The sequence below is a fragment of the Aedes albopictus genome, chromosome 1, assembly GCF_035046485.1.
Source record: "Aedes albopictus strain Foshan chromosome 1, AalbF5, whole genome shotgun sequence".
Lineage (NCBI taxonomy): Eukaryota > Metazoa > Arthropoda > Insecta > Diptera > Culicidae > Aedes > Aedes albopictus.
The window spans coordinates 211,065,725-211,137,813 of NC_085136.1; the positions used below are offsets into that span (position 1 = coordinate 211,065,725).

General features: G+C 40.1%; 1 protein-coding gene and 1 long non-coding RNA gene across 3 annotated transcripts; one reads left to right on the top strand and one right to left on the bottom strand.

The window, feature by feature from the left end:
- Positions 1–4,912: 4,912 nt before the first annotated feature.
- On the top strand, positions 4,913–50,684 carry LOC109430346 (acyl-CoA Delta-9 desaturase). Of its 2 annotated transcripts, none has more exons than XM_062846191.1 (5): positions 4,913–5,384; positions 32,525–32,801; positions 32,864–32,994; positions 49,835–50,330; positions 50,393–50,684. In XM_062846191.1, exons 2-5 carry the CDS (start codon positions 32,549–32,551, stop codon positions 50,602–50,604), a joined length of 1,092 nt encoding a protein of 363 aa, XP_062702175.1. In that variant the 5' UTR covers positions 4,913–5,384; positions 32,525–32,548; the 3' UTR covers positions 50,605–50,684. The 2 variants fall into 2 exon arrangements, with proteins under 2 accessions (XP_062702175.1, XP_019561950.1); XM_019706405.3 differs by lacking the exon at positions 4,913–5,384 and adding an exon at positions 32,306–32,442.
- Positions 50,685–57,672: 6,988 nt separating this feature from the next.
- On the bottom strand, positions 57,673–58,552 carry LOC115257688 (uncharacterized). The gene is made up of 2 exons (XR_009996903.1): positions 58,060–58,552; positions 57,673–57,992 (listed from the first exon to the last, which is right to left on the bottom strand). It is a non-coding gene; the product is annotated as an uncharacterized LOC115257688 (long non-coding RNA).
- Positions 58,553–72,089: the final 13,537 nt, after the last annotated feature.

Here is a 72,089-nt window from a genome sequence, read left to right on the forward strand (position 1 = left end):
ATGCTTACTGTTCATCAGGTTACCCGGAACTAGTAACACTACCAATAGTAACTTATGTGGAATCTGTCTATTTTCTTAGTATCCGTGCATCAGGTTACTGACAAAAAAGCGGTTTAATGTACCGCAAGCATGTGTTTAGTTCACTGTTATATTTGTCCACTTCCGGTGGGACATCCTAAACCGTTCATCAGGTTATCGAAAAAGCCACGGTTTGATGTGTGACATGCATGGGGTCCGTTTCCCTTCTACATTAAATTTTGACCACTTTCGGAAGGACACCCGGAACGGATTCCAGGATACTACCAGTTTTCCCAGGTATGAACTGAGATTTTTTTTCTTGTTAACTGCTCATCAGGATACCTAAAAAGCCATTTGATGTGTCGCGAATATTGGTTTAGTTCTCTTTTACATTCGGCCACTTCCGGCGAGACACCCATAACCGGTTCCACTACACTACTAGTTGTCCTAAATATGGTCTGCAACTATTTATTTTCAACCGTTATTGGGTTATCGAAACAGCCGCGAATTCACGTATCGCAAGCATGGTTTTGGTTCACTATTATATTTGGACACTTCCGGCGGGACATCCGGAACTTTTCCGGTTCAGATATGGTATGCGACTATTTTCTTGCCAATTTCATTGGCCTATCAAAACAGCAGCTCTTTGATACAAGACTTTGGTTCAATTTTATATTTCGCCTCTTTCAGAGGGACAGCCGAAGCAGGCTCCGGCACTACCAGCAGTCCCTAATGTGGTCTAAGCCTACTTCCTTGATAACCGGTCATTAGGTTATTCGAAAAGCCGTGAATTGATGTGTCGCATGCATGAGTTTGGTTCACTATTATATTTGGCCACATCCATCGGAACATCTGGAACCGGTTCCGGAACGCTACCGGTTCAGATATGGTCTGAGATTATTTCCTTGCCAACCATTCATTAGGTTTCCAAAAACGCCGCGCCTTGATGTATCGCATGCATGGGTTTGGTTCACTATTATATTTGGTCACATTCGGCGGGACATCCGGTTCCGGAACACTACCGGTTCAGATATAGTCTGAGACTATTTTCTTGCTAATCTTTCATCAGGTTATCAAAAAAGCCGCGCTTTGATGTTTCGCATGCATGGGTTTGGCATATTTGGCCACATCCGATGGGATACCCGGAACCGGTTCCGGAACACTACCGGATCAGATATGGTCTGAGACTATTTTCTTGCTAACCATTCATCAAGTTATCGAAAATGCCGCTCTTTGATGTGTCGCATGCATGGGTTTGGTTCACTTTTTTAAATGACCACTTCCGGCGGGACACCTGGAACCGGTTCAGATACGGTATGAAACTATTTTCCTGCCTACCGTTCATCTGGTTATCGAAAAAGCCGCTCATTGATGCGTCGCATGCATGGGTTTGGTTCAATTTTTTCATTGGCCACTTCCGGCAGGACACCCGGAACCGGTTCCGGAACACTACCGGTTCAAATATGGTCTGAAACTACTTTCCTGCTTACCATTTAACTGGTTATCGAAAAAGCCGCTCTTTGATGTGTCGCATGCATGGGTTATATTCACTTTTATATTTGGCCACTTCCGGCAGGACACCCGGAACCGGTTCCGGAACGCTACCGGTTCAGATATAGTCTGATACTATTTTCCTACTTCCCGTTCATCAGATAATCGAAAATGCCGTGGTTTGATGCGTCGCATGCATGGGTTTGTTGCATTTTCATATCTGGCCCCTTCCGGGGGTACCGATCCGGAACACCTAAATGGCCATAACTCCGGAACGGCTGGACGGATCCGAACCATTTTCAATAGGAAACAATGGGACCAAATTCCGCGTCGAATGAACCCTCGGTCGTTAAAATCGGTTGATGTTTACTATCTAAAAGTTAGGTGACCTTTTTTGTACACACACACACATACGCACACACATACATACACACACACACACACACACATACACACACACAGACATCATCTCAACTCGTCGAGCTGAGTCGATTGGTATATAACACTTGACCCTTCCGGAGGCTCTATCAAATTTTCGTTTTTGGAGTGAACATATAGCCTTTCGGTACACCTTGGTGTACGAGAAAGGCAAAAATATACATACATTTTAGTATTTTATTCCGCGCTCTCTAAAGATGCAACCTCCTTTCAACAACTTGCTATACATTGTGCCGCTATCGTCTATTCGACCCGTGTTGCCAGTTTCACAGAGCATTTTCATCTCAACAACTCCCACCCGTGAAACTGGTAATTAGGTCAAAATATTTTGTTGTTGGATTCACATGGAATGGATTACGCGATCAAGGGTACGAATGTACGACCATTCAAATTACAAACAATCGTCACAGTGCGATCGACCTGAACGTGCGAGCTATCGCCACTGTTTCGCCTTCCACCAGGATCGAAAATCACATACACAGTATCTACAACACAAAGCTTTGTTTCGCCGAATCCACATTTGTTCGCACTCTCGCATAATAGAAATTGAACGGTCGTTTGTCTTTCCAAAACGTGTCTCTTAACCGTGTGTATTGTAAACCTCTTCATCCTGCACTTATATTGATTTACGGTTTGGCATGATACATACGGTCGAATATAAATTAATTGCGCTTGTAGTGATACAGAAAAAATAGGTTTTTCTTCAGGAGCTTTGACAAGACTTATCTGATATGATGATGCTGGATGATGAGTGATTGGTTCACTGCTTTGAAGGTCAGTTGTACAGACGGGATTGGGCAAAGATTCCAATATTTTGCATGGTTCAACGCCACTAAATTGCCTTTCGATTTCCTCTTTCTTTTTGAGGAAATCCAACTGCATTTTTCTCACAGCTCTCTCAAATTCTGCATCGATTTCAGCAATATCTCGTTCGTATTCTTCATCGATTCGGCGTGCTTCTTCTTCATAAAACTTTCGCCATTGTTTGCTTTCCATTTCTTTATGGATAAGGCTTCGCACTGGATCCATGGTGCACTTACTTCGTCACCATAAAATCATTGAAGTTTGTTGCGGAGGCCAGTCATCCTTTGCGCGATACACCAAAGATTGAAAGCAGCTTTCTTGTTGTGCAGCTTCAATGCTGTAATTCGATTTATTTGATTTACCTTATCTTATTACATAAAAAATATACATACATTTTAGTATTTTATTCCGCGCTCTCTAAAGATGCAACCTCCTATCGACAACTTGCTATACATTGTGCCGCTATCGTCTATTCGACCCGTGTTGCCAGTTTCACAGAGCATTTTCATCTCAACACTAGTGAATATGTACTATCATATCTATGATTTCATTATCCACTTTGATCTCTACTCCCTTACACTCTGAGTAGAAAAAGACCGATATAGCCATAAAACGATTAAGTTATAAATAGAATACGGTCGACTTCATATAATTCAAACAGTTTTAAAGATAGTCAAACTGTCTTCGGAAAAATGTAGGTTTTTACCATACCTGCAAGTTTCCCATACACGAGATATTTGTAAATCGTGAAACTAAAGCTTGAAATTGATATTTTTTTTCTGAAGAATATAATCATTCTGATTTCCTAGAAAAAACATAGCATGTATCCCTAAGAATCTCCAAGATGTCCCCCCTAAGCGGTTTTCAGGTGGAGGACAACGAGTTGCTCGTCATAATCCCAGTCCTTGGCCGCTTTCGTAGGAGTGTAGGACCACTGACTGGGGACTGGGGATGGCAATGAAGAGAGGTTCACCAATGAAGAACTTGCGGGGATAGAAATATCCCTTAGCGAAGGCAAACCTCAAGGTCCGGACGGAGTACCCCTGGGTTTGGAAGCGGCAGAGCCTGGTACTATTTCCCAAAGGCGGGGTAAATAACCAGAGATCCGTCGCGTCAGCATATGGACCAAATGCGTTATCGGCACGGTAAGGAAAGTGCTAGAGAAGACTGTTGGCTGTTAAAGCACACCAAGGGTGTAAATAATTTCTCGAGGTCGACCGCAAACGCTATCTTGGCGGTTACAAAGACCCCCGAGATAGTGCTCCACCCAAGTTACACATTTGCCACAGAAATGTCACGGCGGCGCAGCTTTTTGTTGCGCAGAAGACACTATGACTTACTTGTAGCAAATAAATGCTTAGTTGCTAGAAGTAAGTCACAGTAGAAAGTTCAATGTGGAAATACATTAAAATGCAGTCTACCGTAGTATTGCAGCAGCATTAACAATACATACTGACCGATCATGCAAAAGCATGCCGTTATCACTAGTTACCACCAAACACGTGCTTCACATAAAATCTGTCTTGTCCTTTTTCATCCACCGCACCACGTCAAGGTTGGTCACTCGCATCTCGAATGAAAGATGCGAAAATGAAACAGAACAGCGTACTGTTGATGAACTTTACGTTTTGTGAGAAGCAATATGTTCAGCAGATTGATGCCTGTATCCAACGTGCTTCTTCTACGCTACATCCCGTTTTATGAATTCATTAATCGAAAACCATCGGATAAAACCCCTCGCAAAATCGAGCTTCTGCTGTCGATCCCATATGATTCATGCAAATTCATATCACCTATGGATAGAGCAAACTTGTCTCCATAAATAGGTGCCATAAATTCGAATGAATGAATTGGACATCCGCCAAGACATCCGCTCTTAAGACGATTCTAAAAATGTTGTTTCATCTTTCTCCAACATTGATCGAAAATTCTCCAAAATTCAAATTAGTTGTTTGTTAATCATAGTCAATCACTTCATGCCGTAAACGCACAACAAACCAACATTCTAGATTTACTAAAGTTCTAGATCGGTAGTCGGCAGAACTGGATAGAACAACTGTAACTGTAATCAACAGCAACAACAACAGCGGCGCAGCGACGCGACGACGCCGCGCCACCACAACAATGCGGGAAGACGCTACGCCGCGTCGTCACTTCGCGTCACATAATCGACGTCGGTCACCACCCTCGTGGTAGGTCCCGCTTATCGGTCGATTATTCGCACTTGAACACTCGCGTCGTACGGACGGACGACATTCTCTCGCTCATCGCGGTCAGAATATTACAGCAGCAGCAGCAGTAGTAGTGTTGAAGGCAGCGTGCTGCTAGCCTGGAAAATTTTCCGTGCGTGGTGAGGAAAAATCGAATCACAGCTGGAACCAACTGGCTAGCTAGCGCGAATGGACATCGTGGAGTATCATTTTGTGATTGTGATTTGCCTTTGAGGACAGTGTGTGCGTGTGTTTGTTGGGATTTCTGGAAAGTGGCGGGATTTGTTTTCGGGGGTTTATTTCGAAGATCCGGATTGAGGCAAGTGAAGAATACTGTGCTGGAAGAACGAATAATATCGGGAGAGGCTTTGGAGTCGAGGAACGATCAGTGGGATCTAGAGCAGATTCAACCAATTCAGAAAGGTAAGAATGAAAAATTTAATTAAGGTGTATGGAATGTGAAGGTTTTTTGAAGTATTTAGTTGTTAAAATATTGTCAAAAATCCGTTTTCACTAGTCGAAAATTCCGGGATTCAACTGAAATATGAATGGCTGCCTGCCAATGTGGCTATGCGAATACACACAAGGTCGATCAAGAAATGAGGCTTCCACTTCGTGAATTTATCATTATCATCTCCCAGGAGAAGTTACGCAAATTTGTGTGAAATATCTCATGTCTAATGTGTACTCAATAAGGTTGGAGTATATTTGGGAAATTAGGCCAAGCTGGCATTATAAACAATAGTAGCAAAAACATATAATCGATGTTTTGTTTAACTACTTGATTTAATTGATTATTTATGAAATTACAAGTTTATATTATTATAATGCTAAAGGTATTACGATCATGTTTTTGGAATACCTATCACAAATGCGCAGAAGAAGTAGCAGAATGTAAGATAGAATGCACTAGGCTAAAGTTTCATTCTTTGGAAAACGAAAGGATAGAAAAGTAAAATTCGTTCTAATAAAACAATCTATGTACAAATTTGCAATATCATCGCAAGGCAACAAACTCATTATCATTATGCAAAAACCTAAAACCCGAACCGCGGAGAGCATTAGCTATCCGGAAGCGATTTCTGGGAAGATTTCAAACATCTCTTACTATTTGGTCTGGAGAAGTATTAGTATCATTTAACCTTCCTAAGATAATACACTAGGCAAACCACGGGAGCGAAGAGCACGTCTACACGCTTAAATCACTCAGCACTAAAAATTGTGCATAATTTCTAGGGGGCTGTCCATAAACCACGTGGTCATTTTTTTGGGACTTCTCAGCCCCCCCCCCCCGCGTGGTCATTAGTTCATACAAATTTTTTTATTCGTCCATACAAAACGGTCATTGGCCGAAACCCCCCCCCTCATGACCACGTGGTTTATGGACAGCCCCTAGATCACACGAAAACTATTCACCAATAATGTACTCACCACTCAGACTTCTTAGCACCGGATCCGTCCACCTTGTACGCTGCCCTCCAGGTCTTCTAGTACCGTCCGGATCTCTTGCGAACACTAGTTTTGCAGATTTATTATCTGTATGTATTCTCACAACATGCCCTTCCCATTTTATCCTTTTTGCAGGAAGATAGAAAGGTGCAAGTTTCGCCGTAGAGTGCAGCAAGTTCGTGGGTCATACTTCGTCAGCACCATGGCCGGATCTAAAGGATGGCCAGGGCCCCGGCCCCCACATTTTGGGGGCCCCCACAAAAACCTTTTTTGCTTGCTTAACTTCAACTTTATTTTTCACTAGCTGTCCCGGCAAACGTCGTACTGCCTGCCTACTGTGTTTTTTGACATGCAGATCCATAGGGACGTCCCACGCGAAGTCATATGTATGGGAGCCCCCCGTTCCAAAGACCGGAGAGGTCTCAGACCAAGCTTAGAACCTTCCCCGGTCCCAAAAGCACCCACATACAAAATTTCACACCGATCGGTCCAGTAGTTTCTAAATGCCTAAGGGTCAGACAGACAGGCAGACAGAAATTCATTTATATATATTGTCGGGCCGCCACCAAACCGGACTTCACGCAATCAAGTCGCGACGCGACCTAACTCGCGACGTTTTTTAATCATGTCAAAAGTAGTGCGCATCCTTCCCGTTGTTGTCAGCAACACAGCGCACTAGGTGCGAAACAGTTGCGACACTTGTGGACCAAGAAAATGGCAATTTTTGATTGAATGTTGGTCTTGATTCCAACCGGATAGACAATATATATAGAAGAATATATAGAAGACTAGCTGGCCCGGCAATCTTTGTCTTGCCAAGTTGTTGTGATTTGACAACTGTTGAGGTCATTGACGCACTCTAGATTGGTTTCATTTCGGTTGTGTTGATTTCCTTCCCAGCTCATGAATAATTAGCACTTCATATTTTTTTTTACTTTTCTAGTTTATTTTCGTAACTTTTTCTACATATAAACACAGCCACCACGAATATGAACCGGACCGTTCAAGAGTCATGCTGATCGGTTCACCCGTTCTTGAGTTTTGTTGCCTCAAAGGAACTCCAAACTCATTTTTATATATATAGATAGATAGATAGATAGATATAGATATAGATAGATATAGATAGATAGATAGATTATGCTCTAATACTGTTAAAAACGAACATTTTTTTTGCTCATCGCATTTGTACCTCCGAAGAGCTCCGAAGGGCTTCCGCATCCGCTCTAGCCCCGGGCCCCCACAATCCTTAATCCGGGCCTAGTCAGCACACATCATTCTCCTACACACCGCCAAAAATGGTCCTAAGCATCCAACGCTCGAAAATTGCGAGTGCTTGCATATCCTCCTCGAGCATAATCCAGGTCTCGTGCCCGAAGAGAACTACCGGTCTTATCATCTCGACCGCAGGTTCTTGTGGAGCCTGCAGTACGCCCGACTTCCACTGATGATGCGCTTTCATACTTTACGGTTTACGTTGTTGTTTGCCGTTGATAAAGATCCGTGGAAGACGAAGTCCTCCATCACCTGGAAATTGCCCCCGGCTATCGCAACACTGCTGCCTAGACTTGCCCTGTCGTTCGCGGTTCCTCCGGCCAGCATGTACTTCGGTTTTGACGCGTTTATCATCAACCCGATCTTTGCTGCCTTACGTGCCGGGCGGGTGTAATGTTCTGCCATCGTGCCTCGGCTGCTGAACCTTAATGGTCGCATAACATCTTCTAGGGCGATATTGAACAGCAGACATGGCGTAAATACTCTTCTACTAGATTCTAACGAACTAGACATCGCCGCTTTAATTAGTCTGGTGAGCTTCTCAGATAAGTCGTTCTCGTCCATGATTTTCTATAGCTCAGTGCGATCGATACGGCTGAACGCCGCATTGATGTCGATGAATAGCTGGTGCGTTGAGTATTTGCGGCACTTTGGAGGATTTGCCGTACGGCAAAGATCTGGTTCATTGTCAAGCGGCCGTCGACGAAGCCGGCTTGATAATCTACGATGATAATCCCACGAATTAAATTCTTTTTTAAGTGAAAGTGGTAAAGCATTGTGTAGACGGCATTCAGTATTATGATCGCTTGGAAGTTCTCACACTCCAACTTGTCACCTTTCTTGCGATAAAACAAACTACCTCTTCTTTCCACTCCTCCGGTAGCTGTTCGGTCTCTCAGTTAGGAACTATTAGCCGATGCAGACAGGTGGCCAACTTTTCCCAACCCATCTTGATGAGTTCAGCTCCGATGCCATCCTTTCCAGCTGACTTATTGTTTTTCAGCTGCTGGATAGTATTCTTCACTTTCCTCAACGAGGGAGTTAGCTCGTTGGTGCTTCCTGCTGTACTGACGTAGTCATTTCTACCGCTGTCTTGATCCTCCATTTCTGCGCTTCGCACACCATTGTGATGCACAGCGAAATGCTGCTTCCAGTATTTTTCGACTCGCTGCACGAAGCCGTTGCGGGATGTGTTGAAATTGTGATAGAACTTTCGTTTTTCTTGATAACGGCACAGAAGTCCCTTTTCCACGCACTTCGCTTCTTCCAGGTGGCGCTTTTTCTCCCCAGAGAGATGCATCTGCTGTTTCCGCTTTGTATCGTTCAACGTTTAGCCGGGTTCCATGCTGCAGCATTATCGCACGCGCTGCATTCTTCTCCTCCCAATTTACTCTACACTCCTCATCAAACCATGCGTTCCGTCGACACCTTTCCACGTGCCCGATGGTGCTCTCGGCTGCATCGTTGCTGGCTGCTTTTACTGTACTCCAGTAGTCCTCTAAAGGTGCCACATCGAGCACGCCCTCATCTGACCACTCTGACCACCACGAGATTCTGCGTGTAAGCTGAGGCGACATACGGTTTCTTCAGTCGCTCTAGGCTTTACCGTGGCGGTCGCCGGTACCGTACATTGTTGATGCCTGAATGTTGTTGACGTCGCAAATGTCGGAGACGTTCCATGCGTCAATCAGAACGCGGACGATTTGCGATTCCATCTGCTGTGGCCAAGGCGAATGGCCTAGATTTTGGAGGTGACACCCGAGCAGAGGAGAATAGCAAATTTATAACAACAGAATCACATAGCCTGTTTTTATATCATAATTTGTTATTGTTAATTTATCAAAATATACCATTTTAATAACATGTTTTGTTGGGCAATCTAATTTTGTTATGTTCAAGTTATTGACATATATCCACAAGATAACATTCCAATAATATATTTTGTTGTAGAACAAGTTTACTATAGAGAATGTACAAATATATGATGAACAATAATACAACAATAACAAGTTCACAAATTTTCTGTTATGAAGTTGTAATTGCTCTAACAAAACATGATATTGAATAAGTCTTCTAGGGACATTGTTTTGTTATGATATTTGTTATTTTGCCGCTTATGACAGACAAGTTTAAAACATAATATGTTATGCTAATAACAAAAAAATTAGTGATTCCATTATTCAGTTATTAAGCAAAAATAACTAACATATTTTATTATGCTCATGATATTGTCTTCTGCTCAGGCAAAGTCGATGAATCGTAGGCCTTTTTTAGTTGGAGTGTTGGCAGTGCACGTTGATTAACCCCCTCCTTCCTTATCCGCCTTCGGCCAAAGTTCCCATCGGGGTTGGCTTCCCGATATTCCCTAAGGTTGCTTGCAGCCTGGCTGGTGCCACGCGGAGGTAGGAATAGGAGTTGATGGATGTCAGGGAGATCTGAATTACGCGAAATACCCAGCCTTTACCGTGTCACTTCAGTTGATTTTGAAATTTTCCTATTTCCTTTAGCCCTCTTAAGATGCTAGGTTTTTCGCACCACGACGGCGTAGTGCATGTTCAGCGTGCCTGTCTGGATGATATAGACCCCAACATCTTACTAGGGTTCTCTCTCGTTTGTCAGGTGAAGATCACTGCGTCCAGGTTTACGAACTATTGTGATTTACCCTTTTGCTGTGAGGTACGCAAGTTATCTCAGTAACATGTTTGTCACTGAGATACCTTGGTATCGACTGAACTCGAGACCATTTATTATTGATGAATAGAGATCCTGAGTTACATTATGTGACTACTCCATTCAGGCGAGACTAGCTTTATAAAGCCAACCCCGTCCTTTGGAGATAAGATCCATATGTCAGCAGGCCACTGCAATAGCAGAGGATGTGTTCTGATGTTTCTCTCTCCTTGTCACAGAAGCGGCAGTTTGAGATTTGGATTGCTCCGATCTTTTGTAGATGTTATCTGCAGGGGCAGTGTCCAGTTATTAGACCGGTGTAGGTGTTGAGATCCCTTTTGTTGAGACCTAATAGTTGTTGGATTTTCTTGGGGTTAATCGTTACGAGCCTTTTGGATTGGCTCGTATGGGGAAGTGCATTCTAGTTTGATGTGATTTGACTGATCATATATTTGTACAGTTCCATTTTTACAGAGCTCGGGTTAACAGGAATGACATCTTTCTTAGGAGCAGTAAATGTTTACAACTGTTCCTAGCAGACCTGGTGTGATACATAGTTAGAACATTTGACTATCACGCCGAGGACCTGGGATATAATCCCACTCCCGATAAACTCGCAAAATGTGAGTTTTTCCTTCGGAAGGGAAGTACAGCGTGGGTCCCGAGATGAACTAGCCTAGGGCTGAAAATCTAGTTAATACAGATAAAAAACTGTTCCTAACATAAAATGTGCCGGTATTATGTTTGACCGAAAATTACAAGCAAAATCCGGTATCACCACAACTGAATTAGTCAAATCTCATTTAAATCGACATCGTTATCTACGCAGCTTGATGATTCCATTGAACCCTCTCTGGTGCGGCCGTCTAGACGATCCATGTGGATTATGAAAGCAGCAAATTTTGCTTCTTATGCTAATTTGATTGGAGCTCGTGAAGAGATGTATGGCATCTGTCATCAAGTTGATTCGCTATAGGTCCGAGATAATGAATTCAAACAGAATGGAAGTTGAAATATTGGATATCTTTTTCTGATGTAATATTTTATTCTTGTGAACGTTGAGTCCTAAGTGGACTGGGGTCAAATCTGAGATGAAAATCATTCCTTTGATAAAGCTTTGTTCACTTAGAATCCGGAATCATGTCACATTTTCTAGTGGCGCTCTCAATGAACATATTCATCATTCTTTTGCAGCACTCTGATCATACACTAATCCTCTTTAAATGGTGAAAATTTCATCGATTTTCTTGCAACGAGTGAAAAGTTATTTCAGATTGAAGACAAGAGGAGGAAAAAAATCTTGCACAAACACGTTGGAAATTTAGCGTGGTCAGGTAGGTACGACAGTCGCGAAAAATGTGTTATGTGCACAGATGTTGTTAACCATGGCATAAGGAAGTGTCCTCGGAAGAAAAAAGCTTGGGTTCATTGATAAATCTGCTTTGAATTTAAAGATTTGGCAAGAAGTTTGAACTCTGGGCATGGTTTTTTCGCAACAAGATGATGAGAACCAATTCATACAAGGATGACAGCCTCAAGAATCGCGTGCTGCTTTTCAAAAACGCACACAAGGGATATGTAGAGGTTTTACCTATTTTGATGAGCTGCCATGACAGCCGGAGACGTTCAGTGGTATCGTCACAGATGGGTAGTGTTTATCAACGAAAAAAACACTCAAATTTCGCGTTTTCTCAATTCACTGAATTGCCCCTCATTTCGCAATAAAAAAAAGTTTGGCAATTTTTCTTCGGAATTCTTGTCAGACTAGTCAAGGCACTCAGGACACTGCATAGATGACCTGATTGTTGAACAAACATGCGGAAGGGGTTGTTGCTAAAATTTACCACCGTTGTGCAGATTTTTAGAGAGGTCAACACTGAAAAAGTGAGAAAATGTGTGAAAAATAAAAATAAATAATTTCAATGATATTTTTCCATGAAAGTACAATAAATAACTTTTGTTTTGAGGGCTTCACCTTTTATGTTTGTTATTCCATGCCTAAGAAATACGTGATTTTGTCATTCCGGATTCTAAATGAACATAGCTTTATGAAACTGAGAGCATGAGAATGCCTAATGAGCCTTGTTGTGAGCATAGATGACCGTATAATTCGTAGTTGCCACTCTATGATTGACTCAAACAATCAAAATTGCACGAATAATCAACAGACTAAAAGGAGAAATGGGCCAAAGACTCTCCTCTCCCCTGAACGTCTTCGTAATTTCTGGACGAGCCCCAAAAATTTATAGTAGCACCGGCCACGTCCTTACGATGAAGAGAAGAAATGTTAATGCGACATCCATTGCTACCGTAGATCGAGAATTCCTCTGCATTTCCACAGTTGTCGCGAGAAGTATATTGCTAATGGTATGCATGGCATGGAATCACTTCAACAGCGATACGAGCTTTGTACGTTGCTGATATAAAGCGACACTTTGATGAGAATGCTTATCCAGAATACATCGACATCTTTAGTGACGAACTCTCTAGTATTCTCGTTATGCATCCTAGAGGGTCGGAGTCTTCGGCAAAGTGCTTTTTATTGGTTGGTACTATTCATACGTCTTTGATTAATCTATATCTGCTTCAACTGATCTAGATCAATTTTATCGGCCGATATGATTGGCTATTGCTCCGGATATGCATCCTGGAATATTGGAGCTTCAAAGAACTATCATGGATTAAATTATATCACATTTATAATCCTTCGATTGAGATCTAGATTGGCTGCAACTGCTCTACATTTAGATTTTTGAATGTCTTCCCAGAACAGTAGAATTTGCATCCTAGAGGGTTTTCGAGGAGAGGTAAGCAGAATTCTAGATGAATGCATCTTATAAAGAGGCATTCTTTACTAAAGTGCTACGGATTAGTTGATACTGCATTCTTACGTCTTCGGTTTTGATCATGATCTGACTTCAATGATCTGGACGAGTTTTTTTTCCTACTCTAGAGCTTTGGATATGCATTTTGAAGGGTTGTAGTCCTCAGAATAGTGCTACTAACGGTACTAGTGAGAGCGCAATTTTTATAACCTATATATCAGGATTCTGATTATAAGAAAGACTGTTTCTTCGGGGCACTTTGCCCCCTCTTTTATCTCGCTCTTTCTCGCGTTCTACAAAATGAACGAGCGAAAAAAAAAGAAAAGGCTGCGCACGCAAGTGCAAAAGACCATCACCTTGCCGTAACCCTCTGCGAGATTCAAAGGGACTCGGGAGCCTCTGATACTCGAGCTACGCACATCATTCGATTCATCGTCGCCTTGATCAATCGTATCAGTTTGTCCGGGAATCCGTATTCGTGCACATTCTAGCGTAGCTGGTCTCGATCGACTGTATCACAAGCCCCGGTTGAAAACCGATGAACAAGTGATGTGTGGGCACGTTGCATTCGCGGCATTTCTGCAACACCTGGTGGATGGCGAACATCTGGTCCGTTCACCAATGTATCCAGCCAGCCTGATATTGCCCCACGAACTCTCTTGCAATCGGTGATAGACGTTGGTATAAAATTTGAATATCTTGTAGGCAGCGCACAGTAGTGCGATAGTTCCCGCAATCCAACTTGTCACCCTTTTTGTAGATGGAACACACGATACCTTCCGTCCATTCCTCCGGTAATAGGCCCTCCTCCCAAATCTCGGTAATGACCCAGTGTAATGTTCTCCCCAATGCTTCTCCACCGTGTTTTAGAAGCTCGCTTGGTAGTTGATCTGCTCCAGCAGCTTTTTTGTTTTTCAACCGGGCAACCTCCTCCCCAATCTCTTGCAGGTTAGGGGATGGACATCTTTCGTCCTGCGCATGTACTCCTAGATCTGTTACCACGCCACCTACGGTGCTTGTAACGTTGCCATTGAGGTGTTCGTCGTAATGCTGCCGTCACCTCTCGACCACCGCACGTTCGCCCATGAAAAGATTCCCGTGATTGATTCGGCACATGTAGCACATAGCCTCTGCGCGAGCGGTTCAGCTTCTCGTAGAACTTCCGTGTGTCCTTAGCGCGGTACAGCTATTCCATCGCTTCGCGATCTCATTCGTCCTGCTTGAATGCACACATGGTCATTTGCCATAGAAGCTCTCATTAAATATCTGTTGAAGTTTTCGTACAACACCAAGTTGAAAAAGCAGCCTCAGTTCCAGTTACATCAAAACCTTCATTTAAATAATGGGTCGGGGATAGCATAGCATAGCATAGCATAGCCATTTAAATAATGGGTCGGGGATACACAAAAATTAATGGAATTGATACCTGAATGGAATCGATGTATTACCTAAATTAACTTCAGGTCCAGGTTGCAGGGAAGTTTCATTCGTTGCAAGGGATTCAACCCTTTGTAACCGGAGTCTTACATCATCATATATGACCCCAGCGATGAAACCGAGTATTACAAACGTATTCGAGGACAGCGAAGTTGTGACAGCGAAACGATCCGACTCCAAAAGGTTATGGGGCTTAAGGAGATTTTTTCAGAGCGTTTCAGTAGGTTTCAGGGATTTCAGGAGGCATCAGGAATTTCTGGGGGTTTAAGAAAAGTTTAGGAGTCTCAAAGAGAGAGTTAAAGGAGTTTTAAGTTGTTTCAGAAGCATTGATGGACTTAACTCGAATGGCACACTTGTCTAACATGAGTTTATGTGGCTCTCATATTTCTAAATATGAGAGTTATATTACTAAATTACAATATGTTATTGGGGTAGGGAAGTTCCTGGGTGTTTCTAGAGGGGTCCCGGTGTGTCAGAAAAGTTCCTAATGATCTTAGGGAGGTTTTATACATGGGTTTCACGACGTTGATAGGGGTTTTAGTGGGCTTCAGGAAAGCTATAATATGAGGTTTTCAATGCAATGCACGGCTTTTCAGTGAGCTTCATTCAGGGATTTTAGGGGCTTTCAAGATATTTCTGGAGAGTTCATCACAAGTTTTTTAAGGGTCTTGGGGGGTTCAGAGGGGTTTAATGCGCTTCAGTAGGCTCAAGAGGGGACTTCAGTGGGCTTAAGGGGCTTCGATGGTTTGAGTTCCTGATGGTCTGCGGGGATTTTAGAGGGGGTTAAAAGCATTTCAATGCATTTAATTGGATTCCAGAGCGTTTGGGGGAGTATCAGAAGGCTTTCATGGGGAACACACTTCAGCTTCCCTTCATTCGCTATCCAAAAATACCTAGAAATACCACGTCCTAAGTCTTTAAAAGCTCTGAATAAAATAAAATTTCATTTAGGTAATGTTTCCTTACAGAAGATATCTAAATAGAAGTGGGATCGAATCCCACTCCCGACAAACTCACAAAATATGGGTTCTTCCTTCGGAAGGGAAGTAAATCGTGGGTCCCGAGATAAACTACCCTAGGGCTAAAAATCTCGTTAATGCAGATATATCTATTTAACACTAAAATGAAGAAGGAAGAAGAAGAAGTAGAAGAAGTAGAAGAAGAAGAAGAAGTAGAAGAATTGATGAAGAAAATAAATGCATAGATTGCCAGCGTATGGTGGATTGCCCTACTCTATGTACACTAAAACCTCTTTTTATGCATTTTTTTTATGTACTTTTAATTTATGCACCTTTTTTATGCCCTGCATAAAAAGAGGGAAAGCTACTCAGAACCAATATTGTGCATAAGAATATTTAATAATGACAGGAACTATTGCAACGGCGACCGGGGGGTGTTTACAGATGAGAGCAAAGGAAGGTTACAGGTTCATTTTTGGGTGTTTCCGAAGGTGTCATGTGCGTTACATGGGCGAGTGGGTCGAGGATTTCGAAGTCATTTCAGGAGTCTCAGAGCATTTTAGGCTGGTTTCAAAGTCCTAACGGAGGCGTTTTTAGGGGTTTCGGTTTAGGAGGATGTTTTTTAGACATTTCAGGTGCGTTACATGGGGTCCGAGGGGGTTTAAGGGGGATTTTGGAGGCATTTCAAGATTTTTCAGAGCATTTTCTGCGGAATTAAGAGGCGTTAGGAAAGCCTTACGGAGGAGTTTTCGGGGGGTTTGGAGCCTAACAGGTGCGTTACATGGGGTCCGAGGGGGTTTAAGGGGGATTTTGGAGGCATTTCAAAACGTTTCAGAGCATTTTCGGCGGGATGCAGAGGCATTACTTAAGCGTTACGAAGAGTTTTCGTGGGGTTAGGAGCCTCTTAGGTGCGTTACATGGGGTCCGAGGGGATTTAAAAGGGATTTTGGAGGCATTTCAAGACGTTTTAGAGCATTTTCGGGGGATTCAGAGGCGTCACGGTAGCGTTGCGGAGAAGTTCTCAGGGGTTTCGAAGCCTCTCAGGTGCGTTACATAGAATCCCCGGGCGGTTCAAGGGGGATTTTTGAGGCATTTCAGGAAGTTTCAGGAAATACCTTAAATCGCCCCTCAAACCTCATGCAACGCCCTTTAAAGTCTCCTGAGATCCCTTGAATTGACCCTAAAGCCCCTGAAACCCATTTAATACTATTGAAATACCCCAGAATCCTCCGTAATCCCATGAAAACACCAAAAAATCTTGACAGAACACCCATGTAAGGCCCCTCAAATCCCCCGAAACAACCCCCTAAAACGCCCCTGAAGCCCCTTGGAACCCCCTTTTTGGGCTCTTTGGGAACATTCTGGAAACTACCTTAGCCCCACCTCATCTGCCCAGGAGCAAGATCTGTTCTCGCAAACAAGATTTTCTAATTAAAGCCCAAACTTAATTTATGCATAAATTTCCCTCTTTTTATGCCTTTCTTAATTTATGCACATTTTTAATTTATGCAGTCCCAGCCATGTGCATAAAAAGAGGTTCCAGTGTATTCTATTGCATTTTAGAATTCAATGTTCTACTCAGAAAATGACCATCCCTTTCCAATGTCTAAAAATACTGTAAGCCCCTCAAGCAAACTTATTGAACCGTTCTAATAGAGTAGTTCATCATCCATTACAGGACAGCGAACAAAGATTCCCTCAGCTAGGAAACGGGCCTTCCCAATGAAGGACACCCAGTTATTGTCCATTACGTAGGTCAAAGTCCCTCCCGTGCAAGAACTACCATCACTACCGCAAAAGTGAAAGGGACCCACCATTCGCCTTTATGAAGTGCATCGTTCTCATCCGTCCGTCCATCCGTCCGACCGGCTAGTCGAGTTACCAGTCACAGCGTAAATTCCTGGACCTGCTTCAACATTTCATTCTCGAACTTGACCTTGTGTACCTACCTAGTTGATGTGGCAGTTCTGTGCACTCTTGGCTCGTGCCCAAATCGAACAAGCACTGAATTTTCCTCTGAATGCAGCTGGAATCCGGTTCACGGAAGCTGATTCACTCCAAAGAAAAACATGCCGCCGCTGGCGGCAATAGTAGCGTCACGTCGCCTGTGGCGACTAGCCGTGTTTCAGCGAGAAATCGGGGGTTTCTCGCTTGCGCGGGTGTATAAATCACTAAATCGCTGCTACTCAGCGTTGTGGGTGCAATTCAATCAGCAATCGTGCCAATGCTGCATCTATTTTAGCGAGATCGATTATGAAGTGTAATTAAACAATTGAAGTGCTCAGTCGAGACATTGTTTATTGCATGAACCTTCGAACGGTTGCAAAAAAAAAACACATCTTTTGATAGATATTGCTGAAAAGTTTATGGTACATGAACTTCAATTGAACTTGTCGGTTGATGTAGTTTGTTCAGGAGAAACTAGGTTCGTGCAAAATCGCCAACGGAGCATAAAGTCAATTTCGTACGACGTAATCGACCATGTTTTGCTAATTTATATTGCTTCCTGCAGGTCACTACTAGTGAAGTCACCGACAATCAAAATGTCCAACCTCACCATAAGCCTAAAGGTCTTGATCAATGCTTCCTATTCGTACTTTTCGCTCAAAACAAATCAATCTCATTAATTGGCATTACTACCCCAGTACGCATCACCCAAAAACGATAAAACTCCCAAAATCGGTAATAAAATAAGATTTTTCGTGGCTTCAGTTGAACGACGCAATTATTTGTTGACAAACGGATCGGCATCATCATCGGCGACAAACTGTGGAAGCGGCATTGTGGCAGGTACTTAAATCACCCTGACCTTCGATTGTGGTGGCAGTTGCGGAGGTCTCCGAAGGCGGATTCAATTTGGAAACAGGTGCTAATGTTTAACATATGTCCGTCCAAGCTTGGCTTGGCATATGGCATATGGCCGACAAGATTGCTCGCATGGGAGTGTATTGAATCGAAGACATCACAATTATTCGAAAATAAACATTAAAAGCTGCGGGTAAATATTGGATCGTGGTTGGGAATTTAGAGGAGTGGGCTCCAAGTTGGATGGTATATGCTGCGGATGGGTACCGAAAAATCACGTGGGTTTGAAGGTCTTTTGGCTGTTATTTGTGATATGATATTTCATTCTAGGAAGAGGTTGCTTGACAGCAAACTGCATTAGCGATGACTGGTAGCTGTATCTCAGATACTGTTGGATGACCTTAGAGGTCGTTTTGGAGCCATAATGTGGTCTATCTATATACAGTTTTCCAGTCAAAAGCGAAGTAATTCAATAAGTAATAAGGTGTCTTATAGAACATTACTAAACATTTCGGTTAGCTACCCACATGTGCCCACATGATATACAGAGCTGAAAACATCACTTAGAAAATGAGCAAAATACACTCATTGCACAATTATGGGTCACTCAAGGAACAATCATTTCATAATATGAATCGTTTTTCATACAAAAATAATACTTTCATAATTTTTATTTTATATTATATTATCTTCCTTGAGACTCCTTTTTATCGTTTTACATGAAAATCTGCTTGTAAAATTCACTTTAGGCGGTGAAAATTACTAAAATGTTGGTGAATATTGAAAACCACAAGGAGCGGATCTGGTTGGATGGTTAGAAGACTTGACTATCACGCCGAGGACCTGGGATCGAATCCCACTTCCGACAAACTCACAAAATGTGGGTTCTTCCTTCGGAAGGGAAGTAAAGCGTGGGTCCCGAGATGAACTAGCCTAGGGCTAAAAATCTCGTTAATACAGATAAAAGAAAAAAAAACACAATAATGGGTCAAAATTGGCTGTGTAACAATTATGAGTCAATTTGTTGCCTATTATGGGTCACTCAAGAGGAATCGGCTCAACAATAATGTTTTGTCTATTTTTTCAATGAATGATCACTTATTCTCGATAGATCAACTACAGTAGAATCTAAAACAGCTCTCAAACCTCTTAACGAAGCATGTTTACACGATTTGGAATCAATTTTTCAAAATTGGGACAAAATTTCCAACACAATCACCGATAAACGCCTAAAAGTATGCAATGCACATGTATGGAGAACTCTCAATATTATGCTGCACAAAAAGTGACCCATAATTGTGTGTTTTCCGGTGTTCCTTGTCACTTAAATTTTGCCTGAAATAAGCTTTAATTAGCTGCAGTCACATGAATTTCTACATTTAGAACGTAAATTATACCTTTGTTCTGGTGACGATGCCATTTCCAACTTGAAAATTACTAAAACTTGCTTTTACAGAGCTTACGAAAGCAGCGCACGCACTTTCCGATATTGACAATCAAAGCGTTACTTTGACAGATGGGTTTGCGCCGAACAAAAAATTATTGTAAATATGTATGTTTTGACGTATAAGCCCGTGTGTGATACGTAAAGTGACACAAAACAAATCAACTTATGAACGAAAAATGATAGTTGGTAACAAAAGCTTGCAATTAATTAGTATTTATCTATTAAAGTGGAAAGTGACTAATAATTGTGTGTGACCCATAATTGTGCAATGAGTGTATGGAGGGCATATTTAAGTGAGGAAACCGTGCAAGCAACAATCAGGATGCACGGTGAGGAAAACACGTTTGATCATAAGCAAAAATTGGGTAAAAAACAATGGCGTTTGGGTAAGCGTATAGGGAAGGCACAAGCAAAAATCTTCTTATTTACACAGTGTGGGATATGACCAAAAAAGTTACCATTTCGAATCCTTATGTTGATCGTGGCAAAGAACGTTCGAATTCCAGGGTGGCCACAGACTCGGGAAATTCGGGAAATGCGGGAAAAAGTCGGGAATTGAAATTCATCAGGAAAAATGCGGGAATAAGTCGGGAGTTTTGTTTTTGATCGGATATTTTAAATTGATGTGTAGCGCCTTCAACCCAAGCCTCGATTTAGCTTTTTACTCTCTTCAAATCCAGACTCTTATACAATTTCACAATTATACCATACTTAAATACTTTTATTCAAAGCCTTACGCATAAATTCCAAAATCCAACCATTTGATGATACGCATTGGTTTCTGAATTAAGAGTAATATCTTGTTAGATAGAGATTATTCAGATGACAAGTTTACATTGTCCAGATGCTCAATTTAACGCTTACCGTAATTCCTAAACTTGCTACTTGCTAGTGAAAAACTTTCTAAAATTATTGCTTTGTTAGAATTTTTAACGGTATTTCTAGCAAAATTTCTGAACGAGTTCATAGAAAACCTGGCTACCATCACCGAAGTGATAACATATAAACTAAAATAAGTGATAATATATAATTATTACTATGGTAATAGAAATAACTTTCGATAGCGCAATTTTCATTTTTTTTTAGATAAATTACCTTATGCAGTAAGAATTTAGTTGTTCGGAAGAGTTTCTGGTGGAATGATGAAATATTAGAAAGAACTCTTTTGAAGTGTTTTCTATGTAACTTTTGGAAAAAAATACTTATAAATAACTACCTATAGGTTATCCTTACTTTCAGAAAAAAAAAACAAAAGCGAAATTGCAAGCTCAAAACCAGAAGACAGGATTTTTTATAGAATCTTTCAGAGTATTGCCTGCAAAATTTCAAGAAATTTCTGTAGGAATTTCTGGAGTAACCAATGGAAAACATGAAAAGCTTCTTGTATGATTTTTTAGAACAGAAATGCGAACATTGTAGAGAAATTGTTGACTTATTTATCTTTATCTTTATTACTCATCACTTATTTCCTAATGCGGATTTGAAGAATTGCTTTATGTCCTTGGATCAAGCAATTCATAGCAATTTCTGACAAGAATTGTATAGGTTTTTTATTGCTTCACTCTTAGATGAAGAGTTAATCCAATGCTCTGAATACTACTCTATTCAGGCTAGGCTATACAAGATTTTTCTGCTCATAACTGCATAACAGTCACATTCGACAAAAGTAGGCATTGTACAAAATAGAGTTTAAAGTTTGCAACATGCGCTAGTATGGAGACGATACGAAATTAAAAAAAATTGTCAATAATTTAAAATTCATCCTTTTGCAATGAAATTTTCTACAGCTCTTTTATGCTGGACGAATAGTTAAAAAATTAATCAGACCAAAATATGATTGATATTACGCTTTGACACCAGTGTGTATTTCCAGTGTGACTGTTATGCGGTTACATTCATAAATTATAACCAATGAGACAAAACGACTTGGTATTTGTTTCACATTTTGCAGAATAAACTTAAAAAGTTCATTTGGGTGGATGAAAGTACTGATGATTGGGAGATGATCCCCGGTACTAACTCAATATTGGCAACAAATGCAAATGTTACAATTATGCAGTTATGGGCAGTTTAACTCCTAGGAAAATTTGACAAAACAATGGGTAAATTCCTATTTTTTCGTCATAGATTTTTTAAAAAAGTAGTATCCACCGCTCATCAGTTTCCACAAAACATTATCCACGAGCTTCCATGAAAGCTTTTTGAAACTGAGATTAGAAATTAAAACCTAAATATCTTTTGAATCTTCCTGAAATATCCAAAAACAGCCTCACAAATTACGTTAGAAAAGTTTTCTTTGCCATGGTTTCTACAAGTTCAGATCGAAATGGAAAACTGTAGAGCTATAAATGGAAAATCCTTTATCCCCCAGATAATAAAAAAAAATGTAATGGTCGCGTGCTCCCATAGTTAACCGCAGCCTTTCAGCAATTCCATCAAAAAAGGAATTTTTCACAGGAGTTTTGTAGAAGTACCAGAATTACTCAAGAAGATCCAGCAGAAATTACACCGAGTTCTGCTTTTTTTTCTAGAAGCAGCTTTAGAACCCAGTTTTAAAACATAAGGAAGATCTCAAAAAAAAAAAAAAAAATCTTTCCATTTACGAAATATTGTTGTTGTATATTGTATATTGTTTGTATCTGGAGGTTTGTATATGGACCTGTATGCAAATATTATGGAATTGCATTTTCGAAAAATTACTTAGATGCAGCAAATAGCACAGGCTGAGGAATTTTACAATAAACTTTAAACATTAAAATAATTCTGTTCAAGCTCCAGAGGCACGTTTTCATTTGAAAAATTTGTACCATAAATACCTATAGGAACTATACAAGAATTCCATCAATAACATCTCCAGAATTTCCGGAAAAAAATCCGATGTAAGGTATACACCGGAGTGTGCTTCAGTTATTTGGCTAGATTTGTTATTGGAATTTCATCAAGCATCTAAATACCTATTCCAATAAGTTTTACAAATCACTTAAGAGTTTTAATTCTTGGATGTTCTTTAAGCTTCACAGGTATGTAGAGCAAAGTCGGGAAAGTTCAAGATCAATGCGGGAAAAAGTCGGGAAAATGCGGGAATTTCAATTTTGATTTTGTGTGGCCACCCTGGAATTGTCGATCCTATAGTAAGCAGAAAAAACCAACATGAAGCCCGAAACGAGAACCATCAATCAACCCGAGACAAATTAAGTCGAGGTGCGCCCATACTTTCTGGGGCAGTATAGGTGAATTGTGTCAATATATGTTTGCATAAAACATTCTTCTGGAAGCTAAGCCGCCAAACCCTCGGAAAATCTTTTGATTTCCCAATGAAAATTGCAATTTTCCGTTTTTTTTTTGTACTTGCAATTAAGGTTTTCTGGTGATTTTATTATTAGCACAGTGTTTCCAAGGAGATTGAGACACACATGGAGGCGCATGGTTTTTTATATCTACGCTATCCATGTTAGGGGTCATTCAAATATGACGACCTTCGTCCTGCGGGCTGGTGGGTGTCACTCCATGTATTGAGCATACGATAAAAGTGGACAGTGGGGGAAAAGGAAAAATGATGGACGTAATTTTTGAATATTTTAATGAAGTGGCATCCTACTCCATGGCCGACGGCCTTTTGCGCTACTTCCGTTTCACGAACCTGTTTTCATGAAAATGCACTAGTTTAGTGAATAATTTTGCTATAATATCAATCAATTATTGTCTAGCTGCTGTACCACTTTGAAAAACTAAGAAATGAAGCTATTTGTCATTGAAAACGATGAAAGTTTGAAAAATTACATCCCACTTTCCCTTACGGTAGTAAAATCCTCAGTTCCTTTAAAGTGTGCGTGCAGATAACAGAATCGATCAACATTACCGTGGCATTGTGAAGCTCAAGAGAAAGATCTGGCTGGTACGCTGCCTCTGATCCCCTCAAATTTTATTTTATACAATTATCTAGGAAAATTGCTAATTTATGGGTAGTACGCAGATAACAAGAAATTTCTTGGGTTATCTCGATGCGTGTAAAATTCAGTCAAGGAATCGCTCAAGAAATGAGCAAGCGTCACTTTATTCCGGATCCTGCGGTAGAACTTAGCGGATACCGCAGAGTGGACAATTTTCTAAAAATCTTCAAAAATCTTCAAATAAGTCGAAATGAATTTGGTCCTACTGCAATTTTTGTATCCAAGCCAAGAATATAATTTCAGGATGTAGGCGTGAGCACGATCTTGCAGTTTCTACCAAATCATTGTTGTGGTAGGTTGCCCTTTTCGCTTCTTCACAGTTGAACTGGTAATCCCTTGAATTGCAATTCTCAGCCAACTTGATGAACACTAAACTACCACATCTACTTCAATCTACGACAGAAGGTCGAATGACAGAAAGTAGAGGGACGAAAGGTTGAGGGGTCCAAAGGTCGAATGGGCCAAAGGCCGAATGGGCAAAAGGTCGAATGGCACAAAAGGTCGAATGTACAAAAGATCGAATGGACAAAAGGTCGAATGGACAAAAGGTTAAATAGACAAAAGACAAATCAGAAGACATGAAAAATTGATTAGAATTCAAACTACCACAATTATCAAAATATATAAATGCTTATGGCTGATGCTTCTACAGTCCTGTGATAAGCGTTTTCCAGATTATTGAAGGTCTCTCTGCTGTAAAATTATTTGGGTTTTTTTTTTGTTTTTGTTTTTGTAATCTTTATTAGGGGATTAGGGGCATAATGGACACCCGGGGCGAAATGGACACCCCTGTTTTTGCCGAAACCATTGACTTTTATGTAAAACTTTCAATGCATAAGTGAAAAGGAACAAGTCATTGTTCTATTTTTCAAAAGAACCATTAATATTCCTTCAAAATAATCAAAATATCATTGAAAATGAAGAATGTTTTTCATATGGTGGATTTCTTATAATTTCGAAGCAGCAGCAAATAAGGTATTACGAGTGTTTGAGTGTGACCGCTATAAAAACAAGTGAATTCTCTGCTTATCTACGTGTATACGCAGATATAGCAATGGATGAAATATTTTATTTTTGATCAGAACTTACTCAAAATAGCAATTTCAATGTTGTAGTCGATTCGGGGCGAAATGAACACTGGCAATTACGAATGGATGTACGCGCATTGCATACTGTTAGGCGTTTTAGAGAGTTTGGAAAAAATCAATCCGGTTATTTTAGCCTAAAGTTCATTTAATTAACTAGGATGTTATGTAAACTCGTCTAAGATGAAGTATTATATCTGTGATATTGATCTCCGTAGGCAAATTACTTAACTTGTCGATGTAACCAAAGAATTAGCATAAAATATGCAGGGGTGTCCATTATGCCCCGATGGGTGTCCATTTCGCCCCGTACCTTTCCTGACAGCCCCAAAAAACACACGGTTTACAATTCATTATTTCTTCACAATAATGACATTCTATCTGATATAAATGATTAAAATACGTAGGAAACAAGTTAAAGTTGTAAGCCAACCAATAATATGTAAAGTTTTTGTCTGTTATACAGGCCTAACGTACTCATTTGCTTAGGGTGTCCATTATGCCCCTAACCCCCCTACATTTCATTTGCTGTAGCAGTTAAGATTTTTTGCAGGCTTTATTTTTCACCTGCGTGTCAGAAATACATTTTTTCAACTTATCCTAACTCCAACCTGACTTAAACTAATTATACAAAGAACTAATCGTAGCAATAGAAGACTGCAACGATTTTTGACGAAAGTTGGCAATGATTTTAGTTGACATCTGTTCCAATGTTTCAATATTAGAAATTCGATGCAACTCATTAGTGCTATACCAGGGAGGCAACTTCAGAATCATTTTCAAAATTTTATTTTGAATCCTCTGAAGTTGCTTTTTTCTGGTATTGCAACAGCTCGACCATATTGGGACAGCGTACAACATGGCCGGTCTGAAAATTTGTTTATAAATCAAAAATTTGTTTTTGCGACAAAGTTTTGATTTTCTATTAATAAGTGGGTATAAACACTTAATGTATTTATTGCACTTTGTTTGAATACTTTCTATGTGGTTTTTAAAAGTTAAGTTTTTAGCTAGTAGGAGCCCTAGATACTTAACTTCTTCCGACCAATTTATTGGAGTTCCCCTTATAGTGACAACATGTCTACTTGAGGGTTTCAAATAAAGACCTCTTGGCTTATGTGGGAATATGATAAGTTGAGTTTTGGAAGCATTTGGAGAAATCTTCCATTTTTGCAAATAAGAAGAAAAAATATCTAAACTTTTTTGCAATCTACTACAAATGACACGCAAACTTCGCCCCTTGGCTGAGATACCCGTGTCATCTGCAAATAACGATTTTTGACATCCCTGTGGCAAATCAGGTAAGTCGGAGGTAAAAATATTGTATAATATGGCTTGTGTGTGATGTGTGGCTTCGTGGTCGTGCGGCTAGTGTCACCAAGCATTTAGTTGCATCGTGCTAAGGAGCGCGGGTTCGATTCCCGCCGCAGCTGTCAGGAAAAGTTTTCGGCTGTGCCACTGGGCGTTGCATGCTAAATCGTTGTCTAGTGTCGTGCTTCCTTCAAAGAGCAAAGAGCTCACTGGAAGCATTAAACGTGTCCGTGTCTTTATTAAGATTGGTCCCAGTATGCTGCCTTGTGGAACATCAGCTCTTACAGGTAATCTATCTGACTTGGAATTTTGATAGTTTACCTGAAGTGTTCGATCCGATAAATAGTTTTGAATAATTTTAATAATATATAGTGGAAATTAAAATGTTTCAATTTTACGATCAAGCCTTCATGCCAAACACTATCGAATGCTTTTTCTATGTCAAGAAGTGCTACACCAGTGGAGTAACTTTCAGATTTATTGGCACGAATGAAATTTGTTACCCGTAAAAGTTGATGATTAGTCGAATGTCCATGGCATTCTATTTAAAATAAGCTTTTCAAAAAGTTTACTGATAGATGACAGTAAGCTAATTGGACGATAACTAGAAGCTTCGGCAGGATGTTTGTCAGGCTTCAAAATTGGAACAACTTTAGCATTTTTCCATTTTTCAGGAAAATATGCTAACTGAAAACATTTGTTAAATATATTAACCAAAAATGATAAGCAACTTTCTGGAAGTTTTTTGATGAGAATAAAGAAAATTTCGTCATCACCCGGAGCTTTCATATTCTTAAACTTCTTTATAATAGATCTCACTTCGTCCAAATCAGTGCCCAATGAATTGTCGAAAATGTTCTCATGATTGAGAATGTTTTCGAATTCGCGGGCAACCTGATGTTCTATTGGACTAGTGAGACCTATACTGAAATTATGCGCACTTTCAAACTGTTTGGCAAGTTTTTGTGCTTTTTCAGAATTAGTTAATAATATTTTGTTATCCTCTTTCAGCGCAGGAATAGGCTTCTGAGGCTTTTGCAAAATTTTTGTCAATTTCCAAAACGGCTTAGAGCCGGGGTTTAATTGCGAAACTTTATTTGCAAAATTTTTGTTTCTCAATTCGGTGAAACGTTTTTTAATTTCCTTCTGAAGATCCTGCCAGATTACTTTCAAAGCAGGATCTCGAGTTCGTTGGAATTGTCTTCTTCTCACGTTTTTAAGACGGATCAGAAGTTTCAGATCGTCGTCAATAATAACTGAGTCGAATTTGACTTCACACTTTGGAATTGATGCGCTTCTAGCTTCGACTATAGTACTAGTCAAAGTTTCGAGGACATTGTCAATATCAAAATGTGTTTCCAATGAAACATTAACATTAACATCTAAATGGCTATCGATGTATGTTTTATATGTATCCCAGTCAGCTCTGTGATAATTGAAAGTAGAGCTGATGGGATTAAAAATCGCTTCATGGGAAATTTTAAATGTTACAGGAAGATGGTCAGAATCAAAGTCTGCATGAGTAATCAATTGGCTACAATGCTGACTTGAGTCAGTTAAGACCAAATCAATTGTTGAGGGATTTCTAGCAGAAGAAAAACAAGTGGGGCTATCGGGATATAGAATAGAAAAATATCCTGAAGAGCACTGATCAAATAAAATCCTGCCGTTTGAATTGGACTGAAGATTATTCCACGAACGGTGTTCCGCATTAAAATCGCCAATTATAAAAAATTTGGTCCTGTTGCGAGTTAATTTTCGCAAATCAGACTTAAGAAAATCTATTTGCTGGCCAGTGCATTGAAAAGGCAAGTAGGCCGCAATGAAAGTATGTTTACCAAAGTTTGTTTCAACAGAAACACCCAAAGTTTCAAAAACTTTGGTTTCGAATGATGAAAAAATTTGGTGCTTGATGCGCCTGTCAACGATGATAGCAACTCCACCACATGCTCCATCTAGGCGATCATTTCTATAAATAAAATAGTTTGGGTTTCGTTTGATTGAAGACCCAGGTTTTAGATAAGTTTCAGTAATAACTGCAATATGCACATAATTAACTGTTAAAAAATGGAATAGCTCATCCTCTTTGCCATTTAGAGAACGAGCATTCCAATTTAAAATGTTCAAAAATTTATTTGGATCCATTACCAAAACGTAATCCAATTACTATTTTATTTGTAAATTTAACTCCAACCTGGACTGCTTCAGCCATGGTTTGAGTTTTGAACATTGCATCAATCATTTGTTGCAGTTGTTCAGATAAAAAGTCAAAATCGGAAGCAGACATGCCTGAATCACGTGCATTTTCCGAATTTGATGTTTGGTGATAGGAATTATTTGAATTTTGCTTACCCGCAGCCACATGGGCATAGGTAGCTCGATTCGTTTGAACAAAATTAGAAATATTACTCACTCCACTGCTGGAGGGTAGATTATTCGCTCGAATGTTTGTTTGGTGGTTAACTACCTCCGGCGAATATGTACGAGCGGTCTGAAAATTATTCAACCGATCGTTGATGGAAGAATTTGTGTTGTTAGAAATTCTACCTGCAGAGTTTCGGGTACGACTAGCGTTCCCATTCATCTGCCGGGCACGTGATTCGACAACTTTTTTGCGCATAGGGCAATCCCAAAAGTTTGACTTATGGTTGCCACCGCAATTCGTACATTTAAATTTTCTGGTATCTTCCCTTACCGGACAGTCGTCCTTGGCGTGAGAAGAACCTCCACAATCATGCATTTAGCATCCATGTGGCAATGTTTAGTTCCGTGCCCCCAACCTTGGCACTGACGGCACTGAGTTGGGTTCTGGAAATTTCCCCAGGCTTACGAAAATGTTCCCATGTCACTTGGACAAGAAACATTTTCTTCGCCTTTTCCAAATATTTCAAGTTATTTAGATCACTTTTGTTGAAGTGAACTAAATAAAATTCTTGAGAGATACCCTGCCGAGGATTCTCAGAGCGGGTTCTCTTTTTCATTTTTATTACTTGGACTGGAGTGAATCCAAGTAATAAGTTGAGTTCAGTTTTGATCTCATCAGGTGATTTATCATCACTAGAGAGACCTTTTAATACGACTTTGAACAAGCGTGCAGACCTGTCGTCATATGTGAAAAATTTATGCTTCTTCTCAGTAAGGTACTTGAGAAGAAGATCCCGATCTTTCAGGGTTTCCGGCAATACGCGGCAGTCTCCTTTCCTGGCAATTTGGAAGGAAACCTTGATTCCCCTTATGGAGTTTAAGATCTCCTGCCTAAAACCAGCAAATTCACAGACGCTGACCACGATTGGCGGCACCCGTTGTTTTTTAGCAGAAATTGAAGTACCTGGGCTAGAGGCATCCTCAATTTGCTGTTCCGAAAAATTGTTCAGCGTTTCATAAGGATTACTCATTTCAACGAAAATTTCATCCGAAACAATTGTTTTAGTAGAAGGAAGCGGAGAAGCTGAAAGTTCTCCTTTCTTTCTAACTTTGCCGCGTTTAGCGACAGTTTTGAAACCGACTTTTTTGGAAGGATGCGGTGAATTCAAGGATTCACCCTTCCTTTTGTTCGATGATGCAACCATGATTTAATTAGAAGCGACCTTCCAGGAGGTTTTTTCCCTAATCGGTGTCCAAGTAGGATTACCACCGTTTCACGGAATTTGACTTCCGTAAACGGGTCCAACGAATAATCGAAGGCACGGGTCCAGGCAAGGATCGAAAAGGAATCAGTAGGTATAAATTTAGCGCTGAAAAGTGCTATTGTGGGTAGTACTGAGAAGTACTGTTGAATTGCGTTAGGTAGTAAAACTTCCTGCAGCAGAGAGAGCTCACGTCCGCACAGCACAAGAGTACGATGCGAACTGAGAGATTATTGAAGGTGTGTATATAGATTGATATGACGTATGAAGCACATCAACAACCCAATCAGTAGGCATTGATTTAGCCAATACTTGACATCTGAATAAACACAGATTATCTAAAAATGCAGTGGCATACGTGAGACCGCGCATAACTCGCGAACGAAACGTCGAATTTCACTCGTATTTTTTGTTCTGTTAGTTTTCACCCAAGGAATGTTTATGAGGCTAAAAATAAGGAAAAACAGATTTTTTGAACGTATATTTGGACTTGAAACGTCTAACAAACCACAGTAAGAAAGACATACGTAATGCCTGAAGTTCACAGGCAAAATATGTGTAGAAAAATGATCAAATTGAGTGGAAAAATCGCGAAAAAAATCCACGTAGTTCTGGCGGGATTTGAATCCACGTCTCCCCAAGTTCGCTAGACAGGGCACGTTAACCAACTCTGCCACAGAATAAGTAACAATTCTGTGAAGTAGAACACCAACCTGAATCCAACGCCCACCTCACCCCACGTTCTTTCCTCGCAAATCACCATCTCCTTTGATCCTTCCACTTCCAACACTCTCTGAACGTGCCTACGAACAACAGTGAGAGCATGTTATTTTTAGTGTCGAGACTGTTGCCTATTCACAACACGTGCTCACCCAAAACTTGCGAATGAGACCATCAGTGTACACTCCCGATCAAAGGTTTGGGGTCACTCCCTCAAAAACATGTCTTTTTTTAAGCCCATATCTCCACCAATTTGCGTCCGATTTCAAAACCCTAGATCTTATTCAGAAGATTTCAAAAGATTTTACAAAAATATTTGTATGTAAACTTAACCCAAAGTTTCAAAATTTTCTAAAAAATGAATATAAACTTACGGCAGTATCGCTGGAAATTGGGTCGACCAAATTTTAAGATGAGAGCGTTAACATAAACTATTTTCTATTAGCCTTCGACTGCTTTATAAAGTAAATTAACCCTTGATGTCATCGACCAAAAATTTGGGGTCACTCCTCAATCTGGTGTATCAGCCAAAAGGTTGGGGTCACTGTCGTAAAACATGGAAAAGTGATTTTGTGATATCTTCATCATCCATAGTTCAATTTTATTTTTTTTTGGCTCATTTCAAAGATAATTACCTAAATTTACATTTGATGTCTTTAATTTGACTAATTCGATGATTTTTATATACAAAAATGTTCTGAAATGTTAGCACATTTCACCACATTTCGAAATATGAGGCAATTTTACGTTAAATTTTAGTATGTAAATTTTAATAAATATGTAGGGTTCAATGTCTATGCAGTAAGTACCATTCATTATGCTTCAAATAAGCCAAAAAGAATTAAAATTGAATGAAAGATGACAAAAATACAAGCAAAAATATCAACAAAGCACTTGTACAACATGATCTTACTTTGCTAAGAAATTCGAATGTGGTAACATAGAGTTTTTGAATGAAACAAATTAGATAGAGAAAGATTTATCAAATTGCACTCAAATCTTTTTAAAACTTTGCATTTCATTTGATCCCGTTTCAACTTGCCCCGGTGTACCTTATAGGTAAAGTTGCACATTTCAATGAAACAAGTATTCATTGTTTGTAGAGTGTAATTTGATTTGTTATGTTGCTTTTCACATGAGGAATGAAGGACATCCGTAAGAACAGCTGAGCTAGTGTTCATGGTAGTTTGTTCATCATTACATTCATCAAGAACAAGTTAAATTGAGTATTGTAACACATTGACTGATTACAACCCATCCATCAACATTACAATGTAGTATCTATTAGGCTTACGATCAGTAAAGCTATATTACTACGATTGATTAAAAATGCTCAAGATCATAGTTTGGGAAATGGAGAATAGGAATATTTAACTCAGTCTAAATTGTTGCATAACGAGGCAATAGAAACAAGCCACATGCAAAAAACAACTCTAGCTCTACTAAGAATCAGAAGCGGGCGTCAAAGCATTAATTAGCATTGAACGTGAATTTCAATTGTCAATGCTAACTAAAGTTGCGGAATCACAGTTTGCAAGGGCTCCGTGTCGGGAAACTTACAGCGTCATTTAGTGCTGGCTACTATGTAATCGCCTTTTGAAGCGTAGGCACTTACGTGAGTTGATGGTTACCTATCTATTAGCTCTTTGAAAGCATTGTTGTTCTCTCAGAGCTGGATGTGTACATGCTTTCTTCGCTGCTCTCTCAATGGGTGGTTCTACTTGTCGTTCTAGGGTGATGCTCATCAAACCAGTAAGTTGTAGGTGGCTCATTCAGATCTACATATATGGGCTGTGGCGATGTCGTCGTTGCCGCGCTCCATCGAACCGGTTCATCACGACAGCGAAAGCGCGACGAAATAAGCCGGTCGCAATTACCTACCTTATACGCCCAGTCTGGATGCAAAAGTCATAAGCATTTTCAAGGTTGCACGTCATGACAAACCAGTTTTCCCGCTTCTTCGAAAATTCCAAATATTTATTCACCTTTTGTGTTTTCTTTTCCCAGCAATCTACGCCACCCGGACCAATAATGTCGACCAGCGAAACGGCGACCTGTTCATCCGAGAACAGCGAAAAGTTCTCCAGTACAAATTCCAGTTCCTCAGCAGATGCGTCCAAAGAAGCTACCCCCAGTGAAGGCTCTCGAACTGAGAGCAGTTCCCGGGACAACAAACGGGAGGCCAGTTGGCCCTCGGTGCTGTTCTACATTCATCTCAACATTCTAGGAGTCTATGGAATATTCGTACTATTCTCGCACACCTCTGCAATCACTTTCATATTCAGTAAGTGTGTCGGATGGATGCAAAACATGGGATAAATAAATCTATTTAAAACTTTTTTGCAGCATCTTTTTTAACATTATTTGGAATATTGGGCGCCACTGCCGGGGCACATAGACTATGGGCTCACAAAACCTACCAGGCGTCCACGTTTCTGCGGTTCTCGCTGATGCTGTGTCAAACACTGGCAGGACAGGTAAGTGTATAGAAATAGTTCATTCATACGTTAGATTCCTACACATGTTGAAAGGGTAAGAATTACACTTTGTAGACTTCTAGTATCAAGTTACTGTATTTTTATAACAATGCTTGATATAGGGAATCGCATTCAACATTCATTGAATAGTTATGCGTAGAACTTTGGCAAACAACACATCAGAGAGCTTTATACAGTGATTTCGTTTCTCATTACTATGTGTAGATTAGTGATCGATGATGTAAGTCTGTGAGAACACATCATCTCATTGTTTTGAAAGCTCAGAGACAAGCGAATATTATTACATTATTTACATAGTTTAGCCGATATGTCTTCATCAACTCAAATCCGGTGGGTTAATTAACTGCTGTTGTTTATACACTTCCCATCATATCAGCGTGACATTAAACCGGTTAACGGGGTAAGGTAAACTTCGTAGTCTCGAAAACAGTTTTATTGCGCTGTCGATCGCAAATATAGCATTATCAAAACAACAAGACAACAACATAAAAATACCAACAAATCGGTCGCAAGCAAGCGTCTACCGATGACTGTACGCGCATTTCGAAATTTAAGAAAGGGAGAAGTATCGAGATAACAACCATCATAGTATTCTTGGCAGGTGTAAACCGGTGTCAAATTGACCAACGGAGTGATATTGATCAATCGAGGACTAGGGTCTTGTACCATTTGGGCCATTGATTTCATTATTTGTATAGAGTTAGATACTGTACGTGCCATTTGGGCCATTGATTTCATTATTTGTATAGAGTTAGATACTGTACGTGCCTAACTCTATACAAAAATTCAAATCAATCGGTTTGAAGTTGACTTAGTTACAGCGGCAAGTGGCCAAAATAGGTACACCTTCCTAAATGGTACTATATTGTAATTCAAAGTTAGGTACTTCCGTACGTCGTTTTGATCCTTCTTCCTATCTAGTTAGTGTTAACTTTTCAACTTTTAGAAAAAGTTAGTCGTGAATTGTTTCTGTCGTGGTTTTTATTGTGCTTCTGACATAGCTGAAATCGTTGTTATTTACTAGGTGTTCTTGTAAACTCTCTGGAACTTTGATTGAGAAGTAATGTAGCTATGTGGAACACAAATCAGTTTGATAATTGAGGTTTGATTTTTTTTCGATGGAAAAGTCATTTATTGCTGTGGTTGTGGATCTCCAAATATTCCAGAATAAATCTCTAGCTTCAGGCGTTAATGGTGTAACATTTGGAATTTAATTTTGTATATTACACAGCGTAACAAAAATTAACTTTTGGTCTGTCTCAAGAGCGAATTTATGTGACGCTGAATTCGAATCTGGGCTAAGATTTGCTCCAGCACGTCACAATTTTGAGCTATACCTCAATTTATAGGGCAAAATATGCGATTTTGGGCCTTTTTGACTGCAAGCCATTAAGCATGGAAATATATTTTTTAACCAATCAAAGGATAAATTGGTCAATCAACATCTAAATTAACGACTCGTGCAACATATTTTGTTTTACCAAATCGTTTTTTTTTTCATTTTTACGTTTTTTGTGAATATTATAGATTTTTGCGCCTAAAGACGAGTAAGAAAAGTATTATTTTTGACATTGGGAATAGTTCTTTTCATCCTAAATATCTAAATATAAGCTTTTGCGCCCTTGTAGGTGTAAAACAGTGCTTTAATGAAATTGGGAAATTTTCTTTCTATTTTTTTAAGTATAGAAAATCATCCCTACGATTTTTTTTCTGTATTTTTGCTTTGCATAATTCACATTTATATATTTACTTTTTTTTTGTTTGGCGCTCCCAATCATAATCATGTAAGAAAAAACACCTAGTAGTGATGGCGCCTTTCTCATGCCTTTGAAAACCCATTACAACAAAACTTAAGTGACATGTGGATGAATATCGCACTTTCATACGTTCAATTTGAAAAGACCGCAATCTTTAATTTTGAGCTGCACTTTTGGATTTGAATCCGCCATCTTGGAAATTCTGTTCGCCATTTGTTGGACTCCAGACTTCTCCATACCAAATATACTTATATTTAATGGTTTTAGAGGCTAAAACTTTATTAAGCAGCCACAATCTCTTGGAATAATACACGTCTGTACGTAATGGGGGTTGAAAAACTAATGAATAATTTATTACTACATAATAACATCTGTTGCTATGCTTATGTTACTAGGCTTATGTTACTATGCTCATGTTGCTTCGATTGCATATTGCTATTCCGCAACACTCCTCCTCAATATGGAATCAGGCCAATTCTTGAACGAAAGTTCTCCAGCTTGATCCGGTTGAGCGGCTTGGTCAGCATGTCAGCAAGCATATCTGTTGTTGGGCAATACTGGACATCAATCTTTCCTTTCTTCATCAAATCTCGAGTATAATGATATCGGGTGTCCACGTGCTTTGAGCGTTTAGTGTAGTCATCTTGCTGTAACATTTTTATGCTGCTTTGATTGTCTTCCCAAATTTTCACCGGTAAGGCAGGTCTTTCTCCAAAGCTCTCAAGCAGTCGCAGAAACCATTCCAATTCTTGGCAGCATATTGACAACGATACATATTCGGCTTCAGTTGAAGATAATGCTACGCATGTCTGCTTCTTGGCACCCCAGAGAACGAGTCCACCATCCAATCGATATAAATAGCCAGACGTAGATTTTCGATCCTTTGCTTCACCAGCCCAATCCGCATCTGAGAATCCTTCTAGAATTTGCTCTCCTCCTCCAAGGCACAACATCAAGTCACTGGTTCCGATCAAATATCGAAGAACACGTTTAGCCTCCGTCCAGTCCGCAGATGTAGGTTTGCTGACTCGACGTCCGAGTATTGATGTGCTTATCGCAATATCCGGTCTAGTTGTCACGGCTAAATACAATAAACCGCCGATGAGGCTCTGATACATCTCGTTGTTCGGCAGCCTGTCTCCCTCCTCCTTTTGTTGGATATAGCCAGGATCCATTGGAATTCTTGAACATTTTGCTTCTTGCATTCCGAACCGTTCTGCCAGTTGCCGGATGTATGCAGTTTGGTTAAGGTAGTAGTTGTTTCCACGCTTCTTGATCTCTATTCCGAGGTAGCTATGAACTTCGCCCAGTTCCGTCAGGTTGAATTCTCTTCCTAACAACGTCGAAATTTCTTCATACTCCTCCTGGTTTGAGCACGCCACCAGCATATCATCCACGTAAAGAAGAATGAAAGAAGTCTTGCCTCTTCTTGTTCGGACATATAAACAGGGATCTGCATCTGATGACTTGAATCCCATCTTCTTCAGAGTGCTGTCTATCCGTTGATTCCACATCCTCGCCGATTGTTTCAAGCCGTAAATACTTTTCTTCAGCAGGCACCCGGTTTTCTTCCCAGCAGCTTCGACTCCCGGCGGAAGTCGCATGAAAATCTGCTCGTCAAGCGTACCGTACAAATAGGCAGTCTTGATGTCGATGTGTTTCAAAAGGAGATTCTTTCTTGCAGCAATCGTCAAAAGAACACGGAGCGTTACCTGCTTAGCCACAGGCGCAAAAACTTCATCGAAATCCTGTCCGTATACTTGCGTGAAACCTTGTGCAACAAGACGCGCCTTGTATCGCGTAACCTTTCCTGTTGCATCCCGCTTCTTCTTGAAAATCCACCGGCAACCAACTGGCTTAACTCCCGGTGGCAGGTTGACTAACTCCCAGGTCCCGTTTTCTTCGTGAGAGTCTAGTTCCTCCTTGATAGCAGCCTTCCACTGCTCACGCTCCCGACCGCTGACAGCATCTTGGTACGATCCAGGTTCTCCTGATTGTTCGAACGAGGAAACATCCTTCAGCATTTCCACGTGAAACCGCTGCGGTGCAACTCCTTTGGTGCTCCGTCCTGAGCGTCTGACCTCGGGCTCCTCCTGAATGGAAACATTGGAGTCTTCGCTTTCATCGTCATCTTCGAACTCGTTAGCGTCTTCGAATAATGTTACGTTTCCATCGACCTCTGGTTCTTCATTATCGTCAACTGGATTTTCCAACTGTTGTTCTGTTGCATTCTGCACATCGCTGTTTCGGAAATCATACTCGACTGTAGCTTCTTCCGATGCAACAAACATTTCCGGCTCATCTTCCGATAGGAACCTCACATCTCGGCTTATCACAATCTTGTTGGTCTTCAAATCAATCATACGGTATCCTTTGTGCTGTGGAGAGTATCCGACGAACGTCATCTTCTTCGCTTTCGGCTTCAACTTTGTTCTTTGCTCCTTTGGAATGTGCACGTAAGCCTTGACACCGAATACATGCATCTCCGACAAGTCCGGTTTGAGCCCGTATACAGTTTCATGTGGTGTGATCTCCCTGCCCTCGTCGGTAAAACGTTCTGTAGGAAATTTGCTGTACTCACCGCTTCTGCCCAATACTGATATCCCAGCTTGGCGTCCAATAACATGCAGCGTGCCATCTCTACCAGGTATCTGTTTCTTCGCTCGGCCACACCATTTTGTTCGGGGGTGTAGGCCGTAGTAAACTGCTGCAGTATACCGAAACTCTTGCACGTATTCTCGATACTCTTGTTGCAGTATTCGCCACCTTGATCCGATCGCAATATCTTCGGGGTTTTTCCATGCTGTGTCCTCATCATCCGAACGAACTGGTCAAAGCAATCAGCAGCTTCCGATTTGTTCCGCAGGAAATAAATCCACGAATAACGGCTGAAGTCATCAATGAATGTTAGAAAATACCTGCAACCACCTGGGGTCTTCGTGTTCATCGGTCCGCACAAGTCGCTATGCACCAGATCCATGATAGCTTTCGATTTTTGTTTGGCCTTCTTCGGAAAAGGAGTTCGGGTCATTTTTCCCTCGACGCAGCACTCGCAAACCGCTTTGATTCCGCATGGTTGAATTTTGATGCCAGTCACAAGCTCTCGTTTCTCAGCCTCGAAAATCGCTTCAGGATCACGATGTCCTAGTCGCCTGTGCCACTCGTGAATACACATCGGGTTGTGGCTCTTCACTGCCGCTACAACAGGGCTCCTTTCTAGCTTCAACTCGTACAATCCGTTTTTGAGCACAGCTTCCATCGCTACTACTCCTCCGCTTGAAACAGCACAGCCGGACTCGTTGAAACTGACGTCAGCACCTTTCTTTATCAAACATCCGACAGACAACAGATTAGCTTCTAACTCCGGGATGTACAACACCTGACTCAGGGTAACTTCCTTCACGATGCCGTCCTTCACAAAACAACTCAGCTTGCATGTACCTTCTCCTTCCACCGGGCATGTTCGGCCATCAGCAACCACCACTTCACTTGGTGTTCCTGCCTTCCGCTCTCCCAGCTCCACGAAGAAATTCCGGTTTGCGCAAATATGCCACGATGCACCAGAGTCCACGATCCATTCTCGAACGGAATTCGTAACAGTGAACGCGAATCCTCCTGCTTCTGGAGTTGTTACCTTGGCTTGTGCTGATCGGTGTTGCCTTCCTTCGTCCCGGTTTTCCCTTTTAGCCTTCACGTTGCAATCCTTCTTCTTGTGTCCAGTTCTTTTGCAGTTGTGGCACACAATTGAACTAACCTTCTTCTGCATCCGGTCCTCCACCTTCAAAGCTTGATCGAATGAACCTTCGCGTCCACGCTTCAGGACTTCATCGATAACTTTTTGCTTCACAAGCTCCAACGTAACTTCATCTTCTCTGCGACAGTCGAGTGCGGTGGTCAGCGTGCTGAATGACTTCGGTAAGCTTCGTAGAACGATCATCACCTCCAGTTCACGGCCGAGATTCGTGCCAGCCTTGGAAAGTTTCTCGAACAAGCGCTCCATTTCATAAAAATGCTGCTCGATATCTCCGCCGTCCACGTACCGCATCTCGCACAGCTGGTAAAACAGTCCTACCTTCGCAGAAAGAGTAATCCGTTCATGGTGACGCTGCAGGTTCTCCCAGGCTTCTCTTGCAGAAGTAGTGTTCCGGATCAAAACGTGTTGCTTCTGTTCCACTAGCAGTCCGATGGTCGCCCTCGCTTTCTGATCACCAGCCTTCCAAGCAGCAACTGCAGCAGCGTTTCCTGGATGTCCTTCCGTTGGCGCGATTTCCACTGGCGGCTGTCCTGGGTCTACGAAACGCCACAGGTCCTCCCTCACCAGCAACAACTCCACGGTAAACTTCCAGTTGCCGTAGTTTTGATTGTTCAGCTTCTCAACACCGAGGCGATCCATCTTTAACTTTGCTGGACCAATAACCTCTTGGAATAATACACGTCTGTACGTAATGGGGGTTGAAAAACTAATGAATAATTTATTACTACATAATAACATCTGTTGCTATGCTTATGTTACTAGGCTTATGTTACTATGCTCATGTTGCTTCGATTGCATATTGCTATTCCGCAACACAATCTTGATTATTCTGGTTGCTATTTTTGGACTCTGGAAATATCAGATATACCCATATTTCATGATTTTAGAGCCTAAACCCCCATTAAACAGCCACCATTTTGAGTTTTGAAACGCCATCTTGGATATTCTGATCGCCATTTAAGAATTCCGGTCAGGTTCCCATACTAAATACACCCATATTGAATCGTTTTAGAGGCTTAAACTATAATAAACAGCCGTCATCCTGGATTTAGAGCCGCCATCTTAGATTTTGTACTACCATATTGGATATTAGCGTGGTTCAAAAAATCGTTTTTGCTACACACCGCTTATTCGGTTCGTAATGAGATTCTAAGGTTTCTCCCAAAAATTGAGCTGATTTGGTTGAAAATTGAGAGTGCACAAGCCCACAAAGTTTGTATGGGAATTACTATGGGAAACGATGTTTCTCATTCAATTGATCGTGGCATTTCCCTTAGCACCCTAGAGCTAGAGTGTTAGTTGACCTTTGGTACTCCTAGGCTACTCTATCAGTTACAATTTTGCCGAAGACCACATTCAAATCGGACGCCTCAGTTTTCAACCAAATCAGCTCAATTTTTGGGAGAAGCCCTCGAATCTGGGTACGAATCGAATAAGTGGTGTGGAGCAAAAACGATTTTTTGAACCACTTGATTGGATATTCTCGTCGTGTTTTTGGACTCCAGTAATCTTTCCCATATCAAATATACCCATATTGCATGGTTTTAGAGCCTGAAACACCATTAAACTGCCGCCATTTTGAATTTGGAGCCGCCATCTTGGATATTCTGGTCGCTATTTTGGAACTCCGGTCATGTTCCCCATACCAAATACACCCATATTGCATTGTTTACGAGCATAAAACTGCATTAACGGTTGCCATCTTGAATTTGGAGCCGCCATCTTGGATTGTTGACCGCCACCCTGGATATTTTGGACTTTTTTTTTTCATTTTTATTTATGTGTATTTTAACTTAAATGCTAATTTTGGACTTAATTTTTGGACTCCAGACATCTTCTCCCTACCATATATACCCATAATGCATGGTTTCAGAGCCTAAAACTCCATTAAACAGCCGCCATCTTGAATTTAAAGCGAGCCTCCATTTTGAATTTTAGAACTCCATCATGGATATTCTGTTCGTCATCTTTGGACTCCGGATATCTTCCTCATACCAAATATACACACTCAAAACAGATTTGCGGGCTCGGCAAAAACGCGCACAGCCGTCTGCTCAGTAAAACTATCAGCTGATATCCCAGCAAAAAGTGACATTTGTTAGCTGACTCTCAGCAAAACGATTGCCGAAGCTCAGCAATGAACTGTCAAAATTGCTGAGATCTCAGCAAAATTGTTGTTTGCTGATTACTCGGCTGTGCAAATCTCGGCAAAAGAATGGGAAAATGCTGATATCCCGGCAATCTGAATTAAGTGTGTACCCATAATCCATGGTTTTAGAGCCTAAGATACCATTAGACAGCCGCCATCTTGAATTTTGAGACGCCATATTGGATATTCTCGCCGCCATTTTTAACTCTGGTCATGTCCCCATACCAAATGTACCGATATTGAATAGTTTTAGAGCTTAAAACTCCTTTAAATAGTCGCCATCTTAGATTTTAGACTTTAATTTTGGATATTCTGGTCGCCATTTTTGGACTTCCTGACTTCTTCCCCATACCAAATTTACCCCATATAATGGTATGGTTTCAGCACCTAAAACTTTAATGAACAGCTACCAGCTTGAATTTGGATCCGCCATCTTGAACATCAGGCCGCCATCTGGAATTTTGGGTCGATATCTTGCAGTTTCTGGTCTCCAGTGCTGGTTTCCGCACACAATTCGTCACCCATGCCAAAGGTTACTAAAACCGGCACAGTTTGATGTGTCGCATGATAGGGCATGGTTGACCGATCCGGACCATTTTCAATAGCAAACAATGGGGTGAAATTCCGGTTCGATTCTAAAGTCCGATAAATGGAGAGTGCCTTAAAAGTGCGTGAACTGTTTTTTGTGCACAGACATCCATACATACACACATACAGACATCATCTCAATTCGTTGAACTGAGTTGATTGGTATATGTGACTTGACCCTCAGAGCCTTTTATCGAAAATTCGCTTTTTTTGAAAGAACATATAGCCTATCAGTACACTTTGGTGTACGAGAAAGGCAAAAAGCAGCCGTGGAAGGGCGGAAGAGCCTTTAATATTATATCTATATATATAAAAATGCAGTGGCATACGTGGGACCGCCCATAACTTGCGAACGGAAGGTCCGATTTTGATGATTTTAGTTTTATTTTGTTAGTTTTCACCCAAGGAAGGTTTATGAGGCAAAAAACATGGAAAATTTGAGAGTTTTCGAAAATTGATCTTTCATGCATTTTGACCGGGGACTTGGCCTTGGCTAGAATCTTGAAATGTCAAAAAACGCAGTAGGCAAGACAAAGTTTGCCAGGTACAGGGCACTGCATTGTTTTGATTTTGTATGGGATTTTGAAGTTTCTTGGCCTTGTTGTTTACAAATTTTCTGTAAGAGTGAAAAAGAAGGAAATAATTTCATGCAGTGCCCTACAGCTAGTATTACACTAGTTTACAAAATAAAAGGAAAGTCGTGAACTTCTGTCAACGACCAACATTTTTGAGTGGATCAGTTTTTGAGTTTTAGCTCAATATCGAGTTTTACAACTTAAAAAAAATGGAATTTACTAAAATTCAAATATCTCGCGTTTTGTTCAACCTACAGGGGATAGACAAAATGATCGGGACAGGCAAAAATTTCACTTCTCAAAAAATATTCAAATAGCTGTAGCTTTTCGAAAAGTGCATCAAATATTTTCAAATTTTTACTGAAAGTGGATCAACTAGTTGTGTATCAGTGGACAAAATTTGGAAAAGATCGGGCTATTCTGCACGAAGTTATAAAGATTCTAGAAAAAGGTATTTTTATCCGATAGCCAACTTTGAGCTGTTATATCTTCGGATTCAATGAACTGAATGCAATGAAATTTTGACCGTATATAACTTATATAATAAGCTTTGAAAAACTTTTGACTTAACTTAAAATTCTTAACACGGAAGAAAATTATAACGATTAGATTATTTTTCTAATAAATCACCAAATTTTCTTAAATTTCAACATCGTTTCAAAATTCAAGATGCTAATCATAGTTCATTTATATTCCCTCTAATTGTCTTAAATATAATTATGTTTTGAAAGAAAGTAACAACATAGCCGGCAATTCATTGAAAAAGTAATAAAATGCATATTAAAAATGGACCAATTTACAAAAAAATCATAAAATAAATTAAATCGCTGTAACTTTTTCTCTTGTGAATAATTTCAAGTTGAGTCAGACGTTTTTCAGAGATCATTATATAAGTCGTAAATGGTCAAAATTTCATTGCATTCGGTTCATTGAATCCGGAGATATAACAGCTCAAAGTTGGCTCTCGGATAAATATACCTTTTTCTAGAATCTTTATAACTTCGTGCAGAATAGTCCGATCTTTTTCAAATTTTGTCCACTTCCAGTAAAAATTTGAGAATATTTGATGCACTTTTCGAAAAGTTACAGCTATTTGAATATTTTTTGAGAAGGCAACATTTTGCCTGTCCCGATCATTTTGTCTATCCCCTGTATTTTAAATCTTTTCCATAAATTAAAAGCTGAATACCATTTGATCATCTGAATGCAGGTTTTGCGTCAAATTGATGAAATTCAAGTCTTAGGGACGATCTCCTTAAATTTTAGCAAATTTTCCAAAAATATATGTTGATAGGTATATTTTTTTTTTCAATAAGAAAAAAACAGTTTCAAAGTTCTTTACAAAGTTTATTTGGCATATCATATGTAGGCGAGTTACAATAAAAAATCAGATAAATCAGAGCTTTGATTACGAAGAATGAAGTATGCGAAGTGAGCGGCTTTGCTTAAAAATAGAGCAAAAATCGATTTCAAATCATCAATCTTGTATGGAAAGTTGAAAAAAAATCCGCTCTACTGCAATTTTTTTCCTTCGATTTTTCGAACTCAGGGCATAATTCTACACCAAAAAAGATCATCAGCTTACCGAGTTCAAAAATGTTGTAAACTGGTGTAATTCATGTGAGTTTTGAACGAAATATTTTGCCCTCGTCATAAATAAAAGAAAAGTTACCTGTGCCATTTTCAAAATATTGTAATTCCCAAAATTTAAAAAAAAAACTTTTCTAAATATAAGAAAACCGCCTAAAACTAATTTTTGCGTCGTCATGTTGAAGTTTTTCAATGTTTTGTGGCCTCACGCGTGCAAGAAAACTCTGTGGTATTGGGATAACATTCAATGAGTATTTCAGTAATCTTTCCAATGATAAAAAAATACGACTTTTTCACAAACTCGGGATTTCGTCTGAAATTTTATTCTAAGTTAACCCCACAAATTCTCCTAGAAATTCATATTCGAACTGTTTAAAAAGATTATCTTTGTTATATATTAGAATCATCTCATTTCGGAAGTTGTCTCCAGAGATTTCTTTTGCTTCATACAGTGATTTATTCAGATATTTCATTATCTGTTTCTCAGACATTTCGTATAAAATTATTTTAGAAAATCTTGCATATATTTTTTCAGGAATTCCTCCATTAGTTTCATCAGAAATCATCTAGTTATTACTCCAGAAATTCTTTGAGAGATTCCTCTAGAAATTCCGCCATGAATTCCTATAGAAAATCCTCCAGGTATGTCTGTGGAACTTTCCCCAGCTTCCCCCATTGAATTTTTAAAGAAATTCTGCAAGAAATTCCTTCGGAGAGATTTCTTTGAGAATTCTTCCAAGGGTACCTTGAAGATATTACCCGGAACAGATTTTTGGAACGACTTCCTTGCATAGGCGCCAACTTGTGACGTAGTTGGGGGGGGGGGGCGAAGCTCTCCAAAATTGAACAATATTCATCTTTTTTCAGCTCAATGTACTAGTTTTCACATGAATATGCCTAAGCTAGATGAACTGCATCAACACTATCCGAATTGCATTGATTTTGAGAGGTCTTGCCCCCCCCCAACTACGTCACAAGTTGGCGCGAATGCTTCCTTGTATTCTTTTCGAAATGATTCAAGATATCTTTGATTGTTACTTTGTGAGTCCTTGTTTAGTACATCTTCCATGGATTGCTTCAAAAATTCCTCTAGCAATTCTATCAGAGAATCTTCCAGAAATTTATCAAAGAATTCCTCAAGAAAAAACTTCCATGGATATCCGCAGAAATTCATCCATAGTTTCTTTCAGAAATCCGTACGAGTAGTCTTTAAAGAAATCATCCATGGATTCATACATAATTGTTTTCAGAGATCGCTTCAGAGAAGCTAACGTTCAGAATTCCTCAAAAAAAATGTAATGATTTCTTTAGAAAGTTTTCAGAATTGATGAAATTGATCAAAGTTTCCATCCTTTATAAAGTTCTCTGAAGAATCCTTCAGAAATTCTTTGTGACATTTCTCCATGAATTTTTCCAAGGATTTTTTTGTCTATGGATTCCTTAAGGAATTACAGTAGACATTCGGATTTAAAGTCAACCAATATTTTTTTTCCAGAAACACCTCCATTGGTTTCTTTAGAAATTCTTCCAGTGATTATTTAGAAAATTTATCCAGGGCTTACTTCAGATATTCCATTAAAATTTCTCCATAAATTGTTTTGGGAAAATTTTTATGGGCTCCTTTTGAAACTCCGAAAACTTTAGAAACTCTTACAGGGACTCGTTTAGAAAGTCCTTCGGGAATTTCTACAGGGGGTGCTTCAGAGTTTTTTTTTCAGGGATTGTTTCAAAAATTCTTTCACAATTTCTTCCTGTGTTTTCTTTAGAAAATCTTCCAAAGATTTCTTCATTGAAAATTTTCGTGGAGCCTCGTAGCCGTGCGGTTAGTGTCACCAAGCTTCTAATCGCACCATGCTATGGGGTGAGAGTTCGATTCCCGCTCCGGGCGATGAAACTCTTCATGAGAATAGTTTCTTTTCCGTATCCGTCCTTATCTTGTATTAAGTTTCTTTCAGTCTGTTAGTTGGAGGTGCCCGCGTCTTTTCTTTAATACATAAGTCCAATATATTTTCGGGAATTCATCCAGAAAATCGCGGAGGAACTCTTCCTGAGATTATTCCATTATTACTTTCTTCTAGAGTACTTCTTCTCGGGGTTCTTCTGAAGATACCAATAGTTCATATAGAGATTCGTTTTGGGTTTCCTCCAGATATCCCCCCAAGTTTTTTCGGAAAAAATCTCTGGCATTTCCTCTAAGGATATCTCTGCCATTACATGAACTTGTATATTGTGAGACAATCACAATGATATATCATGATATACTATGTTGAAAATGCTTTGACATCCATGTGCACAACAGAACACGTGCTCGATGAACAAATTGAGATTTGAAATTATGAAAAGAAATCCACGTACTCCGGTGAGACTCGAACTCACGACTCCCAATTCGCTAGACGGGCGCTTCTATTCCTTCAAGCTACGAAGTCAATCGACTATCTCCGTCGCCAGCAGGCAATTAGTGTGCAGTCGGACTCTCGACGGGTCGGGATGTCAAAGCATTTTCAACAGTGTAATTTCCCACATGGCTTGGTCAGCCAAAGCAAAATCAAGAAATTGACATTTGTAAGGTGCTACGGTCACCCTTACCGTATTCGGTCGGCCGAGGACCGACCCGTCGAGAGTCCGACTGCACACTAATTGCCATACCAATAAGTGATTGGGAGGCAGTGCCCGAAGCTCTCGACAATTAAAAATAACTTCCTCTCTCGCTTTGACATACATGTGCACAACAGACAATGTGTTAGATGTTCATCTAATCCCATCCGAAGGGGGTTTGGATTGTGAAAAGAAGATAACCATGTGCGATTGTGGAATCGAGTTCAGTTCTAGGCCTAGTGACTCCGTAGCTTGAAGGAATAGAAGCGCCCGTCTAGCGAATTGGGAGTCGTGAGTTCGAGTCCGGAGTACGTGGATTTCTTTTCATAATTTCAAATCTCAATTTGTTCATCGAGCACGTGTTCTGTTGTGCACATGCATGTCAAAGCATTTTCAACAGTGTAGTTTCCCACATGGCTTGGTCAGCCAAAGCAAAATCAAGAAATTGACATGATATACTATGCCTAGAGTTTTATATGGAAAAGCTTATATAGACGTTTCTACAGGATTTTTTTCTGAATTATGTCCCAAACCGTTCCAGGAATATTTACAGAAAGTTCTTCAAGCATGGTATTGAAAATTTTCTCCAGGATTTTTTTTTAATAAATTCCTCAATAACATTTTTTTTTTTTTTAATCAATAACATTTTTGAGGAATTTCACTAAGGGTTTCTTGAGGAGCTAATTAAAAATTTTCGCCATGATTTTTTTTCAGAAATTCCGTTTGGGATTCAAGATTATCCCTGGGACTTCTTCGGTTGTTTCTCTAGAGCATGGTTTCCCAAAGTGTGGGTCGCGACCCCCCAGGGAAGTCGCGAGCCTTCATCCAGGGGGTCGCCAGGGACAGTCGAATATTTAACTGTAACGGACGACAAATGAAGGAATTTCTATGGTAGATCACAAAAAAATCGTCTGCTGGCAAAAAGGGGTCGCGCACCGGAAAGTTTTTACATTGAGTGAAATTTTAGTAGTTCTTCAGGAATACCTTCAGAGATTATATCAGAAATTACCGCTCTAATTCTTTCTGAAATTCCTTCAAAAATATTTTCAGAGACGTTTGAAGAATTGTAGGGATTTTTTTTCAAGAACTATATCAAACGGATTTTTTCAAACGTCTTTCCATGGAATTTAAAAAAAAATCACCTAACATTTTTTATAAAACCTTACAGTGATTCTTTTGGAAATTCTCCCAAAGGTTCTTCTTATAATTCTCTGAGTAATTCAATCAGGAATTCCTGTAGAAGTTCGTACAAGAATCCTCTTCAAATTTTTTATTTGGTTTTTGCAAAAATATCTCCTAGGACTTTTTCAAAGATTTCTTGAGGAATTCCTTCAGAGAGATTTTCAGGAGCTTTGAAACAACTCCTCAATGAATTTGTAAGGAATCTCTTTGAAAACTTTATTTCTGGAGGAGTGCATGAATGTATGCCGGGGAAAATACCTGAAGATATTCTTTAAGATACTTCCACAATTTTTTGAAAAATAAAAACTTGACAAGCTTCTGGAGGAACTCTGGAAGTAATTGCAAGGAAAAATTGATAGAGAAATTTCTGAAGGGATTCTAGGAGGAATACGTTGAGGAATTTCTAAAGGAGTAAAAATATCTGCAGAAATCCCAGACAACGGTACTGGTAAAATTGTTGAAGGAATTCTTCAATAAATTTCTGAGGGATCCCTGGAGGAATCCTTAGAAGACCTCTTCTAAAGATACCTCTGGAGGAATTCTTAGAAGAATTTCTACAAGTTCTGAAGGCATTGGAACACAAGAATCCCTGAAGTACTGGAGAAATTTCTGAAGGGAATGCAGCAGAGACAAAAAAAAATCTGGAGCAATTCTTCAAAGAATCACTGAACAAATTTCTGGATAAAATATTATTACAAGCATTCGAAGGAATTCCTAAAGGAATCTTCTGGAGAAACCCTTGGAGGATCTTCCAAAAGAATCTTTTGGGATTTTCAAAGAAATTTTAATTAAATGATTGAATGAATCCCTGAATATACGGAGTAATACATGAAAGAACCTCTGGACAAATTCCTACAAAAAATTCTGAAAGAGTTAGTGGAATTTTTTTTAAAGAAAACCTTAGGGGAACATCTAAAAGAATCTCAGTAAAAAAAATCTCCTAAAATTGCATATTTTGAAGATTTTTTTTTTATTCTTCAATCACTTAACCTAATTTACAGCTCATTTGTCCACAAGGGCACTGCTTGAGCGATTCCAATTGGAAGCTGCACTTACACTTTGTACAGCGCCTAAATGTATTCTATTCTAATTATACTATATCGAACTGGTTTATTTTTGCGCTGCTGTCATTCTTCTACCCTGTCCATGGTAGAATGATGAGCACGAGGATGTTAATGTGTGGCTCTTGTTTTTTTTCCAGTCTGATTTGGGGTTTATTATGAGTAGCCGTTAGCCGATATCCATATTTCCGGGTTCGTTAGAGCATATGCTCAGAAGAGGGTCAGGTGTCAACAGCTCTCGGGGGGAAGAGCAACTGACGAAAAATTGCAAGTGCCGGGGCTGGGATCGAACCCATGACCATCCACTTGTGTAGCCACTACGCTACGGGCCCCGGCAAAGAAATTTTTTGGATGCATTCTTTAAGAAACCCCACAAGAAAATGCCACAAGAAGTTGTTTGAGGATTTTTTAGAAGAGTTTCATGGAGTATTTATGGAAGAATTCTCTCAGAAACGTCAAAAAAAACATGAAGGAATATAGGAATATGTGCACGAGTTTCTGTAGCAATAATAAAAAGAAATTTCTAATAAAAGTCCAGAGATTCTAGGAAATTAAAGGAGGAATTCCTGAAAGAATCTCTAAAGGAATCTCAAAGACACACATGGAAAGGAATCAATTCTAAAGAGATACTTTAAGGTATGTTTGGAGGAATTCTGCATAAATCATTCTAGAAAATCCTATTGACATCGATGCGTTGATTTTTTTTTTTGCAATACTTTATTCTGAGCACTTTTGAAGCATCCAAAAACTCACAAAATTGTCCAAGACGCCAAGTTTGTACCTCATCGATTTTCAGTGTTACAGCTGATTTTCTCTGTAAAAAATCGTATTTTTTAAATTAAATAAAAGTTTCAAACAAAAAAGATACTCACCATTTTTTCACCATCAATAGAACAGAGTTCGCGATTGAAAGGCGATTGAAAATCCATTTGCTCCTATTTGAGATATGACTTTAAAAAATAAGTGATTTTTCGAAGAAAAAGGTCATTACCTTTTTAACTATGAGAGATAGAACATTGAACTCTTCGGAAAAAAAAATGCGTCATGGATAGTTATAAAAGTGCTCGGAATAAAATTTTCACGAGAAACGAATGGACTAAAAGTTTTTGTAAGAAAGCTGAATTTTATGGATTACCCTAAAGTGATTCTTTTAAAAAATATACATTAGGAACCATAAGAGACAGAATTATGGTTTCTTCCACAAACTTGCTCCAAATTTGTTCTTTCATAATTTTGTGGAACATTTTGTAAGCGTTTATAAAACTATTAAAAAGCAGATGTTTGGTTCAGCTAAACTAGAGGGGCCACCCTAATTTCACAATGATGAGAAAAAAGGTCGAAAAATATGAAGAAACTTTCAAAAAGATACCATGTGTCTAAAACTTAATGTTTAGACACAAATACTTTTGTCTTCGTGAATACGGCTCTGAAGAGTCTGGACCCATTGTGAAATCATCCAACTTACTTGGGTTACTTGGGCCTAGCAAGCACTCGAATATGCCTTTTATAAGGGTTTAGTAAATGCTAAATGCTAAGTAAAATATTAAACCATACCCATTTCTTTACAGGGATCCATCTACGACTGGGTCAGAATGCACCGGTTACACCACGAGAAATTCCGCACCCCGGACGATCCCTACTACAGTGACAAGGACTTCCTGCACGCTCAAGTGTTTGCCAATATCCGCAAGCTCAGCCCGCGACAGGAGAAACTGCTCGAACAGATCGACATGCGCGATCTTGAATCCGACAAAATTGTCATGTTCCAGAAGCGTTTCTACTGGCTGCTCTACCCGATCCTGTTCGTCCTGCTGCCGATCAATGCCCCTCTGGAATACTGGGGTGATACCGTGCAGGCGGCGATCTTTGTTGCCTTTTCGTTGCGTTATCTGCTGGTGTTGAACGTTGCATGGTTGATCAACTCGGCTCACTTCATCTGGGGATTGGACAAGAACCACAAACAAAGTGACTCCAACATGGTTTTCGTTGTTACAAAAAGCTATTGGCCACAGTATCATTACCTGTTGCCGTTTGACTACCAGAGTGGAGAATTCGGTAACTATGGTAAGTCCATAACGTACTTCATAGCATATTATTACATGGTATTGACCAACCGTATATTTTAGGATCAGGATGCACTACTGCCTTCATTCGGGTTTTTGCTGCCATGGGCATGGCAACGAAGCTACAAACCATGACCACGGAAGCCGTTAAGAAGGGACTCACGATGGCCGTGGATAGTGGAAGACCAATCGTGGACTGTTTGAAGCAAGCCGGAGCAGAGGATATGTGCAATTTGCAGCGTGAACATTATCTCAAGAACGAGAGACTACACTGATTGAAAGGCACTGATGGCTATTTAGCTTTAAGACGATGTGAATCTTTGTACACTGATGGAATATTAATTTATTGCAAACATTTTTGTTGTCGAAAACCCCTTATTTTTGATAAAAAAATATACATATACGTCACACCAAACCAGCAAAAATTTATTGAATCACATGTTTTGACGTTCATCGTTTCAGTTGGTGCTAATTAGTTTTCAGCTGTTTAAGTTAGGTACATGTGCATGCTTAACGCTGCTTATACCAACAGGGTTTTGTAACGTAAAGTATCGACAGGACAAAGAACGTGATTTTGCATTGCCATATTTCAGAAAATAATGAACCAAAATTCATTCTTTTTGCATCATCATAATCCTACACTATCATAGAAACGTGTACGTGCCCGTTGGAATTCCATGCAGCTTCCGCTGAGAACGAGGCGGACACATTAGTTCCACATTTTCAACTTGTTCCGGTCCCGTTTTGATCTAATATGTATTGGCAATGTGTACCATGTCCTTGTAGCGAGTTCTTTTGGAAGCTCGGCAAGATCGCAACATTCTGTCTCTGGCAAAGTTGTTCAGAACAGCATCCACTTCCTGGCGATGGATTCGAAAGTTCCAAATTACACTGCCGCGTGGCGATCTGTAAAGCCTTTTAAACACTGCGTCCATTATTAAGGAATATTGCGGTATGACTCATATTTAATTTGTTGCTAATCGATTATCCTGTCACAATTGAGCTGTGATGGACATTGGTTGATAAAACACTTGATCCCAACTAGGCACAACTCGATTTATATAGTCTAATAACCTATTGGGATTACTTTTCCAAAATTCAAAGGGCTTTAATAACCCTTTTCCAAATATTGACAACCTTTGATTGGACAGCACTCCACAGCTGCTGAATAAATTTTCAGCGGTTACATTTTCACCTTGTAACGAATGCTTGTGTCCTTCTAACCAACAGCAGCTTAAGCGCCACTCTCCAGGAGGAGAGGCTGCTGAGGCAATTTCAGTGACACGGCTGAGACTCAAGTTCAGGGCGGGTTGATAGGCGGATCAAACACCCGATCTCATTTAATTCTTGTTGAAATCTGTTGTGAAGTTGTGGCCAAAACCCCTGAATGAGTATCTGAAACAATCGTGGAATATGGTAGTAAAAACCAAAGGAGGATTTTCTGACACAATAATGTAGAGGAATTCCTGAGAAAACTTTTTGCTAAAACCCTGGCGGTGTTTTTAAATCCTGGAGAAACATGTTGCAAAATTATTGGATATATCTTCAGAGACATTTCTGAACGAGTCTTTGTACGATGTAGAGTGAAAAAATCAGGAACAGAATTCCAAAAAATTTCAAGAATTCTTGAAATTTCTGAAGAAATCCTTCAAATACCTCTGGCAGTACTTCTGAAGGAATCCCGGGGGAATTTTCAGAAGAAAGTTTCTAAAGGTATTTCTAAATAGATTTCTGAAAAAATTTAGAATAAATATCTTAAGAGAAATCGCTATTTGAATTCCTGAAATTCCTTAAATTCCGAATGAATTTATAAGAAATCGCTGCTGAAATTCCTGAAGAAATCGTTGGAATACAGTTGTAATAATTCTCTGACGATAGTTCTCAAGGAATCCCTGGAGAAATTTAAGAAGAAATTCCTGAGGGTATTTCTAGATGGATTTCTGAAAAAAAAATCTAAAAAGAAATATCTAGTCGAATTCTTGTTGAAATCTGTTGTGAAGTTCTGGTCAAAATCCCTGAATGAGTATCTGAAAAAAAATCGTGGAATATGTTAGTAAAAACCAAAGAAGGATTTTCTGAAAAAAATAATATAAAAAAAATCGTGAGAAAACTTTTTTTAAAAACACTGGTGGTTTTTTGGTGGTTAATTCTGGAGAAACATGTTGCAAAATTATTGGATATATCATTAGAGACATTTCTGAACGAGTCTTTGTACAATGTAGAGTGAAAAGTTCAGGAAAAGAATTCCTAAAAATTTCAAGAATTCTTGAAATTCCTGAAGAAATGCTTTGAATACCCCTGGCAGTAATGAAGGAATCCCGGGAGGAAATTTCAAAAGAAAACTCCTGGAGGTATTTCTAGATAAACTTCTGAAGGAATTTCGAAAAAAATATTTTAAGAGAAATCTCTATTTAAATTCCTTAAATTCCTTAAATTCCAAAAGAATTTATACGAAATCGTTGCTGAAATTTCTGAAGAAATCGTTGGAATACCGTTGTAATAATCCTCTGACAATATTTCTAAAGAATCCCTGGAAAAATTTCAGAAGGAACCCTACCCCCAGGGTTAGATGGATTTCTGGAAAAATTCTTTAAAAAATCTAAAAAGAAATATCTAGTCGAATTCATGTTGAAATTTGTTGTGAAGTTCTGCCCAAAATCCCTGGATGAGTATCTGGAAAAATCGTGGAATATGTTAGTAAAAACCAAAGGAGGATTTTCTAAAAAAAAATATATAAAGGAATTTCTGAGAAAACTTTTTGCAAAAACCTTGGCGGTTTTTTAATCCTGAAGAAACATGTTGCAAAAATATTAGATATATCCTTAAAGACATTTCTGAATGAGTCTTTGTACGATGCAGAGTGAAAAAATCAGAAAACGAATTACTAAAAATTTCAAGAATTTTTGAAATTCCTGAGGAAATGCTTTGAATACCTCTAGCAGTACTTCTGAAGGAATCCCGGGAGAAATTTCAGAAGGAAATACCTGGAGGTAATTCTAGATAGATTTCTGAAGGAATTTCGAAAAAAAATATTATAAAAGAAATCTCTATTTGAATTCCTGAAATTCCTTAAATTCCGAAAGTATTTACAAGAAATCGCTGCTGAAATTTATGAAGAAATCGTTGAAATACCGTTGTAATAATCCTCTGACAATATTTCTAAAGAATCCCTGGATAAGTTTCAGAAGGAACCCTGGTGGTATTTGTAGATGGATTTCTGGAAGAATTCTTTAAAAAATCTAAAAAGAAATATCTAGTCGAATTCTTGTTGAAATTTGTTGTGAAGTTCTGCCCAAAATCCCTGGATGAGTATCTGGAAAAATCGTGGAATATGTTAGTAAAAACCAAAGGAGGATTTTCTAAAAAAATATATATAAAGGAATTTCTGAGAAAACTTTTTGCAAAAACCTTGGCGATTTTTTAATCCTGAAGAAACATGTTGCAAAAGTATTGGATATATCCTTAAAGATATTTCTGAATAAGTCTTTGGACGATGCAGAGTGAAAAAATCAGAAAAAGAATTCCTAAAAATTTCAAGAATTCTTGAAAATTCAAGAATGTTTGAAATTCCTGAAGAAATGCTTTGAATACCTCTGGCAGTACTTCTGAAGGAATCCCGGGAGAAATTTCAGAAGGAAATTTCTGGAGGTAGTTCTATATAGATTTCTGAAAGAATTTCAAAAAAATATCAAAAAAATAACTGGTATTGACATACCAGTTGTTCTAAAAGCTGAACTTGGATGTGGGTTACGTTTTTATGCATTCATATAGCCTTCGTCAAGAATTTCAAAAGGTGTTTTATATTCTGGGATGTTCTAGGTGTTCCAAACTCTCCTATAGGGAAGTCCTTCAAACCTACATGAGTAATTATATGTATTTTCGCCACAAATAATAGCATTGCATAACCTACTGGGATCCGTGAAGCTCCTGACATCTACAATGTCATTTATAGATACTATAGGGATATTCCAGGTCAGCCAAGCTACCTTGGAGTTCAGAACTTCAGGTCTACACTCGTAACAGTAGCCATATCTGTTATACTGAGTAACGTTGCATAATCAAAAGCAGTTACTGGAGCAATCTGAAGTTTACTAACTTATTATAAACCTTTGGGACATTCAGGGTCGTCCAAATTGTTCTATAATAATAATATCCTTCAAGTCTACAAGAAAAACTTTATGTGTTTTTGCCATAAATAATAGTATTTCATAATCTGCTGGGATCCGCGAAGCTCTTGAAATATCAAATGTCATTTAGAGACACTACAGGTATATTCCAGGTCAGCCAAACTACTTTGGAGTTCATGACTTCAGGTCTACACTCGCAGCAGTATCCATATCTGTTATTCTGAGTACTGCTGCATAATCAACCGTAGTAACTGGAGCAATCTGAAGTCTACTTTGTTATTATAAACCTTTAGGACATTCAGGGTCGTCCAAACTGTTCTATAATGAAGTCCTTCAAATCTGCAAGAATAACCTTATGTGTTTCGCCATAAATAATTGCATAGCATAATCTGCTGAGATCCATGAAGCTCTTGAAACCTCAAATGTCATTTAGAGACACTATGGAAATGTTCCAGGTCATCCAAACTATTTTTGAGTTCAGAAATCTCGTAATATCAGCTATATCTGACTGAGTAACGTTTCATAATCAATCGCGGTGACTGGACCAATCTGAAGTTCACTATCTATTATTATGAACCTTTGGGACATTGAGGGTCGTCCAAACTATCCTGAAGTTTAGCTCTTCATAGTAACAGTAGTTATTCTCACAATGAACTTTAAGCTGTAATCTGTAATCCCCCTGGCATATCATGAGTAGGACACGAATGCACTCCGGTGTAAAGTGTCATTAATAAATCAATAATAATTATATCATGAGTCATTTCAAGATAGTGTTGAGATATTGCAGATCAACAACACTTCTCCGAAAACCATAGCTTTAGGTCTACTTTTGTGATAATGGTTTTTGCCACTACGTTAAGTAGTATTACATAGTCCACTGTACTTGCCGAAGCAGTTAGAGGAACAATAAGCGTTGTTATACATTTTTGGGATATTATGGGCTTCCTTACTGTTATGAATCTGAAAACAACCACTGTAACTTTCAGAAGACTTACTGGACATGATAGATTAAAAATCGTGGCTTTGTCATCTAAAAAAATACCGTTGCATTTTTAGAATTTAGGATCTAAACTCAAGAACAGTTTGGATGACCTGGGATATCCCGACTGATCTGATATTATCTATTAACCTTTCACAAGACATACTGGTCATGATAGATTACAAATCGTAGCTTTGTATAATGAAAGAAGTTACCGTTATACCCGCAGACCTTAGGATCTAAACCCAAGAACAGTTTGGATGACCTCGGATATCTCGACTGATCTGATATTGTCTATTAACCTTTTAGAAGACTTACTGTTCATGATAGATTACAAATCGTAGCTTTGTATAATGAAAGAAGTTACCGTAACACCCGCAGACTTTAGGATGTAAACTCAAGAACAGTTTGGATGACCTAGGATATCCCGACTGATCTGATATTGTCTATTAACCTTTCAGAAGACTTACTCGACATGATAGATTACAAACCGTAGCTTTGTATGATGAAATAAGTTACCATTACACTTCTAGATTTAAGGATCTAAACTCAAAAACAGTTTGGATGACCTAGGGTATCCCAACTCATCTGATAATGTTCATTAACCTTTCAGAAGACTTACTGGACATGATAGATTACAAATCGTAGCTTTGTACAATGAAAGAAGTTATCGTTACACCCGTTGACTTCAGGATGTAAACTCAAGAACAGTTTGGATGACCTAGGATATCCCGACTGATCTGATATTGTCTATTAACCTTTCAGAAAACTTACTGGACATGACTTTGTAGCTTTGTATGATGAAAGAAGTTACCATTACACTTGTAGATTTTAGGATCTAAACTAAAAAACAGTTTGGATGACCTAGGGTATCCCAACTCATCTGATAATGTCCATTAACCGTTCAGAAGACTTACTGGACATATTAGATTACAAATCGTAGCTTTGTACAATGAAAGAAGTTATCGTTACACCCGTAGACTTCAAGATGTTAACTCAAGAACAGTTTGGATGACCTAGGATATCCCGACTGATCTGATATTGTCTATTAACCTTTCAGAAGACTTACTGGACATGATAGATTACAAATCGTAGCTTTTTATAATGAAAGAAGTTACCGTTACACCCATAGACTTAAGGATCTGAATTCAAGAATAGTTTGGATGACCTAGAATATCCAGAAAAAATATTCTTCATAATATTCTACCGTTTTGATGCTATTGACCACCAAAACTACAAAAAGACGTATAAAAAACTCCATAATAACCCTTGGAAAAATTCCGGCTTCAAAGGGTTAAGGACAGACTTGTTAGAATCCCAACATGGCCGCCACAATGGCCGATTTTGGGACCTACTCACGATTTCGAGGGCACAATTCACTTTGTAAACAAAATCAGCGCACCTGAGCTTTTTATTTTAAGCTTATTACAAGTGAGCAAGAACAGAATAATAAAATGCACTGTTGTTTGAAGCTTGCTTTTTGAGATTTGTGCGTCTGAAGTTCTGATGCACTGTTGAAGCGGGATTTCAAGACGTTTGTCCTTAACCTTCCCAACATGTGGCATTCAAACCTCAGAATTCTTACAAACCTTCAAATTCAAACCTGTATGAGTGGAGATGCATTCAATTAAAACGGATGGAAATCTAAAACGTACCGCGTCAAACTATTGTAAGATGTGGAGTCGTCAACCAAAAATAATTGTCCGATCAAACTCTAGGTGTATACGAGCTCATTATATTCAATTTTCTGATACCTAACCTGGGTTGACGTCAACGAGAAACTCTACTTTTACGTTACAATTTTTACAACCTTATTCCTAGAGTACTGATTGGATAATCTGACCTTATAGCATCGGCGACCCCTTCGTTGGATGACATGCTCTCGATGCAGCGGGATGGTCCATCGGCGTTCTTCGTTTCATGCGTTCGAGCACCTGCGAACGGCACAGGGAATCGGCAGTCCAGTCGATTAAGCGCGGCTTCGGCTTGCGCGCCAAGGCCTTCGACCGACTCTGTTTGAGAAGTTGACGGGTAGAGGTCACCACCAATCTTAGATGCGACAGGAGGCACGTGTGACGTAGCACAACGTAACTTGCGACGAAGTATGCAGACGTTACGATTCGTAACCGGATGGGAACTACAGCGTCCGAGCACGTGGTGGTGCTCTGATCGTCGGGTTGCGTGTCCCAACTACCGGCGTTACCGGCTCGAATAGTAGCTCTATTTTATTCCACCAGTGGGTGGTGTGGGGAGGTTTGGGTGGAAAATCCTCGGACCGTGGACTATCACAGCTAACGTCTAGGCTCCAAATTCGGCACTCCTCACCCGAAATGCGACCTCGCTTGATCACGCCCTCAATTGTCGGTCCTGCATACACACCCACGTCAAACAGTGGGAAATACTGTTCAACGCGATATATAAATTATATCGATTAGTGCCCAATCCTAGGATAAACGTTTGAAGGGATCGCTTACCTGTCCCCAGAGGCTTCCTAGCACCTCAGCCTTCTGTGGGGATAGAAAGTGGGGCAGAGAATGACCTCGTGCCTAACACTAGCCTGATTCACAAATTCAAGAAACTATTAATTTATAATTTATTGTTTTAATTCGTGCATTGAAACTCACTAAAAACTTCTCTAGTAGAAATCCTCTTCGGCACCTGAATTTTTAATTCACTTCACACAGTTTCACTTGGATTGGTCTCCACTTGTTCGGAACAACTACTCCGGTCAAAAGATCCACTTCAAATAGTTTGAATGTCCTTTAAAAACTCTATACGACCGCCAAAATCCGCATACAAAGCCTTCATAGTCAACTTTGTAAAGAACGCAATTGAGGTACATCCCATCTCATTTTATCTCGCAGGTTTCTCACAACCGCTTTTTACTATTGTAAAAGTTTTCAGAATTTGTCCAAAGCAAATTCGGAAAACGTATATTAGCTGCTGCAAGTGAGTCGTCTGCTATATGCCCAGAAAATTAAATGAGATCTCTGGTGGCACTCGCTTGGTAAGCTTAGATTTAAAAGCTCAGCGGTCTCATATCCTCACCGTAGGGTGGCGCATCGGCTGCATGAGAGCAGCAGGGAAAAACGTTCGTCCAGTGATATTCATTTCGTTACAACCATTGAAAAAAAAAACGACACTCAGATGATTGGATTTTCCAATCTTGTATAGATGGTACCTACTGGGGCAGTGACCGGTCATCAGGCCCGTTATTACCCTCAGGCCTCTCTTGTTCATATTTCGCATAGTCCTGGCTTTTGCTGCACTCGACCTTATAAATCTTTTTGCTTGTCTAGAAGTATCCGTGGTATTCCAATTGGATTCTACCATAGATATTTCCGATGTTTTTAGTTTCATCCTAAGAGTACACTCAGGAACACCACAGAATGATTCAGGGCTCAATGCAGCAACCTGTTTGGCTCAATTGCCGGTGTTTTCATTTTCCTGAATTCCACAATGGCCGGGCACCCAGTAGGAGAAAGTGGGGTAAGATGCCATTTTTCAAACTTTCATCGTTTTCAATGATAATTAGCCTCATTTGTTAGGCTTTCAAAGTGGTAACAGCAACTAGACAATATTTGCTCGATACTTCAGCAAAAATATTGAATAAACTATTGCAACTATTGCGTTTCCATCGATTTTTAGCGATTTTTAAAACTGGTTCGTAAAACGGAAGTGGTGCAAAAAGCCCATCTGCCATGGGGTAAGATGCCACTTGATGAAAACATTCAAAAATTACTTCCATCAATTTTCGGGCATTTCCGACTCCCTTTCCCTCCTCTTTCACATTTCTCGTATGCTCAATAAAAGGAGTGTAACACCCATCGCCGCAAAACGGTGGCCGTCATATTTGAATTACCCCTAACATGGATAGCGTGGACATCAACAACCATCTGGTATCTGGTTGTCTTCTCAGAATGGAGTTTAAAACATGGGAACATGAAAAAATAAAATCCAACTGGGAAAACACCACTTTTGCGAGACAGTCCAAACGTTTTATAAAACCAAATTTTGTGAACACTCGCAAAATCTTAGAGCTATCAAAAAGAGATCTAAGTATTTTTACAGGCCTTCTAACTGGCCATTGTCCGAGCCGTTATCATCTGAAGCTAATTGGAAAACTTCAGGATGATGTATGTCGCTTTTGCGACATGGATAAAGAAGACTCGGAACATTTGTTGTGCCGTTGTCCGGCAATTTCTGCTAAAAGAATTAAGTTCTTCGGCAAGGGGCTAATAGAACTTCTTGATGTATGGAGAACAAACCCTAATGTGGTAGTACAGTTCATCCGAACTGTCGCACCGTGTTGGGATCAGGCTTACAGTCAAGGTTTGATTATTGCTAACTCCAATAGTAATACGTCAACTTGACATAGCTAAATAAAACTGGGGCATATGTCACAATAGATCTAACAACTGGTCGCAGTGACTTGGATACCCAACAAGGAATAAAAAAAAAAAACAACCATGCGCCTCCATGTGTGCCTCAATCTCGTTGGAAACACTTGGCTGGTAACAACCTCACCAGAAAACCTCCAAGCACAAAAAAACCGGAAGTTGCCAATTTTCATTGGGAAATCAAAAGATTTTCCGTTGGTTTGGCGGCCTATCTTCTAGAAGAATGTTTGATGCAAACATATCTTGTCACCATTCACCTAAAGTAATGATCAAGTTCCACTCAGGAATGATTTTATGAAAATGCTTTGACATCCATGTGCACAACAGAACATGTGCTCGATGAACAAATTGAGATTTGAAATTATGAAAAGAAATCCACGTACTCCGGTGAGACTCGAACTCACGACTCCCAATTCGCTAGACGGGCGCTTCTATTCCTTCAAGCTACGGAGTCACTCGACTATCTCCGTCGCCAGCAGGCCTAGAACTGAACTCGATTCCACAATCGCACATGGTTATCTTCTTTTCACAATCCAAACCCCCTTCGGATGGGATTAGATGAACATCTGTTGAGTTTCGGGTTTGAGGACAGGAATAACTTGGGCAGACTTGAACAAGTAATAAGAGCTTTATTAAAAATACGACTAGCTTGTAGGAGTTCTGGTTAGGGACTAAATAAGTTTTTCACAGTAACAAACTGGTAACCTAGGGTCACTAGGTGATGTAACTAGGTATGGATCGCAACCGATTGCTACTACGATTACACCCCCTCTCAATCGAGCATCCGTGGTCTTCTCCAAGTCGTCTTTGAATCTTGAGAAGGTATTTCGCAATCCCACCTTGTTACGAACCGGCAACCCGACATCACGATTTCCTAGTGTGGGACAAGTCAGTGTTCACGAGTATTCGCAAGTTGGCAAGCCCGGTAGATATCCAGGTTGCGATCCATACCTAGTTACATCACCTAGTGACCCTAGGTTACCAGTTTGTTACTGTGAAAAACTTATTTAGTCCCTAACCAGAACTCCTACAAGCTAGTCGTATTTTTAATAAAGCTCTTATTACTTGTTCAAGTCTGCCCAAGTTATTCCTGTCCTCAAACCCGAAACTCAACAGGTCATGGGCTCAACACCGAAGGATTTGGCGTTTGGAATTCCACAATTCCGAGGACACGGGGATCAGTACGAGAACTGGAGCTATAGAGTTCGATTATTCCTGGAAGCGGCTGGTGTTTCGGAAGTGTTAACCGGAGTAGCCCCAAGTGCAGCTGCCGAAAAAGCGAAGTTTGAGGAGTTGGACCGCAGGGCGAAATCGATGCTGGTGAGCTGCCTGGCTGATGAATGCCTGGAGGTTGTTCGAGAGCGAAAAACGGCAAGAGAAATGTGGAGTAGTCTCGAAACGACGTTTGCGAAGAAGTCAGTAATTAACCAGACCCTAGTGAGGAAGCAATTGGCAAGATTAAGAATGGAAGACGGATCAGACATGCGAAGTCACCTTTTGGAATTCGACGGACTGGTGCGCAAGCTAAAGACGGCTGGAGAAGACCACGGATGCTCGATTGAGAGGGGGTGTAATCGTAGTAGCAATCGGTTGCGATCCATACCTAGTTACATCACCTAGTGACCCTAGGTTACCAGTTTGTTACAGGAATAACTTGGGCAGACTTGAACAAGTAATAAGAGCTTTATTAAAAATACGACTAGCTTGTAGGAGTTCTGGTTAGGGACTAAATAAGTTTTTCACAGTAACAAACTGGTAACCTAGGGTCACTAGGTGATGTAACTAGGTATGGATCGCAACCGATTGCTACTACGATTACAACATCTAACACATTGTCTGTTGTGCACATGTATGTCAAAGCGGGAGAGGAAGTTATTTTTAATTGTCGAGAGCTTCGGGCACTGCCTTCCAATCACTTATTGGTATGGCAATTAGTGTGCAGTCGGACTCTCGACGGGTCGGTCCTCGGCCGACCGAATACGGTAAGGGTGACCGTAGCACCTTACAAATGTCAATTTCTTGATTTTGCTTTGGCTGACCAAGCCATGTGGGAAATTACACTGTTGAAAATGCTTTGACATCCATGTGCACAACAGAACATGTGCTCGATGAACAAATTGAGATTTGAAATTATGAAAAGAAATCCACGTACTCCGGTGAGACTCGAACTCACGACTCCCAATTCGCTAGACGGGCGCTTCTATTCCTTCAAGCTACGGAGTCACTCGACTATCTCCGTCGCCAGCAGGCCTAGAACTGAACTCGATTCCACAATCGCACATGGTTATCTTCTTTTCACAATCCAAACCCCCTTCGGATGGGATTAGATGAACATCTAACACATTGTCTGTTGTGCACATGTATGTCAAAGCGGGAGAGGAAGTTATTTTTAATTGTCGAGAGCTTCGGGCACTGCCTTCCAATCACTTATCACTTACCGTATTCGGTCGGCCGAGGACCGACCCGTCGAGAGTCCGACTGCACACTAATTGCCATACCAATAAGTGATTGGAAGGCAGTGCCCGAAGCTCTCGACAATTAAAAATAACTTCCTCTCCCGCTTTGACATACATGTGCACAACAGACAATGTGTTAGATGTTCATCTAATCCCATCCGAAGGGGGTTTGGATTGTGAAAAGAAGATAACCATGTGCGATTGTGGAATCGAGTTCAGTTCTAGGCCTGCTGGCGACGGAGATAGTCGAGTGACTCCGTAGCTTGAAGGAATAGAAGCGCCCGTCTAGCGAATTGGGAGTCGTGAGTTCGAGTCTCACCGGAGTACGTGGATTTCTTTTCATAATTTCAAATCTCAATTTGTTCATCGAGCACATGTTCTGTTGTGCACATGGATGTCAAAGCATTTTCAACAGTGTAATTTCCCACATGGCTTGGTCAGCCAAAGCAAAATCAAGAAATTGACACATGATTTTATGAGTTGGGCTATTTTGGGCTTTGTTCCCCTGTAATGTTACTTCGTTCCTACTGGACAACTCCTTCAGAGAAAGAATGCATTCCCACACTAGCTTGGACTGACGCGCATTCAGAGCAGCTTGACTGTCTGAGAAGATGCTGATTTTTGCAAACCTGTAATTTCTCCTCAGACAAGTATTAGCACACTCTAATATGGATTGAATTTCTTCTTCAAATACAGTGGGACTGCATCCTATTGGTATAGATGTACTTATACCGGGGCCAAAAACCCCAGCACCAGAATTATCACCCATCGTAGACCCATCAGTATAAAACACAATAAAACCTGGAAGTAAACTTGGCCCACCTGAATCCCAAATATAGCGGCTTGGTTTAACCACATTAAAGGGAACATCAATAACTATAGTTATTGCGGATGTGGGAGGTGCTGGCGAAAGCCGATTCTTTCAGCAGAAAGGAAAACGATTGAATTTTCCTACGATCAGATACAAAGCTATAAAATAGTATTTATTTATTGTTTGTTATTGTTTTACATCTCACAAATTCGGTGACCAAACACGGGAAACTGGTTCCTTCCATGATTTCACCTCCGTACTACAGCTATAGATTTAAGTATCTGATCGAGATCAATTGTTCTATGCTTACATGTAGCCGCTGTTATACTTAGGGATGCGCAAGATACAATTTTATTAAATTTCATCCAGCCACCTTCGGAAAAGCACAAAAATGGTCATAACTTTTTTGTTTTTCGATGGATTTTGATGAAATTTTCACAACTTCCCAAAAAACTCTTCTAGTTTATGATGCCGGAGACATGGGTGCCTGGTCCACATGGTTCCGGAGTGTCTTGGGGTACCAAAATTGGCCACATACTTTGCGCAACGTATATCTCAAGATCCCGATGAGGTGGAAGTATAATTTTCCCAGGATTTCATCTAGGACTCCCATCAGGAAACTCCTTCTGGAATTCCTTCGGCAATTTCTGCAGGAATTCTTCTGGGAATTTTTCCACGGATTCCTCCGGACGTTTTTCCAAGGTTTTCTACGGAAATTTCACTGAGAATTTCCCCAGGAATTCGTCCATGAGTGCCTCCGGGAATTTCTCCATGAACTCCTCCGGGAATTTCTTCAGGAATTCCTTCGGGATGTACTATAAGAATTGTGAGAAAAAAAAATCACGGAAGACTTCCTGAAGAGATTCCTGGAGAAATTCCCAGAGCATTTCTTGAAAAAAAAAACAAACGTTTTCCTTTGAAAATTCCCGGATATATTCCTGGAGAAACTCCTGGATAAATTCCCAGACAAATTCCTGGAGAAATTCTTAGAGGGTTTTCTGAAAAAAAAAAAGTCACGGAAGACTTCCTGAAGGAAGACTACCTGAAGAAATACCCAGTGGATTTTTTCTGAAAAAAAAACCGGAAGTTTTCCTGAAAAAAATCCCGGAGGAATTTCTGGGGGAATTCCCGAGAAATTCCTGGAAGAACTTCTGTAGGATTTCCCGGACAATTTCTTGAAGAAATTTCCTGGCGGATTTCCTGAAGAAATTCCCGAAGGATTTCCCGGATACATTCCCGGAGATATTCCTGGAGGAACTGCTAGAAAAATTCCTTAAAGATTTTTGACCCTGGCGCCACCTAGCGGACGATTCTCGAACCAAAGACGCCATTGCCTAATAGTTCTTAGCCTGCTGAACAACTTTGCTGAAAACGACATGCTTGTATCTCATTAGGGTATCAAGATATACGTGTTTGAATATTTCAGACACAATTCCCTACCTAGCGGATAAATCCCAAACCAAAGACTTCACTATCAGATAGCTCTGAGCTTGCTGAAAAATTTTGCGGAAGATAGCATCATTCTATCTTATCAGTAGGGACAATGGAAATTCGCGGTAAAATTTCTCAAATTTCGCGGGCCACCATTGAGAATTTCGCGGTGATTTCACGGCACCTTATTTTGAACCGTATCTTTGCAGAAAACACAAATTTTCCTTGCGAAATTAATAATTCACTTGGGTTTCTTGAGGCGTAATCAGGCATTTATAGAAAAAGTAACAAATTTGATGAAAAATCAGAAAAGAAGTAGATGTAAAATGCATTAAACTTTTATTTTGCCAGATTCGAAATCGTAAACAACTTTACACTGCTAAAAGTTATCAGCTAATTTTCGTTTAAAAATTAAAATTGGCGGAATTTTGAGGTTATTTTCTAAATTTCCTCAGATTTTGCGTCATTTCTCAGGATTTCTTAAATTTCGCGACCATCGCCTGATTTCGCGGATTTCGCGACTTCCGCGAAATCGCGAATTTCCATTGTCCCTACTTATCAGGTTTCTGAGATATCAGAGTTTGAACATTTTTGACACTGGCGCCACCTAGCGGCTGAATCACGAACCAAAGTTGCCGTTGCCAGTAAGTTCTTAACCTGCTGAACAAATTCGCCGAAGACACTATACTTCTACCTCATCGGGATCTTGATATACAGGTACGTTGCGCAATGTATGTGGCCAATTTTGGTACCCCAAGACAATCCGGAATAACTCCGGAACCATGAGGACTAGGCACAAGCTGTGAAAATTGCATCAAAATCCATCGAAAAACAGAAAAGTTAGGACCGGTTTTGTGCTTTTCCGAAGGTGGAAAATGTACGTTGGCTGGATGAAGGTTAGCAACAAACACGTTTATTGGAGTTCCTTATCTATCCGATCTACCCAAGATAGGATTGCATGGAATTCCTTTTTGTTGGTGACAGGTTTCTATCATATGTAGGGTGCCAAAGTTTATTATCGGCAGATTTGTTCTCTTTGTCATGAGAGGTTTTTGTTGGCCAAATTGCTTGAAACTCATACAATTCAGCTTGATTGGGAAAGATTTGAGGCCAATTTTGAGTTCAATAGGTTTCAAAAAATCCCCCATGACGAAGAGAGCAAAACGGCCGAAAATACGTAAGTTCCCCTATTTACGAATGCAAGCGATCTTATTCGACTGATGGCAGAAGATATGAACAAATTGCTAGCAAGTCAAGTACCGGTTCCATCGTCCGGGCCGAACTGCTGTCCTCATTCTGATCGGCTGAACAGAAACTCCTGCTCTGGTAAATATCTGACTAATATATGCCTAGCCGAAGACAGATACTGTCAACGACAAGTTCCAGAACATATCACACATCATCCGACGCCCGTTCGTTCAATCTGCAGTAGTCTACGACCGTGCGATGCCATCCTTCGTGCATATCTGGTTCGGTCTTGGGTTCGGTTCATCGGCTGAGAGAGAATCCTCAGATGTTGCATATAATACGACGATCTTCCATGGATCGAGAGCAGAGTTTAATTCGTGACAGCGAATTGAATGAAAAAGAGAGGCATTCAGCTGACAATGAATGTGGTCAAATACGAATGAAAAAATGAGAATGTCAATCTTCACTTTCAATCTTCGAAATTTTTACTCTCTGATCGAGAGTGAACTGCAGTCCACTCAGGTAAGTTACAGGTAATGTCATTTTTGTTATTTAGAAAATGAGAACATCTACAAACACACACCTGGAAGGTGATTCCTTGGAGAGTGTAGAGAAGGCGGGGCTATAGCCGACCCACAAAACATCATTCTATCTCTTCCTTGCCTTTTGCTATACGGATCAAGGTATTTACATATTCTAAGGTAGTCTTAGATGTCAAAACTGGCTGAGCAGCCATTATTTTTTCACCGTGAGAAATTCTGAAAACAAACACCCCCCCTCAGCGAATTCCTTTGAAATTTGGCTTCCTTTGCTTTTCTCCACAAACTAAACGTCCTGCTTAACCTTCCATTATATATTTAAAAACCTTGATACGGATGTTAGGGATGAGTTCATGAGGGAGGAGGGAGGAGGGGGGAGGGGGTTGGGTCGTGCGATGAGCACTGGTTCCACTAGTGGTAAGTGTTCCAACAGATAATTATAATCGCCGACAGCTCAAAACGGTGATTGATTTTATTCGTTCGAGTACTACCTACGGTCGTAGGTAGCCGTTGCCAATTACACAGGACGGACGAACGGACAGCTGCTACACTCACATCGAGTCCATACGGCTAAGTATAACATTGTATTCAAATTGAATCGAATTTCGCTCGCTTCTCCGAATCGGTATTGTTTTCAAGGTTGTTTTTTTGCTCCACCTCTGTTTCCCCCTGTAAGCTGTTTTATGCATTGGGGTGCGTCAAAGTTCAAATCGCATTCGGCATAAAATAGTTTGGATTGTATTGGACGTTTGGTTTGTTTTTTTTTTCTTTTCTTTGGTGCATTTTCTTTTCTCTCATTTGGTGCGGAATAGTAATTCCCACATGGAAGTTTCAAATGGAGGCGAAACGCCTCCAAAAGATATCATTGCTCGAACGCGATTTTACCAACCATCTTCGCCTGGGCCTTGGGTTGTCTATTTCCGGCGCAAAAACAAACCGTTGAATGTACTCTCAATCTCTCGAGATCTGACGCGTAAGTATCCCGGGACTGTTATTCACCAAGTGAAACAGACCAAGCTGCGTGTAACTGCACCTAGTTACAAAGCAGCAAATGAAATTGCTCAGCACGAAGCGTTTAGCTGTGAATATACGATCTATGTGCCGGCACGAGAAGTAGAGGTGGAGGGGAAGATCCTCGACGAAATGCTGACGTGCGAGGACATCAAGAGCGGATTCGGACGCTTTAAGAATAGATCTATCCCCGATGTGGCAATCCTAGATTGTAAGCGGCTGTCTAAGGCTTCCATTGAAGGGAGTAAGAAAGTGTACTCGCCATCAGCGTTTTTTCGAGTGACTTTCCCAGGTTCCGTCCTCCCAGAATTTGTAGTCATTGATGGTGCTTTTTACCCAGTGCGTCTTTTTAGGCCGAAGGTATTCAATTGTACCAAATGCAAGCAGTTTGGTCACAGTGATAGCTTTTGCGACAACAAGCCCCGTTGTGGCAAATGCAACCAGGCTCATTTAGAGGACTCTTGCACACAGGAAGCTGAAAAGTGTAGCTACTGTGGCGGAGATCCACATGACTTGCAAGATTGCCCGGCCTATAAAAGACGCATTAAAAATGAGAGTCGTTCTATCATAAGGCGCTCCAAACAGACATATGCGGAGATGGTGAAATCTTTTAAAACACCAGAATCCGTGTCTGAATCAGCTGTCCCAGTTGAAAATCCCTTTCACGAGTTGTCTTCTGATGATCAGGACGATGACGAAACTGATGAGGGTGGATCTTCTTCGGAGGTACACGCACCTGGAAAAAGGAAGTCATCATCTTCCCCGGGATTGCGCCGAAAGGTCTTTTTGAAATCTTCCCTCAAAAGTTTGCCTGATACAAAAGGAAGCCGAGTAAATTTAAAAACTCCGAACAAACAGGCCCCTGATTACTCAGTTCCATGCTGCAGTAAAGACCCAGTGAATCCGCCTCCGACTGTAAAATATACTTCAAAAAAAAGCATTCGACAAAGTAGCAAGAAAAAGGCTACAAAAGCTCCTCGAACTTCAACTAAACCTCCCAAACCCAAAAGAGGACTGCTAACTTTCAGGGTTCTTGTGGATCGCTTATATGATGCCATCGGCCTTCCGGACACACTTCGAGGCATTATTGATATTTTTATCCCAACAGTAGAAGAATATCTTCGGAATTTGACACAATCATGGCCCCTCCTTGCTTCGCTCATATCTTTCGATGGCTAATTCATCAAGTGAGGTACAAGATATGATCACTGTGCTACAGTGGAACTGTCATAGTTTAAAACCTAAATTAGACCTGTTTAAGTTTTTGATTCACAACTCAGATTGTGATATATTTGCACTTTGTGAAACATGGCTCTCTTCTGAAGATGAACTCAACTTCCACGATTTCAACATAATTCGCCAGGATAGAGATGACCATTACGGGGGAGTACTCTTGGGGATCAAAAAATGTTACTCATTTTATAAAATTCCAATCCCGACTCATCCTGGCATAGAAATTGTCGCTTGCCAAATAAACGTAAAGGGTAAAGATCTTTGCGTAGCTTCCGTTTACATTCCTCCAGGTATTTCAATTAACCGCCGTCATCTTTGGAATGCAGTTTCTGCACTATCACATCCAGTTTTAATTCTGGGTGATATGAATTCACATGGTACTGGGTGGGGCGAGCCATATGACGATCGCAGAGCGGCTATTTTCTATGATTTGTGCGACGATTTCACTTTGAACGTTTTGAATACAGGTGAAGTGACACGCATTGCATCCGACGGTAAAGAAAGTCGGCTTGACCTTTCTTTGGGATCAAGTTCACTATCATTCGATTGCTCGTGGAAGGTGATCGAAGATCCTCATGGTAGTGATCACTTGCCCATTATAACCACCATAAAACATAATTGCGAAAGGTCAGACGAGCCAATTCAGGTTCCTTTTGACCTCACTAGGAATATCGATTGGCAAAAGTATGCAGAAGCGGTATCTTTTGGGGTTGAATCATCCAATCCTCTCCCACCTTTGGATGAGTATCGATTCCTGTCTGAACTAATTTACAGAAGTGCATTAGAATCACAAAAACGACGCGTTCCAGGTGCAACCTTCAAAAGAAGACCAGTCACACTTGGCTGGGATGATGATTGCACTCAATTGTATCTTAAAAAATCTGATGCCTTCAAAGCTTTTCGTAGGCATGGCACCTCGGATCTTTATCAAGAGTACGCAAAGCTTGAAAGACAACTGAGGAACTTGCTAAAAGCAAAAAAGCGTAGTTATTGGCGACACTTCATTGAGGGTCTCTCAAGAGAAACTTCGATGACAACGCTTTGGAGAGTGGCTCGCAACATGCGAAACCGCTCATCTTCTAATGAGAGTGATGAATACTCCAACCGTTGGATATTCAGCTTCGCGAAAAAAGTCTGCCCAGACTCAGTCCCAGCACCACCGATTTCTTGGGAATCAATCTCAAGAGGCGGTTCTCTGGACAGACCATTCTCAATGCTGGAATTTTCTATAGCTCTTCTTTCATCAAACAATTCTTCTCCGGGACGCGATATGATAAAGTTCAATCTTCTTAAGAATCTCCCAGATATCGCAAAAAGACGATTACTAGACCTGTTCAACTCATTCATGGAGAACAACATCGTTCCGCATGAATGGAGACAGGTCAAAGTAATAGCTATTCAAAAGCCTGGTAAACCAGCGTCTGATCATAATTCATACCGCCCAATTGCTATGTTATCATGTTTAAGGAAATTGTTGGAAAAAATGATCCTATCGCGACTTGACCATTGGGTTGAATCGAATAACTTGCTTTCAAATACACAATTCGGGTTCCGCAAGGGCAAAGGAACAAACGATTGTCTAGCGTTGCTTTCAACAGATATTCAACTGGCCTTTGCGGAAAAGGAGCAATTGGCTTCAGTTTTCTTGGATATTAAGGGCGCTTTTGATTCAGTTTCCATAGAAATATTGTCAGAAAAACTGCACAATAGTGGACTACCCGGACTTTTAAACAATTTCTTGTACAATTTGTTGTCAGAAAAACATATGAGCTTCAATCTCGGACAACTGACAACTTCCAGAATTAGCTACATGGGCCTACCCCAAGGCTCATGTTTAAGTCCCTTGCTTTATAATTTCTACGTGAAAGACATTGATAGCTGTCTGGAAGGACAATGCACGCTAAGACAACTTGCAGATGATGCTGTGGTTTCTCTCAAAGGCCCACATGCAGAAATGTTGCAAAGACCATTGCAAAATTCCTTAAACAATCTTTCCATTTGGGCAAGAAATTTAGGGATCGAGTTTTCTCCGCAAAAAACTCAATTGGTTGTGTTTTCTAGGAAGCGGAACCCAGCCCAACTGAAACTCAATCTTTTGGGAATAGAAATCGACCAATCTTTGACTTCGAAATACCTTGGGGTCTGGTTTGATTCAAAAGGCACTTGGGGTACCCAAATCAAGAATTTGGTGCAAAAATGTCAACAAAGGATCAATTTTCTACGCACAATTACCGGAACATGGTGGGGTGCTCACCCGGAGGACCTCATAAAACTTTACAAAACGACTATTCTCTCTGTTATTGAATATGGCTCTTTCTGTTTCCACTCAGCAGCAAACTGCCACCTATTAAAGTTGGAACGAATTCAATATCGTTGTCTGCGTATTGCCCTCGGCTGCATGCACTCAACGCATAATGCGAGCCTAGAGGTCCTGGCAGGGGTGAAACCTCTCCAGAACCGCTTCTGGGAGCTCTCGCTAAGGTTACTTATTAAGTGTGGAGTGAGCAACACACTTGTGATTGAAAACTTCGAAGAAATGCTCACTCTGAATACTCAGTCAAAATTTATGAGAATCTATCTTTTCTACATGTCATCTGACATAAGCCTCCCAGGTTATAATCCACCTCGTGTACACTTCACCAATGACAGTTCCTCTGTTAAATACGATCTGTCCATGAAACAAGCTATTCATGGAATTCCAGATCAACTTCGATGTATATCTATTCCTCGCATTTTTAACGAAAAGTACCAACATGTCAATTCCTATAAGAGATTCTTTACTGATGGATCTCGCATAAATGGATCCACTGGTTTCGGTGTCTTCAATGAAAATTCCACCGCCTTCCGCAAACTTCAGGAACCTTGCTCGGTTTATGTTGCTGAGCTGGCAGCAATCAATTTCGCTTTGGGGATGATTTCCAACATGCCCGTAGACCATTTCTTCATCTTCTCGGATAGCCTTAGTTCTATTGAGGCACTCCGGTCGATGAAACCTGTAAAACATCCATCTTACTTTCTTACAAAAATAAGGGAGCAGATGGGTGCACTGGTCGAAAGATCATATAAGATTACCTTTGTATGGGTCCCCTCGCATTGCTCAATTTATGGCAATGAGAAGGCGGACTCTCTCGCAAAGGTGGGCGCTCAGGAAGGTGAGATCTATGATAGAAGAATTTCACATGATGAATTTTTCCATTTTGTTCGCCAGAGTTCTCTTCAAAGTTGGCAAAATGATTGGCGAGATGGCCAGCTGGGACGGTGGTTACATTCTATTATTCCTAATGTTTCCTTGCGAGCGTGGTGGCATGGTTTGGATGTAAGTCGAAATTTCATTCGCGTAATGTCAAGGCTTATGTCCAACCATTACTCGCTAGATGCGCATTTACACAGGATTAACCTCGAGTTGAGCAATGTTTGTACTAAGTGCGGTTCCGGTTATGATGACATCGACCACGTAGTTTGGCAATGCCCGGATAATGACGCCTCCAGAGCACTACTTTTGGATACCCTTGAGGCCCGAGGTAGACAACCCTTTGTTCTTGTGAGAGATGTGTTGGGCACTCGCGATGTCACTTATATGCTATG

Excerpts from the sequence above, each read along its gene's own strand:
- LOC109430346 (XM_062846191.1), top strand. The coding sequence starts at position 32,549 with ATGTCGACCAGCGAAACGGCGACCTGTTCATCCGAGAACAGCGAAAAG. Across the intron at positions 32,995-49,834 it reads GTCAAACACTGGCAGGACAG|GGATCCATCTACGACTGGGT; the intron begins GTAAGTGTATAG and ends ATTTCTTTACAG. Across the intron at positions 50,331-50,392 it reads TGGAGAATTCGGTAACTATG|GATCAGGATGCACTACTGCC; the intron begins GTAAGTCCATAA and ends CGTATATTTTAG.